This window comes from Oncorhynchus clarkii, unplaced genomic scaffold, assembly GCF_045791955.1.
Source record: "Oncorhynchus clarkii lewisi isolate Uvic-CL-2024 unplaced genomic scaffold, UVic_Ocla_1.0 unplaced_contig_7974_pilon_pilon, whole genome shotgun sequence".
In the NCBI taxonomy this organism is placed as follows: Eukaryota; Metazoa; Chordata; class Actinopteri; order Salmoniformes; family Salmonidae; genus Oncorhynchus; species Oncorhynchus clarkii.
Genome location: NW_027258462.1, coordinates 7,914 through 74,160, shown reverse-complemented (window position 1 = coordinate 74,160; position 66,247 = coordinate 7,914). Strand labels below are relative to the sequence as shown.

Here is a 66,247-nt window from a genome sequence, read left to right as displayed (position 1 = left end):
CCGGGATGCTGGCCATCTAGGCAGAGTTCCTCTGTCCAGTCTCAACATCAACAGTGAAGAGGCGACTCCGGGATGCTGGCCTTCTAGGCAGAGTTCCTCTGTCCAGTCTCAACATCAACAGTGAAGAGGCGACTCTGGGATGCTGGCCTTCTAGGCAGAGTTCCTCTGTCCAGTCTCAACATCAACAGTGAAGAGGTGACTCCGGGATGCTGGCCTTCTAGGCAGAGTTCCTCTGTCCAGTCTCAACGTCAACAGTGAAGAGGAGACTCCAGGATGCTGGCCTTCTAGGCAGAGTTCCTCTGTCCAGTCTCAACATCAACAGTGAAGAGGTGACTCCGGGATGCTGGCCTTCTAGGCAGAGTTCCTCTGTCCAGTGTCTGTGTTATTTTGCCCATCTTTCATTTTTATTGGCCAGTCTGAGATATGGCTTTTTCTTTGCAACTCTGTCTAGAAGGCCAGCATCCCGGAGTCGCCTATCATATCGCCTATCATATATACAATACAGTCATTGGCTTGCGCCATACCAGCTGTAATAAGCCTGGTCTTGGAAGCTAAGCAGGGTCGGGCCTGGTTAGTACTTGGATGGTACGCTGGGAATACCAGGTGCAGTAAGATTTTTTGTCCAGCAGGGTGTAGTCTTGTACTATTTAATCAGGGAGCAACCGTCTTTATGTATCACAGTTTCTCTCAATCGCCAACAAGCAAAACAGAGTCAGCAAGACACACAACTTTTGCAAAACAGAAAATGCTTTTCAAAAATGTAGTTGTGTTTTTAAAACATAAAAACATAAATTAAAAAATATATTATACAGTCAAAATTGCAAATACATTAATCAAAAGAAAATGACTGCCTGTAAAAAGCTGGAAGAACAACTATCAAAAGGTGCAGAATTATGGGCAATTACTCTCCTTTTATGCATATTTTACCAAACAATTTCATACACAAAAAAATGAAATAATAAAATAAGCACTTGAGATCAAAGGGGTGCCGCCGCACGTTTTCTACAAAGCACAGCACCATCATCTTCAGTACAGAGCTACAACAGCACAATGAACCTGAATACAATGTAATACCAAAATATACCCATATGCACCATACAATTACAGGGCATATACTTCACTTGTCTCCAGCTGATCTTCTCTGAGCTGGAGATCACCCAGCATGCTCTGCACCACTTCGCCGGTGGGCGGAGCTACAGCTCTGATAAGATTTACTAACATTACTGATATGATTAACTTCAAATAATTCCTAGCCTTTTGTACAGTCATTATTTTAAAAGAGATAGCGAACAGCAAGGAGCTACAACAATAAACGATGCCACTCACCAGATGATCATTTGTAAACAAAGTTTAAAAGTTAATCTTGAAAAGGGTGATGCTAACAAGTTAGCAACAACATCCACCTTGAAGTTGATAACAGCTGCTGCAGCCGCCATTGTCACACAACTACCACAACACAAGCTAACTAAAGTTACTAGAGTTAACGTGGGAAAACTACTGCTTGCCCCACTGATTATTTTCTCTTGTCACTCTAAAATTCTGCTCTAATACAGTTGAATAGCAGAGGCCTTCTGTTCAGTTTCTGAAGGCCTAGCCAATCAAGTATGGTTAACGCAGCATAACATCAGTGGGTGTAACATCAGTGGGTGGATCAACAGTGATGGGTGTAACATCAGTGGGTGGATCAACAGTGAATTACTGTAACATCAGTGGGTGGATCAACAGTGATGAGTGTAACATCAGTGGGTGGATCAACAGTGATGAGTGTAACATCAGTGGGTGGATCAACAGTGATGGGTGTAACATCAGTGGGTGGATCAACAGTGAATTACTGTAACATCAGTGGGTGGATCAACAGTGATGAGTGTAACATCAGTGGGTGGATCAACAGTGATGAGTGTAACATCAGTGGGTGGATCAACAGTGATGAGTGTAACATCAGTGGGTGGATCAGCAGTGAATTAGTGTAACATCAGTGGGTGTATCAACAGTGATGAGTGTAACGTCAGTGGGTGGATCAACAGTGAATTAGTGTAACATCAGTGGGTGGATCAACAGTGATGAGTGTAATGTCAGTGGGTGGATCAACAGTGATGAGTGTTACATCAGTGGGTGGATCAACAGTGATAAGTGTTACATCAGTGGGTGGATCAACAGTGATGAGTGTTACATCAGTGGGTGGATCAACAGTGATAAGTGTTACATCAGTGGGTGGATCAACAGTAATGAGTGTTACATCAGTGGGTGGATCAACAGTGATGAGTGTAACATCAGTGGGTGGATCAACAGTGATGAGTGTTACATCAGTGGGTGGATCAACAGTGATAAGTGTTACATCAGTGGGTGGATCAACAGTGATGAGTGTAACATCAGTGGGTGGATCAACAGTGATGAGTGTAACATCAGTGGGTGGATCAACAGTGATGAGTGTAACATCTGCACTCCATTATTGGTTAGACCAGCCATAGCCAGGTGCATGCTGGTCAGCTTAATGTTTACATAGCAGGTTAAGAGAACTAACCTAGCAGGTTGGGATAATTAACGTAGCAGGTTAAGATAATTCACATGGCCGGTTAAGATAATGAAGTTAAGGTTAGGAAAATGGTTAGGATAATTAACGTGGAGGTTAGGATGATGAGGTTAAGGTTAGGAAAAAGGTCCGGGTTTTGCTTAGATAAAATGCTACAGTTGTCAAACAATCAACTGGTTGTTCAACAATCATATCAGCCACACAAAACGGCCTTGAGTGGCAACAAATCTTCTCAATTGGCTGATTCCCTTTCCATACACTCACTTCTGTTGATCCTCCCACTTCTGTCAACAGGCCCACTTTCAGACACACTCTATATATGCTGTTACCCATGACTCTAGCCAATGGCTGGCTGAGCTAGCTAGATATTTCTACCCAGAGACCACCAAAGAATATCCTGATTGGATATGCTTTTCTCTTAATAACCCTTATCTTTCCAACACAAACTGAAGAGATGAAATCAGAAAATTATTACAATTATTGTTAAAAACAAAATATAAATTAAAACGATTGTAAAGATGAAATACAAATTTAAATGAAATTTTATTTTAAAAATTGTATACATTTTTTTATCAAGCCATTAGCCTTCTCTGAAGGCCCTCATGGTTCCCCACTGCTTAGATCTAGATTAAATCATCCTGACTTAAAATCTAGACTAGGGCAAGTCAGACTATTTTTAACCATATCTGCAAAAAGCTAATTTAGTTACTACAGTTTAAAAGTGCAATTTATTCTAGGGTTAGGCTTCATCTATATCCACAGAACTGCACCATAGAGTTTACTAGATGAATGAAGTGACGATCCATTCAGACCAGCCTTACTGATTGAACTTTCATAACTACATTAGTGCAGTCGGAAGTTCTTCATGGATGTGTAATGTCAGAATTCAACACAGCAATAGACTAGGTCATAATTTATGGTGGTCTAATTTATGAATAGCATATAGAACCTGGTTTTACCATGAATAACCGATTTCCCAATGTTCTCCTCCTCTTCTTCATCTTTAATGTTGGCATTCAGCTCCAGTGTTTGACTGCAGTCTTCCAGCTTCACTGATGCCATCTCTGGATCCTGCAGTGCAAACTGGGCTCCACTGTCACAATCAGGACCCATTGACCGTAGGACCCTAACCCTAACCCTGACTGCAGGAATGTGCACCAGAGCTGTTACCAGATAATTTAATGTTAATTTCTCACAAGCCTCCTCCAAGTTGTTTTAGAGAATTTGACAGTATGCCCAACAAGCGTCTCAATTGCAGACCACCTGTATGGTGTTGTGTGGGGAGCGGTTTGCTGATGTCAATGTTGTCAACAAAGCACTCCATGGTAGCATAGCGTTAGGGTATGGGGGATAACGAACACAATTGCATTTTATCATGGTAATTTGAATGCACAGAGATACCATGACAAGATCCCGAGGCCCATTGTCCTGCCAATCATCCGCCACAATGTCTGAAGGACCTGTACACAATTCCTGGAAGCTGCAAATGTCCCAATTTTTCTATGGCCTGCATACTCACTAGACATGTCACCCATTGAGCCTGTTTGGGGTGGTCTGGATCGACGTGTACCACAGCTTGTTCCAGTTCCCGCCAATATATAGGAACTTCGCACAGCAATTGAAGAGGAGTCCCAGCTAGCAATGAGGAATCGGCCCAGAAGCGGCCCTCTTCCAGGGACCGGTGTTGTGCCGAAAATCTGGCAGTGTGGAGATTTTCGAACTACCAGTAACCCAGTAACGCAGTAACCCAGTGTCTAAGACACTCTACTTCACTGTAGTAACCCAGTGTCTTAGACCGCTGCGCCAATCGGGACAGTCCATCCGAAAAGTTTTTAATGCTTATCAATTGCCTTGCACAAAGTATCAAAATACTAAAATACAACTTAAACAGGACTCTTAAATAATTTAATTTAAATAGTATTTTTTGATCACAGAAACAATGATAAAATATGGACAAATAAATTAATAATGAAATGTCAATTACATAAAGCAGCCCGTGTAATCATCTGCCAGAGAGTAGCCCCAGTCGGTCCGAGACCCAAGCAATACATTTGGGCCCGATAACTCGGTAATACTGCCTAAGGCGGCCCAGACTCGGGCCACTTGACGTCGGTCGAATCTGACTCTCAGCCGGAATCGGCACAGATCCACTGTGCTAGCTGGGATGGGACAATATTCTACAGGCCACAATCAACTCTATGCAAAATAGATGTGTCCCGGAGGAGGCAGCGACCCCTTCTCATGTAATGGGGTTGGGTCATCCCAAGGACCCAGGAATGCACGGACGGTGTTAGTGGGGGAACAGGAAGTTCCGGACAGAAGCGCACCATTATTCAGTGTAAAGAAAGCGCCAGAACGGTGCAGTCAAGAAGATAACATTCTTGTCCTTTTCTATTTATTACTACAGGTATGTAATAGCACGTTTAAAAGTTCTAATATCGAAATAATATGTCGTACCATTTTAGGTAATACATCCGTTAAGGTGTTATCACGTTTGGTAATGATTTGATGTGTTATTTTTGTGTCAAGCCGAGTGAAGAACGTGATAATGTTAACTATTTTACAAGTTACATAGTTAGAGCCTTTGGGGTTTGTCTGAGTGGATATACATAGTTTTCTCAAGGTACTTTCATAAAGAATATATTGACTTGAGATTTCTGAATTCGTTTTACAATTTATTAGTTTTGTGTAAAATTCACAAGCTGGTAAAATGGCGGCGCCACTCGGTCTGCATCAACAGACTTAAGTCCAGGCAGTGTGGCTGCAGCAGAGAGAGACCATTTCACGGTTGCACTACTGTTTTAAAGTTTAATGTAATGATTATCAGTTTTCTACATGTGTACTAATATTCAGACTCTTAAAGTAATCGCTGTCTATACATATTACTATGGTGTGAACGGAAATACTATTGTTTGTTGATTTAAATAACACAGCGAAGACAAGGTTATTCAGGAAAATTGTACATAGTGCTGCCTAAAACATACTGCAACCTTGTACTAAATGGTTTTTGCGTCATTTAAGCATTTATGTGAATTCAGGAAATCTACCATAGATTAAGTGCACTTAATTGTGTAGCCTGATTTAAAGTGTAAACGTTGTCTAATGTGAAGGAATTTATGTTTTGTTGTCAATGCTTTTTCTCTTTATTACTACTGGCCGACTCAGATCAAGTCTGAGGCCGGTAACATCAACAGTGAGGACAAACCCAACCCTCCTCTCTCCTTCCACACTGAGTCCAAACCTACAGTCACTTGGTCCTGATTGTGACAGTGGAGCCCAGTTTGCACTGCAGGATCCAGAGATGGCATCAGTGAAGCTGGAAGACTGCAGTCCAACAATGGAGCTGAATATTGACATTAAAGATGAAGAAGAAGAGGAGAAGATTGGGGAATCTGTTAGTCATGGTAAGAGCAGGTTCTGTCTATCCAAGTTTGTTTACTGGCATAGAGCAGTGGGGTGGAGACACTTGCAGAAGTTGGCCTTTTATGGTAAGAGCAGGTTCAATCTAACTAAGTTTGTTGTTCATTACAACTTCCCACTGTGCATGAAAAGTTGCAGTAGAACTGTTTCAATTAGAAGGTAGATGTTATTTCATGCTACTGACACTTGCATGGTTTGACACCAGTATTGCCAGTTTGTTTTATTCACTGGGCTGTCTGGAGTGTTCAGAGAGTAGACTAAAGAAGTGAAGTAGACAAACTGCCAGTGTTTTAAAGTTCTATGAAGTGAGTCTGTGTAGTTTCTAACCCTTGTGATAGTGAGTGGAGGATGATATAGCTCATAATTTTCATGACTTATGAGATACTTTTAGAATAGTTTTATTCCCCATTGTATTGCACAGTCTACTGATATGAATACATACACTACCAGACTACTGATATGAATACGTACAGTACCAGCCTACTGATATGAATACATACAGTGAATTCAAAGTATTCAGACCCCATGACTTTTTCCACATTTTTTACGTTAGACTTTTTCTAAAATGGATTAAATAAATGTTTCTCATCAATCTACACACAATACGCCATAATGACAAAGCAAAAAAAGGTTTAGAATTGTTTTCACATTTATAAAATATTTAAAACAGAAATCTTATTTACATAAGTATTCAGACTCTTTGCTAGGAGATTTGACATTGAGCTCAGGTGCATCTTGTTTCCATTGATTATCCTTGAGATGTTTCTACAACTTGATTGTTGTCAACCTGTGGTAAATTCAATTGATTGGACATGATTTGGAAAGGCACACACCTGTCTATATAATGTCCCACATTTGACAGTGCATGTCAGAGTAAGAACGAAGCCATGAGGTTGAAGGAATTGTCCGTAGAGCTCCATGAAAGGAAAAATTCACAAGCTGGTAAAATGGCGGTGCCCAGTCGGTCTGCGTCAACAAACTTCAGTGTGGTTGCAGCAGAGAGACAATTTTACGGTTTGAACTGCTGTTTTGAAACCAAATGTAATGATTATCAGTTTTCTACATGTGTAATAATATTCAGAGACATACAGTTGTTTCTGTTTTTATCAATAAATGTTACTGTGGTGTGAACAGGACATACAAATGGTTTTTGATGTAACACTGTTTTAAGTAAAATAGTACTTAGTGATGCCTAAAACATACTGCAACCTTGTACTAAATGTTTTTTGAGTCATTCATGCATTTTTCTACTATGGGTTAAGTATTGTCTCAACCATATTGTGGAGCTCCTGTACCTAAATATAAACAGTACCGGCACCCAAAATGTTTATCGGCAGCTATTTCAGTCCAAGTCAAGCACTGAATTAGATAATTGAATAAGAAAAAATAATATATTTTTAGAGAATGAAGAAAGTTCCAGAACTTATGACAATAATGTTTGTGTCCATTTCTCTTCTACTACTTTCCGACTCAGGTATGAGGCTGGTAACATCAACAGTGAGGACAAACCCAGCCTGCCTCTCTCCTTCCACACTGAGTAGACACCTACAGTCACTGGGTCCTGATTGTGACAGTGGAGCCCAGTTTTCTCTGCAGGATCCAGAGATGGCATCAGTGAAGCTGGAAGATTGCAGTCAAACACTGGAGCTGAATGTCAACATTAAAGATGAAGAAGAGGAGGAGAAGATTGGGAAATCTCTTTCTCATGGTAAGAGCAGGTTATATCTAACAAAGTGTGTTATTCATTCCAACTTCCCACTGTGCAGGAAAAGTTGCAGTATAACTGTTTCATGATGAACTGTTTCAATGAGAAGGTAGACATTATTTCATTCTACCCAGACTTGCATGGTTTGACACCAGTATTGTCAGCATTAGTTTTATTAACTGGTCTATCTGGAGTGTTCAGAGAGTAGACTAAAGAAGTGAAGTAGACACATTGTCAGTGTTTTAAAGTTCTATGAAATTAGTCTGTGTAGTTACTAACGGTTGTGATAGTGAGTGGAGGATGACACGCCCCTTTTTAGCTTTCAACTCTTACCCACTTTTAGAATAGTTTTATTCCCATGTATTGTACAGCCTACTGATATAAATACATATGTCACCCGGTACAGACAGAAGAGGACTGGCCACCCCTCTGGGCCTGGTTCCTCTCTACATTTCTTCCAAGGACCCTGCTTTCTAGGGAGTTTTTCCTGGCCACGGTGCTTCTACATCAGCATTGCTTGCTCATTGGGGATTTTAGGCTGGGTTTCTGTAATGCACTTTGACATTTGCTGATGTAATAAGGGCTTCATAATATACATTTGATTGACATGTATATCACACCAACTGACTGGTTCTTCTGATGTTGTTCACACAGGAGACCATGTTGAGACATTCTCTACATCCAGAGAAAAACAGCAGGAAGATCATGGAGCTAAGAGGTCTCACCACTGCCCACATTGTGAGGAGATTTTCCCAATTCTATCAAAGCTAAAAATACACCTAAAAATACACACAGGAGAGAATCCGTATTCCTGTACTGACTGTGGGAAGAGATTCACAACATCAAGGGCTCTGACAGTTCATCAGAGAGTGCACCCTGGAGAGAAGCCTTACTCCTGCTCTGACTGTGGAAAGATTTTCTCTTGTCCGGGCCACTTAAAAAGACATGAACATATACATACAGGAGTGAAGCCTTACTCTTGCTCTGACTGTGTAAAATGCTACACAACATCATCTGAGCTAAAACTTCATCAGAGAGTGCACACTGGAGAGAAGCCTTACTCCTGCTATGACTGTGGGAAGAGTTTCTCTCGACAGGGTTTTTTAAAAGCACATGAACTTATACATACAGGAGTGAAGCCTTATTCCTGCTCTGACTGTGGGAAGATTTTCTCTCAACTGGGCCACTTAAAAAGACATGAACGTATACATACAGGGGTGAAGCCTTACTCCTGCTCTGACTGTGTAAAATGCTTCACAACATCAACTGAGCAAAAAGTCCACCACAGAACACACACAGGAGAGAAGCCTTTCTCCTGCTCTGACTGTGTAAAATGCTTCACAACATCAACTGACCTAAAAGTTCATCAGAGAACACACACAGGCGAGAAGCCTTACTTCTGCTCTGACTGTGGAAAGAGTTTCTCTCAATCGTGCCACTTAAAAAGACACCAAGGTAAACATAAAGGAGAGAAGCTTTACCACTGATCTGACTGTAGAAAATGTTTCAAAACAACAGCTGAGCTAAAAGGTCATCAGAGAACAGACACAGGAGAGAAGCCTTACTTCTGCTCTTAATTTGCCAAGAGTAACTCAAGTAAAAGTCTAAAGGTATTCTGTTGTAAATATACCTTTGTTTCAAAAGTAAAAGTGAATCATTTCAAATTGCTTAAATGAACCTCTACGCGATGGGTGTCCTCTAACCAGGACGGTTGTTGCTAACGTGCTCCAATGTGACTAGAATGACGTTGTATACAACAGCCAACTTTCCAGGACATAGACATGACTTTATATCGTCAGAAAGCTTAAATTCTTGTAAATCTAACTGCAGTGTCCAATTTAACAGTAGCTATTTCATTGAAAAAAATACTGTGCTATTGAGTAGAGTGGACAACAACTGTTATCATGGCAACTGGTATAATACATTCACCTCTGAAGGTCAATAATGTACTTGCATTCAGTAATCTTTCTCTGATTTGTCATCCTGAGGGTCCCAGAGATCAAATGTAGCATAGTTTAATTTGCTAAAATGTTCAAATGTAGGAACTGGGTTCCACATTTTGAAACCCTGTTGTCTCTGGCTCCACACCTACCCCGCCTGGCCATCTAGATGTGTGAAAGTTAGTGAATAAGCAAATGATCCATCATGTATGAAATTCCTGTCAGTGTGTAAACTTAAATGTTTTATTACCATAGCATTTGTATATGTTCTCTATAGTTTTGTACTTAAATGTATCAATTGACCAATTCAGGACATTTGGGGAAACTTCTGGCAGACTTGATGCAGTGCAGTAATGTAATTCTTTACTGGATCAGTCAGAAACTTTGCACACTGCTGGTCAAAATCTAAATTACACCTAGACTCCTTTCTGAAAGTATGTATTTTCCTGTGATTTTACCAGGTAAGTTGACTGAGAACACATTCTCATTTACAGCAACAACATGGGGAATAGTTACAGGGGATGAATGAGCCAATTGTAAGCTGGGGATTATTAGGTGACCATGATGGTTTGAGGGCCAGATTGGGAATTGAGCCAGGACACCGGGGTTAACACCCCTAAGTGCCATGGGATCTTTAATGACTTCAGAGAGTCAGGACACCTGTTTTAAAGTCCCATCCGAAAGACAGCACCCAACACAGGGCAGTGTCACTGCCCTGGGGCATTGGGATATTATTTTAGACCAGAGGAAAGAGTGCCTCCTATTGGCCCTCCAACACCACTTCCAGCAGCATCTGGTCTCCCATCCAGGGACTGACCAGGACCAACCCTGCTTAGCTTCAGAAGCAAGCCAGCAGTGGGATGCAGGGTGGTATGCTGCTGGCTATATGGCCTTTCTCTTGCATTTCAAAGACGAAAAAGAAAAACACCGTTTTTTTTTTTTTGTTGTATTATATTTGACCAGATCTAATGTGTTATTCTCCTACATTAATTTCACATTTCCACAAACTTCAAATGGTGTCAAGAATATGCATATCCTTGCTTCAGGTGCTGAGCTACAAACAGTTAGATTTGGGTATGTATTTTTAGGCGAAAATTATTATTTTTTTTAAGTGTACAATCCTGAAGAAGTTAAGCAAACCAGACGGCACAATTGTGTTTTATTTTTTATATTACGGATAACCAGGGGCTCAGACTCCAACACTAACATCATTTACAGATAGCCAGGGGCTCAGACTCCAACACTAACATCATTTACAGACAGCCAGGGGCTCAGACTCCAACACTCAGACATCATTTACAAGCAAAGCATTTGTGTTTAGTGAGTCTGCCAGATCAGAGGCAGTAGGGATGACCAGGGATGATATCTTGATAAGTGCGTGAATTGGACCATTTTCTGTTATGCTAATCAGAAAAAAATGTAAAGAATACTTTTGTGTGTCAGGGAAAATGTTTGGAGTAAAAAGTGCATTATTTACTTTAGGAATTTGCCACAGGATATCTAAACATCATTGCCAATCAGGTGCATCGCTTCATGGCAGCAGTGTATCCATCTGCAAATAGATTCTTTCAGCCACAAGGTTTGTCCAGGAATGGTTCCAATAACATTACTTCTTTGTGCATCTGTGGGAGGAAATGGAACGAGCTATTCGGAGTAGATCCATTCGCAGCCAACTTGACACAATTGTGGGAAGCATTGGAGTCGACATGGACCGGCATCCCTTTGGAACGCACACAACACCTTGGACAGTCTATGCCCCGATGATTTGAGGCTGTTCTGAGAGCAAAGGGGGGTGCTACTCAATATTAGGAAGGTGTTTCTAATGTTTTGTACTAGGGATGCACCGATATGGCATTTTTGGCCAATACGATATCCAATATTTTCCTTGCCAAAAGAACGATACCGATATTTACAATGTTAGCGGCCTGTTAAGCATTTTAGCACAGTTAAATAGTTAACACACACACACGGATGCAGCGGTCTGCAAGAGGCGTCACTACACTCCCTGGTTTGAATCCTGGCTGTATCAAATCCGATTGTGATTGAGAGTCCCATAGGGCCGGGCACAATTGGCCCAGTGTCGTCCGGGGTAGGCCGTCCTTGTAAATAAGCATTTTGTTCTCAACCGATTTGCCTAGTTAAGTAAAGGTTACACACACCACACCACACCGACCAAAAAGTTATTTTGTTTGGCATTTACGTATGTCCCCATTACCAGTAAAACATCATCAAAACCTATTTCTTTCACTTACTTGCTGTGCTGTTTCATTGTTCAGTCGTTTCATTCTCAACCAGGATTTCATCATACATGTCAAGCATTGAAGTTTCAGCTGTCTGCCCGTAGCCTCTCTTCCTCATGTGCTCTTTCACTGTGTCCATTTCCATCTTGTCCAGCTGTTCATGTAACATGTCACATAAACCCTGTTACTTGTCTGCATTGAAGTAGCGGTCCTTGTACCGAGCATGATGGCGACACAGTAAAGAGACTCAGAGAGAATGCCATCGAATCGCTTGTTCACAGCATCAAGTACTTTTGTAAGTTAACCCCACGGTCTGTGTCGGGCAGTTTTGTTGAGCAGGGGTTTCAATGCCATGACAGAGGGTATCATTTCTGCTGCAGTTGCAATAGGGCTTTCCTCAGTAAGAAATCCTCATCGACCCACTGTGCTGTCAGACTCCGTATGCTCATGGGGCTGACATCGCTGGTCCAAATATCAGTTGTGAAGCTAATAGCAGTGACACCCATAGATGTGCGTTTTAACAATTCTGTGTAACTCCGGTAGGTCACCGTCTGAAAAATACTGTGTTCTGGGGATTAACCAATCGGCGAAAGCCGACGTCATCCACGACAGAGGACGGTTGATTGTCAAGGGCAATGAATTTCATTATCTTGGCGTTAACGGATTTCGCCTTTGAGTTGTCTCGCTGAAATGTTCGTACTCTTTCAAATGACTGCTTGACTTGAACTTGTTTAGTTGTTGGAAGTGTGCGCTTAGTATTTTTCTGCTTTTGTTCTGAGTCGTGATGTATTTTTTTGTTGCGTCATTACGTCATCTACCGACGTTATATAGGTATGCATGTTTACTTTGACATCGGTTTTTCACATCCGCATTAAATCGGGCCGATGTTGGCATTTTTAGCTATTATCGTCCGATTCCGATATGCTCAACGATATATTGTGCATCCCTATTTTGTACACTCCGTGTATATCATATAAAGATGGTGTAATGATCAGTTTTTAGCATTAGTTTGGGTGGATTATTTTATTACTAAACAACTTTTGTTTATTGATAAACAAGCTATGAATCAACTACTTGTGTTTATTAAATTGTATTTTAATACTATATGTATTTTACCATCTGTAGTAACGCAGTTACTACCATCTGCAGTAACGCGCCACTCGGGGAACTCCCATCCGAAATTGCCCTGCACAAAGTATCAAAATTCTAAAATGCAATTTAAACAGGACTATTCAATTATTTAATTTAAATGTTAAATATTATTTTTTGATCACAGAAGCAATGATAAAATATGGACAAATAAATTAATAATGAAATGTTAATTATATAAAGCAGCCCGTTATATAAAGCAACTCTCTGCCAGAGAGTAGCCCCAATCGGCCCGAGCCACAATAATGGGCCAGATAATTCACATCGGAATCGGCCCGAGCTCAATCCCGGTATCCTAGCTTTTAGTAATACTGCCTAATGCGGCCCAGACTCGGGCCACAAGACGTCGGACGTGTCTGACTCTCAGCGGAGTACCGCAACTCTCTTGAATCGGCCCAGATCCGCTGTGGTAGCTGGGATGGGACAACATTCCACAGGCCACAATCAACTCGCTGCAAAATAGATGTGTGCTGCAAAATAGATGTGTCCCGGAGGAGGCAGCGACCACTTCTCATGTGATGGGGTTGGGTCATCCCAAGGATCCCGGAATGCACGGACGGTGTTAGTGGGGGAACAGGAAGTTCCGGACAGAAGCGCACCATTATTCAGTGTAAAGAAAGCGCCAGAACGGTGCAGTCAAGAAGATAACATTCTTGTCCTTTTCTATTTATTACTACAGGTATGTAATAGCACGTTTAAACATTCTAATATCGAAAGAATATGTCGTACCATTTTAGGTAATACATCCGTTAAGGTATTATCACGTTGGGTAAAGGTGTGATGTGTTATTTTTGTGTCAAGCCGAGTGAAGAACGTGAAAATGTTAACTATTTTACAAGTTACATAGTTAGAGCCTTTGGTGTTTGTCTGAGTGGATGTACATCGTTTTCTCAATGTAATTTCACAAAGAATATATTGACTTGAGATGTCTGAATTCGTTTTACAATTTATTAGTTTTGTGTAAAATTCACGAACTGGTAAAATGGCGGCGCCACTCGGTCTGCATCAACAGACTTCAGTGCAGGCAGTGTGGCTGCAGCAGAGAGAGACCATTTCACGGTTGCACTACTGTTTTAAAGTTTAAAGTAATAATTATCAGTTTTCTACATGTGTACTAATATTCAGACTATTTAAGTTATCGCTGTCTATACATATTACTATGGTGTGAACGGAAATACTATTGTTTTTTTAATTTAAATAACACAGTGAAGACAAGGTTATTCTGGAAAATAGTACATAGTGCTGCCTGAAACATACTGCAACCTTGTACTAAATGGTTTTTGAGTCATTTATGCATTTATGTGAATTCAGGAAATCTACCATAGATTAAGTGCGCTTAATTGTGTAGCCTGATTTAAAGTGTAAACGTTGTCTAATGTGAAGGAATTCATGTTTTGTTGTCAATGCTGAGCTACCAGATCTATTGAAATGAGATCAGTGCTTGAATTGGACAGGAGCTGAGTACCGGCACCTCAAATTTATATTGTTTGAGCTCATGTTCCTCTTATAGAATATTAGCTCAACAGTATTGTGGTACTCCTGCATTTGGATTTAAATAGTCTTTTTTGAGAGTAAAGAAAGTGCCAGAACTGAGAAGACAATAACTAGTTTTTTTCTCTTTATTACTACAGGTTGACTCAGATTAAGTCTGAGGCCGGTAACATCAACAGTGAGGACAAACCCAACCTGCCTCTCTCCTTCCACACGGAGTCCAAACCTACAGTCACTGGGTCCTGATTGTGACAGACGAGCCCAGTTTGCACTGCAGGATCCAGAGATGGCATCAGTGAAGCTGGAAGACTGCAGTCAAACGCTGGAGCTGAATGTCAACATTAAAGATGAAGAAGAGGAGGAGAAGATTGGGGAATCTGTTAGTCATGGTAAGAGCAGGTTCTGTCTATCCAAGTTTGTTTACTGGCATAGAGCAGTGGGGTGGAGACTTGCAGAAGTTGGCCTTTTGTGGTAAGAGCAGGTTTCATCTAACTAAGTTTGTTGTTCATTACAACTTCCCACTGTGTATGAAAAGTTGCAGTAGAACTGTTTCATGATGAACTGTTTCAATGAGATGTAGATGTTATTTAATACTACTGACACTTGCATCGTTTGACACCAGTATTGTCAGCATTTGTTTTATTCACTGGGATATCTGGAGTGATCAGAGAGGAGACTAAAGAAGTGAAGTAGACAAACTGCAGTATTTTAAAGTTCTATGAAGTGAGTCTGTAGTTTCTAACCCTTGTGATAGTGAGTGGAGGATAATATACCTCATCATTTTCATGACTTATGAGATACTTTTAGAATAGTTTTATTCCCCATTGTATTGCAGAGCCTACTGATATGAATACATACTGTAACGACCCTTATAAGCGCGGAAATCGGCCACACGAGCATGCTTTTGTCAATAGCGCTCCAGACCTCGGGCTCGAAGGTCGAGGGTTCGAGACCTGCTCCCTGCTGTTTCATTACAATACAGTACCAGACTACTGATATGAATACATACAGTACCAGCCTACTGATATGAATACATACTGTACCAGACTACTGATATGAATACATACAGTACCAGACTACTGATATGAATACATACAGTACCAGACTACTGATATGAATACATACAGTACCAGACTACTGATATGAATACATACAGTACCAGACTACTGATATGAATACATACAGTGAATTCACAATGTATTTCCCACATTTTTTACGTTACAGACTTTTTCTAAAATTGATTAAATAAATGTTTCTCATCAATCTACCCACAATACACCATAATGACATTTATAAAATATTTAAAACAGAAAACTTATTTACATAAGTATTCAGACTCTTTGCTAGGAGACTCGACATTGAGCTCAGGTGCATCTTTTTCCATTGATAATCCTTGAGATATTTCTACAACTTGATTGTTGTCAACCTGTGGTAAATTTAGTTGATTGGACATGATTTGGAAAGGCACACACCTGTCTATATAATGTCCCACATTTGACAGTGCATGTCAGAGTAAAAACCAAACCATGAGGTTGAAGGAATTGTCCATAGAGCTCCATGAAAGGAAAAATTCACAAGCTGGTAAAATGGCAGCGCCCAGTCGGTCTGCATCAACGGACTTCAGTGCAGGAAGTGAAGTTGCAGCAGAGAGACAATTTTACAGTTGCACTACTGTTTTGAAACCAAATGTAATGATTATCAGTTTTCTACATGTGTCATAACATTCAGACACATTCAGTTGTTTCTGTTTTTATCTATAAATGTTACTGTGGTGTGAACAGGACATACAAATGGTTTTTGATGTAAAACAGTGAATAAAAGGTTAAGTAAAATAGCACGTAGTGATGCCTAAAACGTACTGCAACCTTGTACTACATTTTTTTGAGGCATTTATGCATTTTTCTACTATAGGTTAAGTATTGTCTCAACCATATTGTGGAGCTCCTGCACCTACATATAAACAGTACCGGCACCCAAAATGTTTATCGGCAACTATTTCAGTCCAAGTCAAGCACTGAATTAGATAATTGAACAAGAAAAAATAATATATTTTTAGAGAATGAAGAAAGTGCCAGAACATAAGACAATAATGTTTGTGTCCATTTCTCTTCTACTACTTTCCGACTCAGGTATGAGGCTGGTAACATCAACAGTGAGGACAAACCCAGCCTGCCTCTCTCCTTCCACACTGAGTCCAAACCTACATTCATTGGGTCCTAATTGTGACAGTGGTGGCCAGTTTTTACAGCATGATCCAGAGATGGCATCAGTGAAGCTGGAAGACTGCAGTCAAACACTGGAGCTGAATGTGAACATTAAAGATGAAGAAGAGGAGGAGAAGATTGGGAAATCTGTTTCTCATGGTAAGAGCAGATTCTAACTAACTAAATTTGTTGTTCGTTCCAACTTCCCACTGTGCATGATAAGTTGCAGTAGAATGAGTGTGTAGTTACTAATAACCCTTGTGATGTTGAGTTGATGATTTAGCTCATAATATTATTGACTTATGAGATACTTTAATAGTTTTTTATTCTCCTTTTGTATTGCGCAGCCTTCTTACATGAATACGTACAGGTAGCCTAGTGGTTAGAGAGTTGGCCAGTCAATTAAAGGCTGCTGGATCGAATGACAAGGTAAATATTGGTCGTTCTGCCCCTGAGCAAAGCAGTTAACCCCCTGTTCCCTCGGCGCCAGAGATGTGATTGTTGATTCTGGCAGCCCCCCGCACCTCTCTGATTCAAAGTGGTTGGGTTAAATGTGGAAGACACTTTTCAGTTGAATGCATTCAGTTGTACAACTGACTAGGTATCCCCTCTCCCATTCAGGACGTATTCAGACCCCTTGACTTCTTCCTCGTTTTGTTACGTTACAGCCGTATTCTAAATGGATTAAATAAAAAAAATTCCTCAATCTACACACAATCCCGCATGATGTCAACGCAAACAGGTTTTTAGAAATGTTTTCACATTTTACACTTAAAAAAACCCAAACTGAAATATCTTATTTACATAAGTATTCAGACCCTTTGCTATGAGACTCGACATTAAGCTCAGGTGCATCCTGTTTCCATTAGATATGTTTCTACAACTTGATTGTTGTCAACCTGTGGTAAATTCAATTGATTGGACATGATTTGGAAAGGAACACACCTGTCTATATAAGGTCCCACAGTTGACAGTGCATGTCAGAGCAAGAACGAAGCCATGAGGTTGAAGGAATTGTCCGTAGAGCTCCATGAAAGGAGAAATTCACAAGCTGGTAAAATGGCGGTGCCCAGTCGGTTTGCGTCTCTGGTGCAGCAGAGAGCCCTTTTTACTGCTGTTTTGACGCTAAATGTTATGATTATGGGTTTTCTACATGTGTACAATTATTCAGACACATTTGTCCGTAGAGCTCCATGAAAGGATTATGTCGAGGCACCGATTTGGGGGAGGGACCGATCTGGGGGAGGGACCGATCTGGGGGAGGGACCGATCTGGGGGAGGGACCGATCTGGGGGAGGGACCGATCTGGGGGAGGGACCGATCTGGGGGAGGGACCGATCTGGGGGAGGGACCGATCTGGGGGAGGGACCAAAACATTACTGCAGTGTTTATTTGTCTTTTATTTAACTAGACAAGTCGGTTAAGAACACATTGTTATTATTCACTGACTTGAAAATAAAAGAGAGCCGCACACTCTTGGAGCTCAGATGCAAAAATGTAATACCAACGTTTCGACAGCCAAGCTGTCTTCATCAGGGTATAATCACAAACACTGCGGGATGACTCGTTTATATAGTGTCAAAAGACACAGGTGTCTGTAATCATGGCCAGGAGTGGCCTAATATCATTGGTTAATAATCAAATATTAAAATGTCATACAAAGAACAGCATACAAACAAATGGATAGCATACGATCATAGATTAATTTGACTATACAAGTTTACACACAATTACAATGGCAAAGTCACACAGCTAGGAACGAAAGACTACAAAACTGAGAGGTGCGGTTGGATCCGGCTCAAATGAAGCACCAACCTTTTCATATTATGGGGTAGGGCCATCCCAAGGATCCCTGAATGCATGGACGGTTGCAACAAAGATTTTTTTATAACTAAATCAAGATAGACCACAGCTGGTCGTTTCCAATGGGAACAGATGAGTCATAGTGGGCGGTGCCAAGCCCGAGCTCCTATTGGCGCATTCTAGCACACATCCTGCATATTTCTGTTAGGGAACGACTCTGTGAAGAACTTGTGTGCAATAACTCAATTCACCTCAGCGTTCCTTCTAAACAACGTGATTATTTAAAACTTTTGCAAAGCGTGAAGTCTACAAATCTTAGTCCTCTCTGTTCACAACTGATTTTAGTTTTGGGAACAGAACTGTATTAAGATCAGATGTTTCATTGATTAGAACATTTGCAGAATGTCGGACAAAATACATCTCGTTCCGTCTTCTCCCACTGCCTGTCAGCGGGCTTCCTCTCACTACCATATTTGGTAGTGAGTTGAAACGCTAAGCGGATGCTTCACATTTATACATCTGGTGAAATATCTGTCTTGTTGTTTTATCTGTCGCTGCACTGTGGTAGTGGAGGAACAGGAAGTTTCGGGCACACACCATTCTTCAGAATAAAGAAAACGCCAGATCAGTGCAGTCAAGAAGATAACCTTTTGTGTCCGTTTCTATTTATTACGACAGGTATGTAAAAGCGTGTATAAACTTTCTAATATCAAAACAACATGTCATACCACGCTAGGTAACATCCGTTAAGGTATTATCACGTTTGGTAATGGTTTGTTATTTTTGAGTCAAACCAAGTGAACGTGAAACTGTTTCAAGTCACACAGCTAGAAACAAGGTTTGTCTGAATGGATGTACATAACTTCTTCAAGGTCATTTAATAAAAAATCTATTTGAGATTTCTGAGTTTGGTTAGCAAGTTATTGGTTTTATGTGAAATTCACAAGCTGGTACCATGGTGGCGCCCATTCTGTCTGCGTCAACAGACTTCAGTGCTGGTGCAGAGACCATTTCACGGTCACACTCCAGTTTTGAAGATGAATGTAATGATTATCATGTGTAGTAATATTCAGACACGTTCAGTTTCTATATTTAGCTGTAAATTATGGTGTGAACGGGAAATACGATTGGTTTTTAATGTGAAGACGGTTATTCAGGAAAATAGTACATAATGCTGCTTAAAACAAACTGCAACCTTGTACTAAAGGGTTTTTGAGTCATTCATGCATTTGGGAAATCTACTGTAGGTTAAGTTAATTTACGTTGTGTAGACCAAATTTAAAGCGTGTACTTTGTCCAATTTGAACAAATTAATGTTTTGTTACCTACTTCCTCTTTTGAAATGAGATGGACAGGAGATTGGACATGTCTGATTACCGCCACCTCAAAGGTCTAGTGTTTGAGCTCATGTTCCCCTTATACAATATTAGCTCAACAGTATTGTGGAGATGCTGCACCTAAATATAAACAGTACCGGTATCTATTTCAGTCCAAGTCAAGCACTGAATTAAATAATTGAACCAAAATAAATATAATATATATTTTTGAGAGTAAAGAAAGTGCCTGAACTGTCAAGACAGTAACTTTTTTCCTGTTACTCGTTGTTACTACAGGACGACTAGAATTAAGTCTGAAGCCGGTAACATCCACAGTGAGGACAAACCCAGCCTGCCTCTCTCCTTCCACACTGAGTCCAAACCTACAGTCACTGGGTCCTGATTGTGACAGTGGAGCCCAGTTTGCACTGCAGGATCCAGAGATGGCATCAGTGAAGCTGGAAGACTGCAGTCAAACACTGGAGCTGAATGTCAACATTAAAGATGAAGAAGAGGAGGAGAAGATTGGGGAATCTGTTTCTCATGGTAAGAACAGGTTCTATCTAAGTTTGTTGTTCGTTCCCACTTCTCACTGTGCAGGAAAAGTTGCTTTAGAACTGTTTCAATGAGAAGGTAGATGTTATTTCATGCTACTGAGACTTGCATGGTTTGACACCAGTTTTGTCAGCATTAGTTTTATTAACTGGTCTATCTGGAGTGATCAGAGTGTAGACTAAAGAAGTGAAGTAGACAAACTGCCAGTGTTTTAAAGTTCTATGAAGTGAGTCTGTGTAGTTACTAACTCTTGTGATAGTGAGTGGAGGATGACACACCCCTTTTTAGCTTTCATCTCTTACCCACTTTTAGAATAGTTTTATTCCCCTGTATTGTTCAGCCTACTGATATGAATACATATGTTACCCGGTACAGACAGAAGAGGACTGGCAACCACTCTGGGCCTGGTTCCTCTCTACCTTTCTTTCTTCTGCTTTCAAGGGAGTTTTTCTTCTACATCTACATTGCTTGCTCTTTGGGGATTTTAGTCTGGGTTTCTGTAAAGCACTTTGACATCTGATGATGTAAAAAGGGCTTCATAATATCGATTTGATTGACATGTATATCACACCAACTGACTGGTTCTTCTGATGTTGTTCACACAGGAGACCAGGTTGAGACATTCTCTACATCCAGAGAGAAACAGCAGGAAGATCACAGAGCTAAGAGGTCTCACCACTGCCCACATTGTGAGGAGATTTTCCCAATTCTATCAAAGCTAAAAATACACCTAAAAATACACACAGGAGAGAATCCGTATTCCTGTACTGACTGTGGGAAGAGATTCACAACATCAGGGAATCTGACAGTTCATCAGAGAGTGCACACTGGAGAGAAGCCTTACTCCTGCCCTGACTGTGGAAAGATTTTCTCTCGACTGGGCCACTTAAAAAGACATGAACATATACATACAGGAGTGAAGCCTTACTCCTGCTCTGACTGTGTTAAATGCTACACAACATCAGCTGAGCTAAAACTTCATCAGAGAGTGCACACTGGAGAGAAGCCTTACTCCTGCTCTGACTGTGGAAAGAGTTTCTCTCGACAGGGTTTTTTAAAAGCACATGAACTTATTCATACAGGAGTGAAGCCTTATTCCTGCTCTGACTGTGGGAAGATTTTCTCTCAACTGGGCAACTTAAAAACACATGAACGTATACATACAGGAGTGAAGCCTTACGCCTGCTCTGACTGTGTCAAATGCTTCACAACATCAACTGAGCTAAAAGTCCATCAGAGAACACACACAGGCGAGAAGCCTTACTCCTGCTCTGACTGTGGAAAGAGTATCTCTCTACTGTGCAACTTAAAAACACATGAACGTATACATACAGGAATGAAGCCTTACTCCTGCTCTGACTGTGTAAAATGCTTCACAACATCAGCTGAGCTAAAGGTTCATCAGAGAACACACACAGGTGAGAAGCCTTACTCTTGCTCTGACTGTGGAAAGAGTTTCTCTCAAATGTGCCACTTAAAAAGACACCAAGGTAAACATAAAGGAGAGAAGCCTTACCACTGATCTGACTGTAGAAAATTATTTTTAAAAAGCTGAGCTAAAAGGTCATCAGAGAACAGACACCGGAGAGAAGCCTTACTTCTGCTCTTAATTTGGCACGAGTAACTCAAGTAAAAGTATAATGGTATTTGGTTGTAAATATACCTTAGTATCAAAAGTAATCTTGATAAGTGTGTGAATTGGACCATTTTCTGTCCTGCTAATCATAAAAAATGAAGTTGAGTACTTGTGTGTCATGGAAAATGTATGGAGTTAAAAGTATTATTTACTCTAGGAATTTAGTGAAATAAAAGTAAAAGTTGTCAAAAATATCAATAGTAAAGTAAAGAACCCCAAAACTACTTAAGTAAAAATTATTTAAAGAACTATAAGTACTTTACACCACTGCATGCATCCATGCCATGTGGCAGTGTGGTGGTGTGAAGGTGCGGGGTGTGTTTTCAGGGCACACATTGGGTTGATAAAAGTTGAGTAATGTTTGAATGCCACAGGATATCTAAACATCATTGCCAATCAGGTGCATCCCTTCATGGCAGCAGTGTATCCATCTGCAAATAGATTTTTTCAGCAGGATAATGTCTTATGCCACAAGGTTTGTCCAGGAATGGTTCCAAGAACATTACTTCTTTGTTCATCTGTGGGAGGAGATGGAACGAGCTATTCGGAGTAGATCCATTCGCAGCCAACTTGACACAATTGTGGGAAGCATTGGAGTCGACATGGACCAGCATCCCTGTGGAAAGCACTCAACACCTTGGACAGTCCATGTCCCGACGAATTGAGGCTGCTCTGAGGACAAAGGGGGGTGCAACTCAATATTAGGAAGGTGTTTCAAATATGTTGTACTAGGGATGCGCCGATATGACATTTTTGGCCAATAAGATATCCAATGTTTTCCTTGCCAACAAACTACACCGATATTTAAAATGTTAGCGGCCTTTTAAGCGTTCTAATACAGTTAAATAGTTCAAACACGGACGCAGCGTGTCACTACAGTCCCTGGTTTTAATCACGTCCGGACGTGATTGAGAGTCCCATAGGGCTGCGCACAATTGGCCCAGCCTCGTAGGTCGTTATTGTAAATAAGAATTTGTTCTTAACTAATTTGCCTAGTTAAGTTAAAGTTACACACCACAAACCACACCGACCAAAAAGTTATTTTGTTGGCATTTACGTATGGCAGGCGGAGTTGATTAGCTTATTTCTCGAGACATTTGTTGGATTGGCGCGAGGAGTGTTTTCATGTTTGCAAGTTTCAAACACCGTTGAAATTGTTGCAGCGGTATGAGAACCAGCACATTCTTGAACATGCAATACGGCTTTCCTAACGGATTTCGCCTTTGAGTTGTCTCGCTGAAATGTTCTTACTCTTTTTCAAATGACTGCTTGACTTGAACTTGTTTAGTTGTTGGAAGTGTGCTCTTAGTATTTTTCTGCTTTTTTCTGTTTAGGGCTGTATTTTTCGTTATATAGGTATGCATGTCAGCTTTAATTAACATCGGTTTTGCACATCGGTGTTAAATTAAACATCGGGCCGATGTTGGCATTTTTAGCTAATATCGTCCGATTCCGATATGCTCAACGATATATTGTGCATCCCTATTTTGTACACTCCGTGTATATCATATAAAGATGGTGTAATGATCAGTTTTTAGCATTAGTTTGGGTGGATTATTTTATTACTAAACAACTTTTGTTTAATGATAAACAGGCTATGAATCGACTACTTGTGTTTATTAAATTGTCTTTTAATACTAGATTCATTATTTTAGTCATTAATGATGAATGTGTTTGAATAACTATTGAAGTTAATTGATCTGGCAGGTAGCCAGCGGTTAAGAGTGTTGGGCCAGTAACTGAAAGGTCGCTGGTTTGAATCCCGAGCCGACTAGGTAAATAATCTGTCAAGGCAATTAACCCTTATTTGTCCTGTAAGTCGCTCTGGATAAGAACATCTGCTAAATGACAAGAATGTAATTAAAAATTATGTTTGTACATGAATTTATGCTGGGCAACCTCTTTTCTCTTATGTATAATTAAATGAAATAAACTGTTTGAAGTGAAATACTGTATATACAGTTGAAGTCAGAAGTTTACATACACCTTAGCCAAATGCATTTAAACTCAGTTTTTCACAATTCCTGATATTTAATCCAAGTAAAACATTCAGTCTTAGGTTAGTTAGGATCACCACTTTATTTTAAGAAAGTAAAATGTCAGAATAATAGAGTGATTTATTTCAGCTTTTATTTATTTTATCACATTCCCAGTGGGTCAGAAGTTTACATACACTCAATTAGTATTTGGTAGCATTGACTTTAAATTGTTTAACTTGGGTCAAATGTTTCAGGGAGTCTTCCACAAGCTTCCCACAATAAGTTGGGTGAATTTTGACACGTTCCTCCTGCCAGAGCTGGTGTAACTGAGTCAGGTTTGTAGGCCTCCTTGCTTGCACACGCTTTTTCAGTTCTGCCCAAAAATGTTCTATGGAATTGAGGTCAGGGCTTTGTGATGGCCACTCCAATACCTTGACTTTGTTGTCCTTTAAGCCATTTTGCCACAAGTATGCTTGGGGTCATTGTCCACTTGGAAGACTCATTTGCGACCAAGCTTTGACTTTCTGACTGATGTCTTGATGTTGCTTCAATATATCCACATAATTTCCCTACCTCATGATGTCATCTATTTTGTGAAGTGCATCAGTCCCTCTTGCAGCAAAGCACCCCCACAACATGATGCTGCCACCGCCGTGCTTCATGGTTGGGATGGTGTTCTTCGGCTTGCAAGCCTCCTCCCTTTTCCTCCAAACATAATGATGGTCCTTATGGCCAAACAGTTCTATTTTTCTTTCATCAGACCAGAGAACATTTCTCAGAGAAGTACTATCTTTGTCCCCAAGTGCAGTTGCAAACTGTAGTCTGGCTTTTTTTATGGCGGTTTTGGAGCTTTCTTTCTTCCTTGCTGAGCAGCCTTTCAGGTTATGTCGATATGGGACTCGTTTTACTGTGGATATAGATACTTTTGTACCGGTTTCCTCCAGCATCTTCACACGGTCCTTTGCTGTTGTTGTGGGATTGATTTGCACTTTTCGCACCAAAGTACGTTCATCTCTAGGAGACAGAACGCGTCTTCTTCCTGAGCGGTATGTCGGCTGCGTGGTCCCGTGGTGTTTATACTTGCGTACTATTGTTTGTACAGATGAACGTGGCTGAGCTATTTTGATTTTCCCATGATGTCAAGCAAAGAGGCACTGAGTTTGAAGGTAGGCCTTGAAATACATCCACAGGTACACCTGGGGGTGGCCCGTCAGGAAGTCTAGGATCCAGTTGCAAAGGTAGGTGTTTAGTCCCAGGGTCATTAGCTTATTGATGAGCTTTGAGGGGACTTTTGTGTGTAATCATTTAGGCAGGTTGCTTTTGTGTTCTTGGGCACAGGGACTATGGTGGTCTGCTTGAAACATGTTGGTATTACAGACTCAGTCAGGGACATGCTGAAAATGTCAGTGAAGACACCCGGCAGTTGGTCAGCATATGCCCGGAGCACACGTCCTGGTAATCCGTCTGACCCCGCAGCCTTGTGAATATGGACCTGTTCAAAGATCTTACTCACATCGGCTGCGGAGAATGTGATCACACAGTCGTCCGGAACAGCTGGTGCTCTCATGTGTGTTTTAGTGTTATTTGACTCGAGTTGAGTATAGAAGTAGTTTAGCTTTTCTGGTAGGCTCAAGTCACTGGGCAGCTCTTGGCTGTGCTTCCCTTTGTAGTATGTAATGGTTTGCAAGCCCTGCCACATCTGACGAGCGTTGGAGCTGGTGTAGTACAATTCAATCTTAGTCCTGTATTGATGGTTCATCGGAGGGCACATCAGGATTTCTTTAATGTTTTTGGGTTAGTGTGAAAGCGGCAGCATCTAGCCTTCTGTAATCCAGGCAACATCTGCACAATGGCTTCTGGTTGGGGTATGTAAGTACGGTCACTGTGGGGACGACGTCGTCGATGCACTTATTGATGAAGCCAATGACTGATGTGGTGTACTCCTCAATGGCATCGGAAGAATCCCGAAACATATTCCAGTCAGTGCTAGCAAAACAGTCCTGTAGCTTAGCATCTAAACATCACAAATCTGAGGTAAAAAAAAGATGTGTAATTCCATTAAATGTTATGGGTTGAAAATGCAAGCTTGTGTAAGGTAGTAACAGTAGCACAAAAATGTCCAGATTGGAGAAATTAAAGCATTATGCAATAGTTCAATGACAAAATAATTCAACATGCCAATTTAAAATGATAACATACAGTGCCTTGCGAAAGTATTCGGCCCCCTTGAACTTTGCGACCTTTTGCCACATTTCAGGCTTCACACATAAAGATATAAAACAGTATTTTTTTGTGAAGAATCAACAACAAGTGGGACACAATCATGAAGTGGAACGACATTTATTGGATATTTCAAACTTTTTTAACAAATCAAAAACTGAAAAATTGGGCGTGCAAAATTATTCAGCCCCCTTAAGTTAATACTTTGTAGCGCCACCTTTTGCTTGGGGTATGTCTCTATCAGTTTTGCACATCGAGAGACTGAAATTTTTTCCCATTCCTCCTTGCAAAACAGCTCGAGCTCAGTGAGGTTGGATGGAGAGCATTTGTGAACAGCAGTTTTCAGTTCTTTCCACAGATTCTCGATTGGATTCAGGTTTGGACTTTGACCATTCTAACACCTGGATATGTTTATTTTTGAACCATTCCATTGTAGATTTTGCTTTATGTTTTGGATCATTGTCTTGTTGGAAGACAAATCTCCGTCCCAGTCTCAGGTCTTTTGCAGACTCCATCAGGTTTTCTTCCAGAATGGTCCTGTATTTGGCTCCATCCATCTTCCCATCAATTTTAACCATCTTCCCTGTCCCTGCTGAAGAAAAGCAGGCCCAAACCATGATGCTGCCACCACCATGTTTGACAGTGGGGATGGTGTGTTCAGCTGTGTTGCTTTTACGCCAAACATAACGTTTTGCATTGTTGCCAAAAAGTTCAATTTTTGTTTCATCTGACCAGAGCACCTTCTTCCACATGTTTGGTGTGTCTCCCAGGTGGCTTGTGGCAAACTTTAAACAACACTTTTTATGGATATCTTTAAGAAATGGCTTTCTTCTTGCCACTCTTCCATAAAGGCCAGATTTGTGCAATATACGACTGATTGTTGTCCTATGGACAGAGTCTCCCACCTCAGCTGTAGATCTCTGCAGTTGATCCAGAGTGATCATGGGCCTCTTGGCTGCATCTCTGATCAGTCTTCTCCTTGAATGAGCTGAAAGTTTAGAGGGACGGCCAGGTCTTGGTAGATTTGCAGTGGTCTGATACTCCTTCCATTTCAATATTATCGCTTGCACAGTGCTCCTTGTGATGTTTAAAGCTTGGGAAATATTTTTGTATCCAAATCCGGCTTTAAACTTCTTCACAACAGTATCTCGGACCTGCCTGGTGTGTTCCTTGTTCTTCATGATGCTCTCTGCGCTTTTAACGGACCTCTGAGACTATCACAGTGCAGGTGCATTTATACGGAGACTTGATTACACACAGGTGGATTGTATTTATCATCATTAGTCATTTAGGTCAACATTGGATCATTCAGAGATCCTCACTGAACTTCTGGAGAGAGTTTGCTGCACTGAAAGTAAAGGGGCTGAATCATTTTGCACGCCCAATTTTTCAGTTTTTGATTTGTTAAAAAAGTTTAAAATATCCAATAAATGTCGTTCCACTTCATGATTGTGTCCCACTTGTTGTTGATTCTTCACAAAAAAATACAGTTTTATAGCTTTATGTTTGAAGCCTGAAATGTGGCAAAAGGTCGCAAAGTTCAAGGGGGCCGAATACTTTCGCAAGGCACTGTATGTTGCCCACTCACAAACTATTGCAACAATGACATCTATTTCTCACTCATTTAACTATTGAGAGTTTAAAATACTCTCAACACACAGTTTAACCAGGTGCTCTAAAGCCTCCATAGAGTCTGTGCAGCAGGCTGAACCTTACTAACACAATAGGAGAGGTTGTGGTAGACGTGGGCTATCACATATTCCAGTCTGTGCTAGCAAAACAGTCCTGTAGCTTAGCATCTGATTCATCTGACCATTTTTTTATTGATCTAGTCAATGGTGCTTCCTGCTTTAATTTTTGCTTGTAAGCAGGAGGATATAATTATGGTCAGATTTGCCAAATGGAGGGCGAGGGAGAGCTTTGCTTGTATCTCTGTGTGTGGAGTATTGGTGGTCCAGAGTTTATTTTCCTCTGGTTGCACATTTAACATGCTGATAGAAATTTGGTAAAACGTCACAGTATGTCCTTTTGAGTTTTGAATCAGAGTCTTTACCCGACAATCATGTTAGGATATACCAGTTATCCTGTTAGAAGACTTGTTTCCGAGGTGATCAGGAGGATTATGATATGGAGTTACGTTGGGATGCCACCAGGCCGCTAGCGAAGCTGGGAGAAGAGGAGTATTGGGACAGGGCCATGGAGGAAGGAGAACAGGAGTATTGGGACAGGGACACAGAGGAGGGAGAACAGGAGTATTGGGACAGGGACACAGAAAGGAGGGAGAAAAGGAGTATTGGGACAGGGACACAGAAAGGAGGGAGAAGAGGAGTATTGGGACAGGGACGCAGAGGAGGGAGAACAGGAGTATTGGAACAGGGAAACAGAGGAGGGAGTAGAGGAGTATTGGGACAGGGACGCAGAAAGGAGGGAGAAGAGGAGTATTGGGACAGGGACACAGAAAGGAGGGAGAAGAGGAGTATTGGGACAGGGACACAGAAAGGAGGGAGAAGAGGAGTATTGGGACAGGGACGCAGAGGAGGGAGAACAGGAGTATTGGGACAGGGGCACAAAGGAGGGAGAACAGGAGTATTGGGACAGGGACACAGAAAGGAGGGAGAAGAGGAGTATTGGGACAGGGACACAGAAAGGAGGGAGAAGAGGAGTATTGGGACAGGGACACAGAGGAGGGAGTAGAGGAGTATTGGGACAGGGACACAGAGGAGGGAGTAGAGGAGTATTGGGACAGGGACACAGAAAGGAGGGAGAAGAGGAGTATTGGGACGGGGCCACAGTGTCTGGCCACCCCTCATAGCCTGGTTCCTCTCTAGATTTCTTCCTAGGTTCTGGCCTTTCTAGGGAGTTTTTCCTAGCCACCGTGCTTCTACAGTACACCTGCATTGCTTGCTGTTTGGGCTTTTAGGCTGGGTTTCTGTACAGCACTTTGTGACATCAGCTGATGTAAGAAGGGCTTTATAAATGCATTTGATTGATTGATTGATTATTGGGACAGGGCCACAGAAAGGTGGATTTCAGAGGAGGAGGGAGAAGAGGAGTATTGGGACAGGGCCACAGAAAGGTGGATTTCAGAGGAGGAGGGAGAAGAGGAGTGTCACAGTCTGTCCTTTTGAGTTTTGAATCCGAGTCTTTACCAATCATGTTAGGATATATCAGTTATCCTGTTAGAGCTTTTGTACCGAATCCATTGCAGTGTTTCAGGTGACACACTTATGGTCATGTCACAGCAGAGTGCAGGAGGGAGATTCCAAGATGTGGGAAGTGTGCAGGAGGGCATCAGACAGGGGATTGTGTAGTTTCGGTGGATAAAGTTGTGTGTGTCAACCAATTCCACTGAGCAAATTTCAGGTCGTATGAAAATTCTGTTCAACTTCCAGTGCCTGTTTACTGTGAGCACAGAGGCTGTACTCACTTTAAGTTACAGTTTTACCCGTGTCCAAGTAGGCTACTGTGACTATTTGATCATAATGTAGGCTTACCAGGGTGGTATACCATCAAAAAAACAATGGAGAAAATGCATCTCATAATATTTTAACATGGAAATAGCTGTTCTATCATTCAGCCTACAGTAGCAGCCAATGTGTGGTGTTCAATGTCGATCTACATTCCATGAGACTTTAAATAAAAACATGCAGGTCTTCACATTAACCTGTTTATCCACTTGTCCTTCAGACAAGGAGGTGACTAAACATGTGTTGTTTTATGCAAGAAATCACTTTAGAAAACAAAATGTGTTATTATTCCCATACCATTATTACAGAATATCAGACAAATGAAGTTACCCTCTAGCTTATTCAAGACCTCAAAATAAAACTGCCCTTTCAAGACATAAAAAAAAGCTCTTTACCTGACTTTCTTTTCAGATGTCTAGAAATGTAGACATGTTGTGCTCTTGTAGGAAGCAATCACTCCCACATTGTTGACTACAAATAATCTATAACTGGGCTAATAACTCACTAACCAGCAAAGGACATGTCCAAAATGTGCACATGCAGCTCCTGCTTAGATTTCAAAACAACCGCATCAACTCACGACCCTTCATGCTGTAAAAACAGTCCAGTTCAAACTAAATGGCACAGATCAATATATGGCATATATCTATTTACATATAGGCCTACTGCAGCTCTGATTGGTTAGGCCGCACCAGTCTGCGTCGAGTAGGGGCTGAGTTGTGCATGTCAACGCAATAGAATCTTACTCTGATGTGTTCTGCCCACAACAAAGTATCTTGCATAGTTAGTTTTGCGTACTAAGTATTGCATAGTTAGTTTTGCGTACTAAGTCTTGCATAGTTAGTTTTGCGTACTAAGTCTTGCATAGTTAGTTTTGCGTACTAAGTCTTGCATAGTTAGTTTTGCGTACTAAGTCTTGCATAGTTAGTTTTGCGTACTAAGTCTTGCATAGTTAGTTTTGCGTACTAAGTCTTGCATAGTTCATTTTGTTTTCGGTATGTTATATTGAAAGTGGTTAATATTGTGTTGATTCGATCACAGTTGCCACAGTAAAGGGAGAAGTAGTTAAATAACAAGGAAAACTCTAGAAAGTTTAGTGAAGTTCAATCTCATGCCTCTCTCCGTGGGCTGACACTTCTGTGCTGCAGTCCTGGGGAGCTGCCTCTCTCTGTGGGCTGACACTTCTGTGCTGCAGTCCTGGGGAGCTGCCTCTCTCTGTGGGCTGACACTTCTGTGCTGCAGTCCTGGGGGAGCTGCGTGTCAGTCTCCGAGTTACTGCGTGCCCAAGTGCAGTTTGGAGGGAACGTTGGTGTCAACTGTAGGGGTGCCCATGTTGCTGGGGATTGGAAATGTCCAGTGCGAGAGAAGCAGGTTGAGATGTCCAGAGTCACAGTAGTGCAGAAGGTGTCATATGCTGAAGCAGTGAAGAAAGTAGAGGAGATTGGGTCAAAGGTGAGGGATCCTGAATGAGATTTGACTTCAGAAGAGTTACAGTGTGTGTTGAGTGTTGGTGTCCCGTCCTCCCAGGCCGTTGGCGTGGTGCAGGAGCAGATAGGGTCAAAGTAGTGGAATGGGGTAGTGGATTTTTAATTGTGTGTAGGGTAAGTTGGAAGAGTGGTATTTAAAAATATTTAATTTTTATTTTACCCTCTTTTCTCCCCAATTTCGTGGTATCCAATTGGTAGTTAGTCTTGTCCCATCGCTGCAACTCCCTTACAGACTCGGGAGAGGCGAAGGTCGAGAACCGTGCGTCCTCCAAAACACAACCCAGCCAAGCCACACTGCTCGCATAACCCGGAAGCCAGCCGCACCAATGTATCTCTGAGCCTCTCTCTACACCTGGCGACCATGTCAGCATGCATTGCGCCCGGCCCGCCACATCGCGCTAGTGCATGATGGGACAAGGGGGGCAATTGTGCAGCATTTGGTAAATGCCAGGTGCAGAGAGAGGCTCAGAGATATAGAATCAGTCATGATGTATCATATGCAGAGGCTGTAAAACAGACTGGTGGAACTACAGTGAAGACTGATGGAGCTTCCATGGCTGGTCCCGTAGTAAGAGGACCTACTGTCAGACTGATGGAGCTTCCATGGCTGGTCCAGTTGTAAGAGGACCTACTGTCAGATTGATGGAGCTTCCATGGCTGGTCCCGTACTAAGTAGACATACTGTCAAGGCTGGTGCTTCTGCTGGTCCCAACCTATTGCACATTCCCTAAATACTACTCTCCCTCTCTATGTTTTAGCACAACCCTATGTTCCACTATAACTATGTTTAAATATCCATCATTGTAATGTATGTAGGAGGGATCTTAGACCAACACTTACAAACCCTCCAGTGTATGAGTCTCATAGTGTTTACTGGAACAGAAGCAGACACACCCGGTGGCTCTCCAGGAACAGGGTTGGTGGCCAATGCCCTACATACCATGACAGGTCAGGAAAGCCTGATCCCTAGTATGGGCAGACCTACTATATTTAATAGCACAAATAGAGTCTCTTGTTATTGTGGTGTTGATCTGGGCCTGAACTCAGAGCCCAGGGTCTTGGTTCATTGGCACAAATCCCTGAAACCCCCAATAAACCCCTAGTAGATCTTATTGTGTAGATCTGGAAGTATTGGATAGGTGTAAACAATATGCTGATAGCTCCATCTGGAACTCTGATAGGCCAGGTGGGATTAAGGAAATGTCCTGTTGTGTTGTTTTTTGTATTTGAAATTGGTATTGGTACACACTGTTGTTGGGTTGCTAGCTACAGTAGCTAGGTCTCAAAACGAGCTTGCTGGAGCTCTGATCTTTACTCTGCAAAACACTACTTATCTCTGCAATATAGATACAGGCAATTAGTTAGGTATACATGCAGGTAAATATAATACACATAACTATTTGCCTTGTTAACACATTAAATATGCACTATATATCTATCTCTCTTTCTCTCTCTATATATACATACATCTATCTATCCCCATTTCTGATGATCCATGATGTCATCCATGATGTCATCCATGATGTCATCCATGATGTCATCCATGATGTCATCCATGATGTCTTACTAGTACAATGTATTTTCTTTATCTATTTGTTAATTTTCTTATTTTTTAACTGCATTGTTGGGAAGGGCTGGTAAGTAAGTATTTCATGGTAAGGTATACGGTTGTTGTATAAGGCGCGTGTGACAAATACAATTTTATTTGATGGCGGTGTCGCAAGCTACATGCAAAAACTTAAGAAAATCGTTAGGACCAATGAGAGTAGAGCTACTGAGTTTGGTGTCACAAACACTTGTCCATATATGGTATTGCGTTGGCAGCCATATTGGATTTCTATGGAGTGATGTCCCTGCAACCGGGAAACGTTATACCTCCTATTCGGGGATGCCATGTTTGCAGTTTTCCTGTGGGCTACTTGGAAAACGATATCGGGTTAAAATGTAATGGTGGCGGGTTGCGGGTTTTTGGGCTACTTCTTAATTGCACCGCAGCAGCTATAGCATTTTCCTTTAAAATATTTATTTCAATGTGACCTGCTGCTGACTATCAGGCAGTGAGGCAGTCTGTTGCTGAGCAAGTGAGTGGTGGGGAGTGGGAGGGCCGGAGGCCGAGGTGTGTGTGGTTTGAGACTGAGTGCTGCAGCAGGCAGCTGAGTAACGTGAGTGACGCCTTGATAGCATCATCTGGACATGTGTGCAACAAGAGTTCAACATTCACCTTCTGCTACCATTTCTGTCAAACCGTTTACGCATACAGTTTTACTCGCACGTTCGATACATTCAATGTATGCACCACACAACGCACTACAACTGCCTCTGCAACGCAATACTGCAAGGCAAACAAAGCGTTCCATTGGAAACAAGTTGTACTTCTGGTGTACAAAATCACTGTCGGTGTGATCGAGGCGTGAGAGGAGACAGAACGGCACGCGCGAAAACCATATAAAGCGAAGGGTTTTAAGCATACTCAGTTCTTGGATCTCGAGCGGGACATTTTAAATAGAAGTTATGGAACTCCCTCGCGTGCTTCTGTTACGGAAAAGTCCACAATGAAACTGATATTAAATGTGGAGAATGATACATATGTTAGCCATTAAGTAGCCTATTAATTTGTATGCCTATGTAAGCTACTGTAGCCTACCATTTCATACAATAAACATGTTGAGATGACGATATCACTGGAGTCACTGCAAATAAATTTGTGCCACTTGTGTAGCCTACCTGGAGCTGTCAAACGGATTTAATCCATAGCCTATAACTTCAGTTTATTGTTCTTGTAGCCTTGTGTAATTATGCAATTATTAATGGCCATGTTTAGTTAATGAAATAGGAAGTTATCAGTTGTGATTATGGGCACAGTTATATCAGCTGTTGCTAGAATGCATTAGACTGAAGGTAATAGTCAGTCAGATTAGGCTACAGGTAAATATACAAATTATTAATATATGATTCAGTGATTGAAATTCAAGACCCCGTCCTCAGTAGTTTATTCCAGGAGGCCATTGGGCAATAACCATTTCTTACGTAACAATCGCCTCGCTATTCATGTTAACTAAATGCTCTGTCAATTTGAACTAAGCAAGCTGATAAATCATTCATCTTATATATTGCCTAGGCTACTGTGGGCTATCTGGCTAGATGCAAGTAGTATATAGCTAACCAAACCATGGCAAAGTTGAATTACAATCATAAACCCAGATTTTAGTCAGTAAGCCTAGCCTATGCATATTTGAAATGACAAGTTAATAGCCTTCATTGTAAAGGGTTTAAGTCAATATCCTAATTAGTTTTTTGAAGTTCGTCCAAGTGTTTCTTGCACAGAGATCTCGAGATCCTCTGTCCAACTTTCATCCCTCAAACTCTCCTGTTGGATTGATTAATAGTTATGCACATGCGCACAAGAGATTTATTTACAATCATAGCAGTTAAATCTACATCCAATGACTGAAAATGATCTGGCGAGTTTAATAAGAGCGAATTGTCTTTAGTCTTGAGACATATTCAAATTCCTTTATTAGTCATGTTAGCTTGCAATAATTATTATTTTGATGGAAAACCAAATGTAACTTCTTACGTCGATATTCCTTCTTAATTCGCTCCATAACGTTGTGGAAAAGGCGATAACTATGGCAAAATATGTCAACTCCTCTCTTGCGGCTGAAAAAAAATCGGCACGTTTTCAGGCCTTGTGGACGGGTTTTGATCATTGGGCTAGACATTTCTGATACACCTGGCAACCCCGATCGCATTCTTCAGAATAAAGAAACGCCATAACTGTGCTGTCAAGAGGATAACTTTTGTGTCCGTTTCTCTTCATTACTGAAGGTATGTGATAGCAAGTTTAAACAGTCTAACATCGAAAGAACGTCATAACATGCTAGATAACAAATCATTCCGGTTTTATGCGTTATTGTTTGTGTCAAACCCAGTGAGTGAAAAACGTGATTAAAAACTATTTTACATGTCACGTAGACTTGGGGGTCTTCCGAGTGAATGTACATCATTTCGACAAGGTCATTTCATAAAGAATCTATTTGAGATTTTTTTTGTTCGTTTTTACATGTTATTGGTTTTGTGTAAAATGAAGCTCCTGAGTTGGTAAAATGGCGGCGTCCACTCTGTCTGCGGAGGAGCCCCTCGACTTCTTTTGGAAGTCTATTTTGGGGGTCTTTTAAGGTGCGGGCTGGATTTCAAAATCCACGGACCGGACCAAACTTATCAAATTATAGACGTTTATGTTTTACAATTTCGGCCGACCCTTGGCTTGGCCCAAACATTTGACTGGACCGAATTCATGCAGTTTTAAATAGAGGGGTCCAGCTGCAACGTCATCTCTCAGCACAGTCGCCCCTCAGGGTCTCTGTGCTGCCTGCCCACTACCGATAGGTCGTCTATCGATGCAGTGCGTCTCTTAGGAAAAGTGGGGGTTTCGAAAGGTGCCACTCAATACCTCGTTTGGGTTGTCAGACTTTAGTCATGATCTGCAGAAATGACAGTAAGGAATTTCAGTTATGCAAAAAAAATAAAACTCTTCACTCACTGAACTGTATCTTTGATCTTTACCTACCTAACCGTAGTTAAGTTGTTCGTAAATGTAAATGCTAGCTAACGTTAGCTACCTTATAAAACACATTTATTTTACTATGTATTATTTGTTATTGAATATTTTAACACCCACTTCTCCTGATATTGTTCCTTTGGAAAGGCCCACTTCTCCTTTGTATCGTTCCTTTGGAAACGCCCACTTCTCCATATATCGTTCCTTTGGAAACGCCCACTTCTCCATATATCGTTCCTTTGGAAACGCCCACGTCTCCATATATCGTTCCTTTGGAAACGCCCACTTCTCCATATATCGTTCCTTTGGAAACGCCCACTTAACCTGAGAGATGCACTGCACTGAGATGACATATCAGTAGGTGGCAGGCAGCATAGAGACTCTGACAGATGATGTCACAGCTGGACCCTACTGGCTTTAGGGTTTGTTTGTAAATGTACTCTAGAGTGCGCTCTGGGCGTTGGTAAAATTCAGAGGACTGTCAGCTTGTCTGCGTTTCGCTCAGTGCAGGCAGTAAGGGGGCAGCAGTAGAGACGGACAGTTTCACACAGTCACACTACAGTTTGGAAGCTGAATGTAATGATTATCAGTTTTCTACATGTGTAATAATATTCAGACACATTCAGTTGTTTCCGTCTTTATTTATAAATGTTACTATGGTGTGAACGGGAAATACAAGAGATTTTTGTTAGTTGAAATAATATGTCGGAGACGTGGTTGTTCAGGAAAATAGTTCATAATACTGCCTAAAACAAACGGCAACCTAAATGGTTTTTGAGTCATTTATGGATTTATGTGAATTGAGGAAATCTACTATAGGTTAAGAGTACTTACGTTGTGTCATTTAAAGTGTGCACTTTGTGTCTAATGGGAATTAATGTTGAGTTGTCAATGCTTAGCTACCTGATCTATTGAAATGAGAATTTAATTAAAAAATATATAATATATTTTTAGAGAATAAAGAAAGTGCCAGAACTGTCAAGGCAATAACTTTTGTGTTTGTTTCTCTTTATTACTACAGGACGACTCAGGTCAAGTCTGAGGCCAGTAATATCAACAGTGAAGACAAACCCAGCCTGCCTCTCTCCTTCCACACTGAGTCCAAACCTACAGTCACTGGGTCCTGATTGTGACAGTGGAGCCCAGTTTGCACTGCAGGATCCAGAGATGGCATCAGTGAAGCTGGAAGACTGCAGTCAAACACTGGAGCTGAATGTTGACATTAAAGATGAAGAAGAAGAGGAGGAGAAGATTGGGACATGTGTTTCTCATGGTAAAAGCAGGTTCTACCTAACTAAGTTTGTTGTTCATTCCAATTTCCCACTGTGTATGAAAAGTTGCAGTAGAACTGTTTCAATGAGAAGGTAGATGATATTTCATGCTATTGAGTCTTGCATGGTTTGACACCAGTATTGCCAGCATTTGTTTTATTCACTGGACTGTCTGGAGTGTTCAGAGAGTAGACTAAAGAAGTGAAGTAGACAAACTGACGTTGTTTTAAAGTTCTATGAAATGAGTCTGTGTAGTTTCTAACCCTTGTGATAGTGAGTGGAGGATGATATAGCTCATACTTTTCATGACTTATGAGATACTTTTAGAATAGTTTTATTCCCCATTGTATTGTACAGCCTACTGATATGAATACACACAGTACCAGACTACTGATATGAATACACACACTACCAGACTACTGATATGAATACATACACTACCAGACTACTGATATGAATACACACAGTACCAGCCTATTGATATGAATACGTACAGTACCAGACTACTGATATGAATACACACAGAACCAGACTACTGATATGAATACATACACTACCAGACTACTGATATGAATACATACACTACCAGACTACTGATATGAATACATACACTACCAGACTACTGATATGAATACATACAGTAACTACATACAGTAAGATTGGTAAATCTGTTAATCATGGTAAAAGCAGGTTCAATCTATTCTGTAATTCTGACATTACACATCCCTGCCAAATTCGGACTGCACAGCAGTGGTCATTTTGTACATGTTTACACTGACATTTGAGTCATTTAGCAGACGCTGTTATCCAGAGCGACTTATCTTCATCAGTTCATTCATGTTAAGATAGCTTGTTGAGACAACCACATGTCATAGTAAATAAACTCAGTAAAAAAAAGAAACGTCCATTTTTCAGGACTTTTGTCTTTCAAAGATCATTAGTAAAAATCCAAATAACTTCACAGATCTTCATTGTAAAGGGTTTAAACACTGTTTCCCATGCTTGTTCAATGAACCATAAACAATTAATGAACATCCACCTGTGGATTGGTCGTTAAGACACTAACAGCTTACAGACGGTAGGCAATTAAGGTCACAGTTATGAAAACTTAGGACACTAAAGAGGCCTTTCCACTGATTCTGAAAAACATCAAAATAAAGATGCCCAGGGTCCCTGCTCATCTGCGTGAATGTGCCTTAGGCATGCTGCAAGGAGGCATGAGGACTGCAGATGTGGCCAGGACAATAAATTGCCATGTCTGTACTGTGAGACGCCTAAGACAGCGCTACAGGGAGAGGATGGACAGCTGATCATCCTCGCAGTGGCAGACCACGTGTGACAACACAGGATCGGTACATCCGAACATCACACCTGCAGGACAGGTACAGGATGGCAACATCAACTGCCCGAGTTACACCAGGAACGCACAATCCCTGCATCAGTGCTCAGATGCTCAGACTTTCCGCAATAGGCTGAGGCTAGACTGAGGGCTTGTAGGCCTGTTGTAAAAGGCAGGTCCTCACCAGACATCACCGTCACAAACCCACAGTCATTGGATCAGACAGGACTGGCGAAAAGTGCTCTTCACTGACGAGTCGCGGTTTTGTCTCACCAGGGGTGATGGTCGGATTCGCGTTTATCGAAGGAATGAGCATTACACAGAGGCCTGTACTCTGGAGCGGGATCGATTTGGAGGTGGAGGGTCCATCATGGTCTGGGGCGGTGTGTCACAGCATCATCGAACTGAGCTTGTTGTCATTGCAGGCAATGTCAACGCTGTGCGTTACAGGGAAGACATCCTCCTCCTTCATGTGGTACATGACCCTCCTGCATGACAATGCCACCAGCCATACTGCTCGTTCTGTGCGTGATTTCCTGCAAGACAGGAATGTCAGTGTTCTGCCATGGCCAGCGTGTTCTGTGTTACTGTAATTTAAATATACCAATGTGTTTTCATTAATTGAATTCCATTAATCTATTTCATGAGAATTTGTAAGATTCTTGTTTGCATAAAATAGACGGAGACCAGTCTTATCAATAATAAGTAACAGAATTTATTCTCGGAGCGCGCTGCCACGTTACCACGAGCAACAGTTTATATACAATAACATGACGTCATTTCATTGCTCCTAAAATGAATCTCCTCCTCCAGACCGGGTCAAAGGGAACGTTAAAGGTTCATTCTGAGTTAATTCTGACCCCCCTAGCACATACACAAGACACACAACACAACTGAATTAACTTTTGACTCCTCACCATTATCGATCACCACTTAGCTGACAGTTCTAATTAACAGAAAACCTAGGAATGCACTCACTGCCTTATCTAAAACACCCCAGAGCTCAGTTTCGTCGGTTCAACCATAGGTTAACTACCTTATGTTTACTTAATCCACAAACCATTCCTTTCTTCCTAGTTGGAATGGTGTTCATTAACTTTTATTACTCCTTGTACGTGTCACACAATCCCTTCTTATGAACTCATATTGTTCATCAGATATAATAAAACAGAGTATAAGTTTACTTAGTTACGTACCCATTTGAAACTGCCTATTTCTCAGGCCCAGAAACTAGAATAAGCATACAATTGTCAGATTAGGATAGAAAACACTCTAAAGTTTCCAAAACTGTCAAAATACTGTCTGTGAGTATAACAGAACTGATATTGCAGGCGAAAACCTGAGGTAAATCCAATATGGAAGTGCTGTTTTTCCTGAAAGCTCTCTATTCCATTGGATGCCTTGCCTCCATTTAAAGAGATATCAACCAGATTCCTTTTCCTATGGCTTCCTCAAGCTGTGAACAGTCTTTAGACATAGTTTCAGGCTTTTATTTTGAAAAATGAGCGAGAAAGAACCCATTGCGCCAGTGGATGGCGGGTGCCAGCAGAGTTTTTCATGCGCTACAGCCATTTTCTCTCTCTCGCCTATGGAAGAAGCTACATTCCGGTTGACATATTATCGATTATATATTGTAAAAACAACCTGAGGATTGATTATAAAAAACATTTGACATCTCTCTACGCACATTACGGATACTATTTGGAATTTTCATCTGTGATGTCGTGACCGCTCAAGCCTGTGGATTTCTGAACATAACGCGCCAAACAAATGGAGGTATTTTGGATATAAAAATAATCTTTATGGAACAAAAGGAACATTTGTTGTGTAACTGGGAGTCTCGTGAGTGCAAACATCCGAAGATCATCAAAGGTAAGCGATTTAATTTATTGCTTTTCTGACTTTCGTGACCAATCTACTTGGCTGCCTGCTGTTTGTAATATTTTGTCTACTGAGAGAGATGTTCTCACATAAACGCTTGTTATGCTTTCGCCGAAAAGCTTTATTGAAATCTGACACGCCAGGTGGATTAACAAGCTAAGCTGTGTTTTGCTATATTGCACTTGTGATTTCATGAAAAAGATATATTTTTAGTCATTTAATTTGAATTTAGCTCTCTGCAATTCAACGGATGTTGATGAAAATGATCCCGCTAACGGGATGGGTGCGTCAAGAAGTTTAAAGCAAAAACTCAAACAGGACGTACCAGTGACGCGCTCAATACGGAACAGGTCCGACGTAGCGGATGCTAAGCTACAGGACTGTTTTACTAGCACAGTGACCGTACGTACATATCCCAATCAGAAGCCGTGGATTACAGGCAACATCTGCACTGAGCTAAAGGCTGGAGCAGCTGCTTTCAAGGAGCAGGACACTAATCCGGACGCTTATAAGAAATCCCGCTACGCCCTATGATGAACCATCACACAGGCAAAGCGTCAATACAGGACCGAGATCAAATCCTACTACACCAGCTCTGACAGTCGTCAGGTTGTGGCAGGGTTTACAAACTATCACAGATTACAAAGGGAAACCTAGCCACGAGCTGCCCAGTGACGCGAGCCTACCAGTTGAGTTAAATGCCTTTTATGCTCGCTTCGAGGCAAGCAACACCGAATCATGCATGAGAGCACCAGCTGTTCCAGCCGATGTGAGTAAGACCTTAACATTCACAAGGCTGCAGGGCCAGACAGATTACCAGGATGCGTACTCGGAGCTTGCGCTGTCCAGCTGGAAAATGTCTTCACTGACATTTTCAACCTCTCCCTAACCCAATCTGTAATACTTACATGTTTCAAGCAGACCACCAAGGTAACATGCCTAATTGACTACTGACCTGTAGCACTCACATCTGTAGCCATGATATGCTTTGCAAGGTTGGTTATGGCTTACATCAACACTATCATCCCAGGACCCACTCTAAATAGCATACCGCCCCAACAGATCCACAGACAACACAATCTGTATTGCACTCCACACTACCCTTTCCCACCTGGACAAAAGGAACACATATGTGAGAATTCTGCTCATTGACTACAGCTCAGCGTTCAACACCATAGTGGCCTCTAAGCTTATCACTAAGCTAAGGACCCTGGAACTGAACACCTCCCTCTGCAATTGGATCCTGGACTTCCTGACGGCCCGCCCCCAGGTGGTGAGGGTAGGCAATAACAAATCCGCCACGCTGACCCTTAACACGGGGCCCCCTCTGCGATCCATGCTTAGTCCCCTCCTGTACTCCCTGTTCACCCAAGACTGCATGAGCATTAAGTTTGCCGACGACACGACAGTGGAAGGCCTGATCACCGACAATGACAAGACCGCCTATAGGGAAGAGGTTAGAGACCTGGCAGTGTGCTGCAAGACAAAGGAGCTGATCATGGACTACAGGAAAAGGAGGGCCAAGCACACCTCCATTCACATTGATGGGGCTGTAATGGAGAAGGTCGAGAGCTTCAAGTTCCTCGGTATCAACATCAACTTTCATGGTCCAGGCACACCAATACAGTCGTTAGGAGGGCACAACAATGCCTATTCCCCTTCAGGAGGGTTAAAAGATTTGGCATGAGTCCTCAGATCCTCAAAACGTTCTACAGCTGCACCATCGAGGGCATCCTGACTGATTGCATCACTGCTTGGTATGGCAACTGCTCGGCATCCGACTTCAAGGCGCTACAGAGGGTAGTGCGTACGGCACAGCACCACACTGGGGCCGAGCACCCTGCCATCCAGGACCTCTATACCAGGCGGTGTCAGAGAAAGGCCCTAAACATTGTAAAAGACTCCAGCCACCAGAGTCACAGACTGTTCTCGCTGCTACCGCACGGCAAGCGGTACCGGAGCACCAAGTCTGGTACCAAAACGCTCCTTAACAGCTTCTACCCCCAAAGCCATAAGACTACTGAACAGTTAATCAAATGGTGACCTGGACAATTTGCATTGACCCCCTTTTTATTTTATTCTTATCTATTATTATGTTTTGCACGGACTCAGGCTCGAAGTACACTCACTCGACCCTAAACACACACACCACTAATACACACAAAACACACACACATATTGACGGCACACACAAATACATTCACATTCCTTCACGCTCTGAATACTTATATAAATACGTTTTTTTATTTTTTTATTTTTTATGCATTTGCAAGAATGTCTAAAAACCTGTTTTCGCTTTGTCATTAAGGGGAATTCTGATGTCATGGGGTATTGTGTGTAGATTGAGGATAATAATACATTTTATCCATTTTAGAGTAAGGCTGCAAAATATGGAAAAAGTCAAGGGGTCTGAGTACTTTCGAAATGCACTGTACGTGAATTCAGGAAATCTACTACATAGGTTCATAATTTTTTTTAAACCGTCCTCGCCCGGGCGCGAACCAGGGACCTTCTGCACACATCAACAACTGACACCTACGAAGCTTCGTTACCCATCGCTCCACAAAAGCCGCGGCCCTTGCAGAGCAAGGGGAACTACTACTTCAAGGTCTCAGAGCAAGTGACGTCACTGATTGAAACGCTATTTAGCGCCCACGCTAACTAAGCTAGCCGTTTCACATCCATTACACTTGCGTAATTTAAAGTGTGCACTTTGTGTCAAATGGGAATGAATTTTTGTTGTCAATGCTTAGCTACTTGATCTATTGAAATTAGATCATTGAACAGGAAAAAACATATTTTACAGAATAAAAAAGTTCCAGAACTGTCAAGACGATAATTTTTATGTCTGTTTCTCTTTATTACTACATCAACAGTGAGGACAAACCCAGCCTGCCTCTCTCCTTCCACACTGAGTCCAAATCTTCAGTCACTGGGTCCTGATTGTGACAGTGGAGCCCAGTTTGCATTGCAGGATCCAGAGATGACATCAGTGAAGCTGGAAGACTGCAGTCAAACACTGGAGCTGAATGTCAACATTAAAGATGAAGAAGAGGAGGAGGAGGAAGAGGAGGAGAAGATTGGTAAATCTGTTAATCATGGTAAGAGCAGGTTCAATCTATTCTGTAATTCTGACATCACACATCCCTGCCAAACTCCAGACTGCACAGCAATGGTTGTTTTGTACATTTTTACACTTACATTTGAGTAATTTAGCTCGGTTTGGGATGTAGGATTTGAGCATAACCTGAAGGTAGGGAGGGGCAGTTCCCTTTGTTTCTCTGTAGGCAAGCACCATGATCTTGTAGTGGATGCGAGCTTCGACTGGAAGCCTGTGCAATGTACGGAAGAGCAGGGTGACATGGGGGAACTTGGGAATGTTGAACACCAGACAGACTGCAGTGTTCTGGATAAGTTGCTAGACAAAGCGACTAGACGTAATAGTGCCTGAAATAATGTGATTTGTCTTGTATGAGACATGTTGCTAGGCCTATGGGGCGGCAGGTAGCCTAGTAATTAGAGCGTCGAATCCCCGAGCTGCCAAGGTAAACATCTGTTGTTCTGCCCCTGAACAAGGCAGTTAACCCAGTGTTCCCCAGTAGGCCGTCATTGAAAATAAGAATTTGTTCTTCACTGACTTGCCTAGTTAAATAAAGGTATAAAAAAATATGAGCTGAGGTCCACTAGAGTTAACAATTATTCGTGGGAACTGCAAACTACTTACCCTAAACATCCCCCAAACCTACATGGATGGGAAGCATGTGTGATAAGACCTGTACTCAGAAGCCGACTGTCTAACTCGTGAAACTTTGAGACCATAGAAACTGTAGGACCACCCGTGAAAAGGCACTTGAGTAAAAGTATTATGAAAAACTGAGCGCTAACCAAGGACCGATGAACCAGTAAGGGAACCAATGTGGTAAAAACTCGTTGCTGGGTAGCCTTCATTTGCAACTAGAAAATGGTGACTGGGACCAAATCGTTGTTAGTAGGTTAGGATGTTGAAACTTGCATAGAGAAGCATTTCCCCGAATAAATTCAGGCAAGGTGAATCCCGGTACATAGAAACTGAAGCAAATTAACAAATTGTTAGAATTATGGAGAAGAAAACCCCCATGTATTTAACATTAATAGGCTACAGGCAAAATGACTGAAGCTTAAAGCCACAGTTCTTATTCGATACATTATTGACGATAGCCACCTTGACACTTGGTTTGCAGCTGGGAGGAGAATGTATCATTATGAGATGGGGACTAATGGCCAAGACTGATGCAACAAGATATTGCAGAAGACATTTTGTTTATAACGAGATGAAAATGCAAGTAAAAATGTAAATACCTAAAAATGAGTAAAAGGCAACTAAACTCATAAAGCATGGATGAAATATTACTTTTATCGCTGAAGAATCAGAATGATAAAATGGCTGATATTGCAAATCACCCCTTGTAAAATAGGCTACGATTATGCATGTAAGCCAACTTAATGTCACATATGACTGTTGGTGAGAAGATGAAATAAATATCCATGATTGCTGACGATGGCTCTTGGGTACACCTTAGTTCGAGTCCACTCCTATCCAGTTATTAAATAAGAATAGAATATGTTTCTAAACACTTCTACGTTAATAATTATGAGTGAGAAAGTAACAGATGCAAAACACATCATAGCCTTCCGCCAAAACAAATGCTAACCTCCCCTCTTCGTTTAATGGTGAGAGGTTAGCATGTATTGGGGGTATTATATTTGTGTGTCTGTAACTTTCTCACTCATCATTATTCACAATATACAGTGCATTGCGAAAGTATTCGGCCCCCTTGAACTTTGCGACCTTTTGCCACTTTCAGGCTTCAAACATAAAGATATAAAACTGTATTTTTTTTGTGAAGAATCAACAACAAGTGGGACACAATCATGAAGTGGAACGACATTTATTGGATATTTCAAACTTTTTTAACAAATCAAAAACTGAAAAATTGGGCGTGCAAAATGATTCAGCCCCTTTACTTTCAGTGCAGCAAACTCTCTCCAGAAGTTCAGTGAGGATCTCTGAATGATCCAATGTTGACCTAAATGACTAATGATGATAAATACAATCCACCTGTGTGTAATCAAGTCTCCGTATAAATTTTCATGTTGTTTAATCAGCTTCTTTATGTCACACCTGTCAGGTGGACGGATTATTTTGGCAATGGAGAAATGCTCACTAACAGAGATGTAAACATTTTTGAGAAATAATCTTTTTGTGAATATGAAACATTTCTGGGATATTTTATTTCAGCTCATGAAACCTTTCGACCAACACTTTACATGTTGCATTTATATAGACCACAAGCCTGACTGTTACCCACTTTTAGAATAGATGTATTCCCCGTTTGGATTGTACAGCCTACTGATGAGTTCATATGTTACTGCTACAGCCAGAAGAGGACTGGCCACCCCTCAGAGCCTGGTTCCTCCTTTCTAGGGAGTTTTTCCTAGCCAATGTGCTTCTACATATGCATTGCTTGCTCTTTAAGGGCTTCATAAAATGCATTTGATTGACATGTATATCACACCAACTGACTGGTTCTTCTGATGTTGTTCACACAGGAGACCATGTTGAGACATTCTCTACATCCAGAGAGCAACAGCAGGAAGATCACAGAGCTAAGAGGTCTCACCACTGCCCACATTGTGAGGAGATTTTCCCAATTCTATCAAATCTAAAAATACACCTAAAAATACACACAGACCAGAATCTGTATTCCTGCACAGATTGTGAGAAGAGATTCACAACATCACATGTTCTGACAGCTCATCAGAAAGTGCACACTGGAGAGAAGCCATACTTCTGCTTTGTCTGTGGGGAGAGTTTCTCTCAACAGGGCCATCTAAAAACCCACCATCGAATACACACAAGAGAGAAGCCATACTCCTGCTTTGACTGTGGGGAGAGTTTCTCTCAACAGGGCCACCTAAAAACCCACCAACGAATACACACAGGAGAGAAGCCTTACTCCTGCTCTGACTGTGGAAAGAGTTTCTCTCAACTGGGCAGCTTAAAAACACACAAACGTATACACACAGGAGAGAAGCCTTACTCCTGCTCTTACTGTGGGGAGTGTTTCTCTCAACTGGGCAACTTAAAAACACACGAACGTATACACACAGGAGAGAAGCCTTTCTCCTGCACTGACTGTGGGAAGAGCTTCACAACATCACAAGCTCTGACAGTTCATCAGCGAGTGCACACTGGAGAGAAGCCTTACTACTGCTCTGAATGTGGAAAGAGTTTCTCCCAATTGGATATGTTAAAATGTCACCAACGAATACATACAGGAGAGAAGCCTTACTCCTGCTCTGACTGTGGTAAGAGTTTCTCTCAACTGGGCAACTTAGAAGCACACCAACGTATACACACAGGAGAGAAGCCTTACTCCTGCTCTGAGTGTGGGAAGTGCTTCACAACATCAGCTGAGCTAAAAGTTCATAAAAGATCACACACAGGAGAGAAGCCTTACACCTGTTCTGACTGTAGAAAGAGTTTCTCCCGATTGGATATGTTAAAATGTCATCAGCGAATACATACAGGAGAGAAGCCTTATTCCTGCTCTGACTGTGGAAAAAGGTTCTCCCAACTGGGCAACTTAGAAGCGCACCAACGTATACACACAGGAGAGAAGCCTTACTCCTGCTCTGACTGCGGGAAGAGTTTCTCCCGATTGGATACCTTAAAACGCCACAAATGTATACATAAAGGGCAGAAGCCTCATCAGTTCTCTCAGACCAGCTAAGAATTAAAGTCACTCCATCACTTAAAGATGCACTATGTAGAAATCACTCCACCATTTCCTGCATGTTAAAATTGCAATAGTTCTAAAATAAGCAGTCATTGTGTCACAGCCATCTAAACCGCTGTGAAATATATTTTCCATGATCAAAATATTGTATTTTCAGCTGTTGTACAAAAATGGAAGTAAAAAAACTAAACTTCAGAACGGGAAGCATAGAAATAGTGCACATAGAACAGATCTACTGCTTCTTAGACCGAGAGAAGCCTTACTCCTTGTCTGACTGTGGAAAAGGCTTCACAGCACTGGGTGATCTAAAAGTTAATCAGCGAACACACACTGGGGAAAAGCTTGTGTGTACTGCACTGCCTGTGGGAATATTTTATCTCTATTGGACACCTTAGCTAAGCTTGGGTGTTATCCAGATTGTCATACCTTCATACTGACCTTGTGCCATACCAGAATATTAGGTAACTGCACGCAAAAAAATATATATATATATATTTTAGACAGCATATAATAGACAGCATCCAGGAGAAGTTAGCTAACTAACTACTAAATTAGTAAACCAAATGCACAACTGCAGAGCATTTAGCACATTTTAGACTGTTAACTTAAAGGGATATTCCTCATCTCCAGCACCACCCCAACATCAACATGTGAATATTGCGTGTTTCTGTAGTAAAAAAAGATTGAGGAAGATAAGTGTTTCTAATGACATCATCGGTGTGCATCGTGTGATTTTTTTTTGGACCAATTTATGAGGAGGCATTGCCTACTAATTGGTTGATGATGTCATTTTCACATGTTGATGTTTGGTTGGTGCTTCATTTCCCTTTAATAGAGTTAGTTATAAGATATTATATATTTGTCACATATATGTACCGACAGATGTAGCCTATTGAATATTATAAAATATGCATTAAATGCATCCTCCAATTGTAAAGTCTGTCTATGCCCATACAGGAGACAGTGTTGAGAGCAACAGCATGAGTAGAGCAAAGAGGTCTCACCACCGCCAGTTCTCTCAGAACAGTTAAGATTAGAGTCTTAAAATAAGTTGTAACAGTAAATTGGATCAAATGAAGAAAGTGTAGAACACTATTGTAATCCTATTGTTTCTCACTGTGAGAAAACTGTGCAGAGGAAAGGGAGTGTTTATAGAATGTTAGCCTCTCTTTACTTTACATATCACTGTGCACCTTGTCTATTTTGGTGTGTTTTGTTAGCTTCTAATGTAAAGATATTGAGATGACCTTGGATTTTCAGTTAGTGTTAAATATCTTCTGTGAGGCTTCTCATTTTAAAAACAAACATTTTATAGTTTAACAGTTGACGTGGTGTTACTGCTTCCCTCTCAGCCTGGTCTAACTCTTTCTGTGGGGAGAGTTTCAACTGGTCAGCTTAAAAACACACCAACTGTATACACACAGGAGAGAAGCCTTACTCCTGCGCTTTGGATGGGTGGGCGTATAACACGAACATCTAGCAACCCAAAGGTTGCATGTTTGAATCTCATCACAGATGACTTCAGCTTATTTTAGCTAATAAGCAACTTTGCAACGTCTTACTCCTTTTTAGATACTACTTAGCATGTTAGCTTAGCAAGCCGCTCCTTAGCATGTTAGCTTAGCAAGCCGCTCCTTAGCATGTTAGCTTAGCAAGCCGCTCCTTAGCATGTTAGCTTAGCATGCCGCTCCTTAGCATGTTAGCTAAAAGTTTTTCCCCTAACCCTAAACTTAACCCAAAGCATAGCCACCTAGCTAGCATTAGCAACAATAAATTGTAATTCGTAACATATTGAACATTTGTAACATATTTTACAAATTCCAATTCATAACATATCATATAAATTGTAATTTATACGTCCTACAATTTCTATTCTACAATACATGACCAAAAGTATGTGGACACCTGCGCATCGAACATCTCATTCCAAAAACATGGGTATTAATATGGAGTTGGTCCCCCTTTTGCCGCTATAACAGGCTCTTCCGGGAAGGCTTTCCACCAGATGTTGGAACATTGCTGTGGGCACTTGCTTTCATTCGGGTTGTCCCTTTACAGTTCTCTGTGAGAATGAACTAGTAGACACAACATGTATCAGATAGAGATGATCAGTTTTCAGCATTAGTTTGTGGGGATTATTTTTGCTATTAAACAACTGTTTAATGATACACAGGTTATGAAACTACTACGTGTTTATTAAGTTATCTTTTAAAAACATTTGTTTTAGTCATTGATAATGAATGTGTTTGGATAACTGCATAAGTTAAGTTAATTGATCTGCTAATTAAAAATAAAGTTACATGAATTTGTACTGGTCAAACTCTTCTTCTCTTTAGTATTCAGTTCTTCATATTAGATCTGACAGTATGAATGGTTCTTATGGTTGTATTCAGTTCTTCATATTAGATCTGACAGTATGAATGGTTCTTATGGTTGTGTTCAGTTCTTCCATATTAGATCTGACAGATCTGACTATGAATGGTTCTTATGGTTGTATTCAGTTCTTCATATTAGATCTGACGGTATGAATGGTTCTTATGGTTGTATTCAGTTCTTCATATTAGATCTGACTATGAATGGTTCTTATGGTTGTATTCAGTTCTTCCATATTAGATCTGACAGTATGAATGGTTCTTATGGGCTGAGTGCCTGGAGTGTTTTGGTATGACTACAGTCAGGAGTTCTCTCTGACGCTGTGATGTCACCAGGACAGAACCACATGTCTCTATAACACTCCAGGCCAGGTGGCAGTGATGCGCCTTTAACGTTGGTCTGAACAACACCAATAAACATCAAACAAGAAGAACGCACTCTCAGTGATCATGCCCCCTCCCCATGCTGCAAAGCAATCGAGAGCAATAGTAATGGTCTTTTTGTAGGCACTAAAAGGTCTGTGGTAAACACAGGCTTAGATCTCATACGTTTTCTATGAGTTAATCTTCATCAGCTAACATCACTTTTTTTGCATTTTGCTGCAGTTATGTATCATATAAAGCACATAAAATGCTTCATAGTTCATACAGGTCCTGTTAAATGACTGATATGATCTCGTAGAACAAAACGTATAAGATCTCCTAAGCCTGTGTTAAAACTTGTTACGGAGGTGGTCCCTGCACAGGGACAGCTCAGCGGAAATTTCAGAGCGCCACCTATAGTACTCGAGTATAGTACTCGATAAATCTCAAACTTTCATAAAAATACACATGCAAGGTACTGAATTAAAGCTACACTCGTTGTGAATCTAGCCACCAAGTCAGATTTGTAAAATGCTTTTCGGCGAAAGCATGAGAAGCTATTATCTGATAGCATGCACCCCCCCCAAAATACCAGCACGACACGTAAACAACAGATTTTGCGGTAGCCGGCGCTACCCAAAACGCAGAAATAAAATATAAAACATTCATTACCTTGGACGAGCTTCTTTGTTGGCACTCCTATATGTCCCATAAACATCACAATTGGGTCTTTTTCCCGATTAAATCCGTCATTGTATACCCAAAATGTCATTTGCTGAAGGCCTGTCTGATGCTGCAAAAAGCCCATTTACAAGACGCAACGTCACTTTTTAAAATTACAAAAGTCGCCTATAAACTTTTACAAATCACTTCAAACGACTTTTCTAAACCAACTTTAGGTATTAATAAACGTTAATGATGTATCAAATTGATCACGGGGCGATCTGTATTCGATAGCAGCAAGTCTGGAAATCATCGTCCATTTTTTCAGTTTCACAACATACTGTGGTGCGCCTCAAGAAAGGAGGGGCTTATTCGTGTTGTAACCAAGGATACATGTGTGGAAGCTGTAGGCGTTTACAGGGGGTCCTCATTTATTTTAGGTCGCCTTTAACAATACATTGAATGGCGGACTAATATTTTGTTTTTGGTAAACAGTTTTACCAGGGATTTTTACTCCTAAACACGTTCTGTTATAGCCACAGACCCGATTTAACCAGTTTTAGAAACTTCAGAGTGTTTTCTATCCACACATACTTATCATATGCATAAACTATATTCTTGGCATGAGTAGCAGGACTTTGAAATGTTGCGCGATTTTTAACAAAAAGCTGCGAAAATTCGCATCATCCATAACAGGTTTTAACCTCAGACTTTATTTCCTGGATTCATCCCAAACCATATTCTTTCCCCATAGGGATGGCTCAACTCCTTTCCAGTCTTTAGGACCACATATGCTGGTGAGTTCTATAAAAGATCACACAGCGAGTGCACACAATCAAACATTTGTAAGTACTTTTAATCCAACAAAATGATGAATACACTTGGTTTCATTGCACAATATCATTTTTATTGAACTGTTATTTAATAAGAAACATATGTCTTTTCTACTGCAAAACATCTATTTGTATGCATTGTAGCAATTACTGGTGGCTAGCCATTTGGCTTGTCCCCATGGTGATGTGTAAAGGTGTAGTGACATGTTTTGAGTAGATAAACATGTCAATTAGAAATTAACATTGTATTTTCTGTATAGATAACCCAAAAAACAAAGGTTGACCAGCACAAAATCATGTAGAATGTTTATTTTTCATTAGCAGATAAATTAAGTTCATTACAGTTATCCAAATGTATTAATTATCAATTACTATAATAATGAATCTAGTTTTAAAAGACAATTTAATAAACAGGGAAGTCATTTCATAGCCTGTGTATCATTAAACAAAAGTCATTATGTAGTTAAAAATAATCCACCCAAAGTAATGGTGAAAACTGATCATCACACCATCTCTATCTGATACATGTGTCTACCAGCTCATTCCCACAGAAAACGGATCATCACACCATCTCTATCTGATACATGTGTCTACTAGCTCATTCCCAACAGAGAACTGATCATCACACCATCTCTATCTGATACATGTGTCTACTAGCTCATTCCCAACAGAGAACTGATCATCACACCATCTCTATCTGATACATGTGTCTACTAGCTCATTCCCAACAGAGAACTGATCATCACACCATCTCTATCTGATACATGTTGTCTACCAGCTCATTCCCAACAGAGAACTGATCATCACACCATCTCTATCTGATACATGTTGTCTACTAGCTCATTCCCAACAGAGAACTGATCATCACACCATCTCTATCTGATACATGTTGTCTACCAGCTCATTCCCAACAGAGAACTGATCATCACACCATCTCTATCTGATACATGTGTCTACTAGCTCATTCCCAAAAGAGAACTCCAGAGGGACAACTTGGTGTCAGAGCAAAACCATACCACTCAATTTAGTATGATACAGTATGTTATGTTACATTGGCCTATGAATGTAATACGATTTCTAAGATGTATGAATTACAATTCGTACAATATGTTACGAATTTGCGATACGTATGATATTTTACAAATTCCATTTTGTTGTTGCAAACATTAATTAACATGCTAAGTACACTATATATACACACAAAATAGTGGATTTGGCTACTTCAGCCACACCCGTTGCTGACAGGAGTATAAAATCGAGCACACGGCCATGCAATCTCCATAGACAAACATTGGAAGTAGAATGGCCTTACTGATACTGAAGAGCTCAGTGACTTTCAATGTGGCACCGTCATAGGATGCCACTTTTCCAACAAGTCAGTTCGTCATGTTTCTTCCTTGCTAGAGCTGCCCTGTTAAACTGTAAGTGCTGTTATTATGAAAACATCTAGGAGCAAGAATGGCTCAACCACGAAGTGGTAAGCCACACAAGCTCAAAGAACGGGACCACCGAGAGCTGAAGCGCTTAGCACGTAAAAATCGCCTGTCCTATCGAGTTCCAAACTGCTTCTGGAAGCAACAGCAGCAGAAGAACTGTTCATCGGGAGCTTCATGAAATGGGTTTCCATGGCCGAGTAGCCGCACACAAGACTAAGATCACCATGCGCAATGCCAAGCATTGGCTGGAGGGGTGTAAAGCTCGCCGCTTTTGGACTCTGAAGCAGTGTAAACGTGTTGTCTGGAGTGATGAATCACTCTTCCTCATCTGGCAGTCCCACGGAAAAATCTGTGTTTGGTGAATGCCAGGCAAACGCTACCTGCCCCAATGCATAGTGCCAACTGTAAGGTTTGGTGGAGGAATAATGGTGTGGGGCTGTTTTTCATGGTTCGGGCTAGGCTCCATAGTTCCAGTGAAGGGAAATCTTAACGTGCCATGACATTATAGATGATTCTGTGCTGCCAACTTTGTGGCACCAGTTTGGGGAAGGCCCTTTCCTGTTTCAGCGTGACAATGCCCCCGAGCACAAATAGACGTCCATACACAAATGGTTTGTCGAGATCAGTGTGGAAGAACTTGACTGGCCTGCACAGAGCCCTGATCTCAACCCCATCGAACACCTTTGGGATGAATTGGAATATCGACTGCGAGCCAGGCCTAATCGCCCAACATCAGTGCCCAACCTCACTAATGCTCTTGTGTCTGAATGGAAGCACGTTCCCGAAGCAATGTTACAACTTCTAGTGGAAAGCCTTCCCAGAAGAGTGGGGGCTGTTATAGCAGCAAAAGGGGGACCAGGTCCATATTAAGGGCCATGATTTTGGAATGAGATGTTCCACAAGCAGGTGCCCACATACTTTTGTCCATGTAGTGTAGTTGGAAAAGGTGCTTATTAGTTCAAATGCAAAAGTTGTCCATGATGAGATTCGAACATGAAACCTTTGGGTTGCAATACGTTCATGTTATATGCCTTTGGGTTGCAATACGTTCATGTTATATGCCTTTGGGTTGCAAGACGTTCATGTTATATGCCTTTGGGTTGCAAGACGTTCATGTTATATGCAGACCCATCTATCCACCCGACCAACCACCCTCCTTTTGTTTTGTCTTAAAGGGACTTTTCTTCATATTCATCATCTCCAGCACCACCACAACATCAACACATGTGCAAATGGCTCATTAAAAAAAGGATGGACTTTCCAATGACATGATTCTATAACGCACTCTTTCCTCTTCACAGTTCCCTCGCAGTGAGAAACAATATGATTACAGTAGTGTTACTCTTTCTTAATGTTATCAAATTCACTGTTACCACTTCTTTTATGAGATGAGGATTAATTGATGGAGTGACTTTAATCTTAGCTGGTCTGAGAGAAGTGATGTGAATTCTCTCCTTTACGTATACATTGATGTGTTTTTAAGGTAGCCAATCGGGTGAAACTCTTCCCACAGTCAGAGCAGTAGTAAGGCTTCTCTCCTGTGTGTCTTCTTTGATGAACTTTTAGCTCAGTTGATGTTGTGAAGCACTTCCCACAGTCAGAGCAGGAGTAGGGCTTCTCTCCTTTATGTATACGTTGGTGTGTTTTTAAGTTGCTCTGATTTGAAAAACTCTTCCCACAGTCAGAGCACGCGTAAGGCTTCTCTCCTGTGTGTATACGTTGGTGTGACTTTAAGCCGCTCTGTTGAAAAAAGTTCATCCCACATTCAGAGCAGTAATAAGGCTTCTCTCCTGTGTGTATTCGCTGGTGACATATTAAGTGGCCCTGTTGAGAGAAACTCTTCCCACAGTCAGAGCAGCAGTAAGGCTTCTCTCCTGTGTGTGTTCTCCGATGAACTCTTAGCTCAACTGATCTTGTGAAACATTTTCCACAGTCAGAGCAGAAGTAATGCTTCTCTCCTGTATGTATAAGTTGGTGTGACTTTAAGCTGCTCTGCTGAGAGAAAATCGCCCCACAGTCAGAGCAGGAGTAAGGCTTCTCTCCTGTGTGTACACGTTGGTGTTTTTTTAAGCTGCTTGATGAGGTGAAACTGTTCCCACAGTCAGAGCAGGAGTAAGGCTTCTCTCCTGTGTGCATACGTTGGTGTGTTTTTAAGCTGCTCTGTTGAGAGAAACTCTCCCCACAGTCAGAGCAGGAGTAAGGCTTCTCTCCTGTATGTATACGTTGGTGTGTTTTTAAGTTGCTCTGATGCGAGAAACTCTCCCCACAGTCAGAGCAGGAGTAAGGTTTTTCTCCAGTGTGCACTCGTCGATGAACTGTCAGAGCCTGTGATGTTGTGAAACTCTTCTCACAGTCAGTGCAGGAATACAGATTCTCCCCTGTGTGTATTTGTAGGTGTATTTTTAGCTTTGATAGAATTGGGAAAATCTCCTCACAATGCGGGCAGGGGTGAGACCTCTTAGCTCTGTAATCTTCCTGCTGTTGCTCTCTGGATGTAGAGAATGTCTCAACATGGTCTCCTGTGTGAACAACATCAGAAGAACCAGTCAGTTGGGGTGATATACATGAGACTTCATATCAGTAGGCTGTACAATACAGGGAATAAAGCTATTAAGGCTGTCCCGACAAAAAAAAAATCCTGGTCGACCGAGTCTTTTTTTATTTCGACCAATCGTTCCCTAGTCAATTTTTTAAAACGTTTATTTTTCCATATATATGTGATGAAATAAAATCAACTATATGGAGGCTACTGAGCTTGTCCGATTTAAAAATGAAGACACATAAAATACTCAAGAGGGAGCTAGAAATCAATATTGCCTAACCAGAAGTAAAAAAAATCTGTTCCCGACTCTCCTTCTCCCGCTGGCCTTCTGTTATGCTCCTGACGTTGCCGGTCGGCAACCTTTTCCATTTGGAGTGCGAAGGTATAGTACCATTTCTACTGATTTGCGTGCCAGTTGTGATTTTCATGTGTACATTTTCATGGAACGGTTTCATTTCATTCATAATAACGTTTTCATATCTCAAATCAATGTCATGTGGTTAATCAAAATTCTATCAAAATGATACAAATCTAAAAGTAACTTCTATTGTCAATATGTAAAACTAGCTTTCATAAAGCCAACAAATAAAAACATTGCAGCGTGCAGGTAGAAAATATCCTGCTGAAAATAGTTATCCTATCAATCAAATTGGCTGCACATGGTCTGTCTGTAAGACATTTTAAACATTTGATCAACTATTAATTTGGTCTGGCCTGTGCTAGAAAACTTGCAACATTGTATAAAATATTTTGGGCCCTTAGAGTTGCCAGCAAGCTCCAGACAGACAGACACAGCTGTAGGCTATTTGCACAAGGGATAAGAAGTAAGATGTTTCCACCGAATCAAAGCATGACATTTTTTCCCCTTTCATGTTGAGTTGTTATCAAAAGGGAGAGAACTGGATTTTTTGTAGAAACATACTTTGTTTACTTGCTGTTTGAGATTAACATTTTTTATACGAGAAACTCCACAGTGACGGTGAGTTAAGACAAACAGAAATATTATCAGATTCACTCAGACAAATGTCTCGTGTGTCATACAAGTTTTATATACACAGTACCAGTCAAATGTTTGGACACACCTACTTATTCAAGGGTTTTTCTTTATTTTTACTATTTTCTACATTGTATAATAAAACATCAAAACTATGAAATAACAAATATGGAATCATGTAGTAACCAAAAAAAGTGAAGTCATAATACATTTTATATTTGAGATTCTTCAAAGTAGCCACCCTTTGCCCTGATGACAGCTTTACACAGTCTTGGCATACTCTCAACCAGCTTCATGAGGTAGTCACCTGGAATGCATTTCAATTAACAGGTGTACCTGTCTTCCAGCTTCACCTCAGATGGCAGACCAAATAAATGCATCACAGAGTTCAACAGACACACCTCAACATCAACATTTCTGAGGAGACTGCATGAATCAGGCCTTCATGGTTGAATTGCTGCAAAGAAACCACTACTAAAGGACACCAATAAGAAAAAGGGACTTGCTTGGGACAAAAAACTCAAGCAATGGAAATTAGACTGGTGAAAATCTGTCCTTTGGTCTGATGAGTACAAATGTGAGATTTTTGGTTCTAACCACTGTCTTTGTGAGACGCAGACTAGATGAACAGATGATCTCCGCATGTGTAGTTCCCACCAAGAAGCATGGAGGAAAGGCTGTGATGGTGCTTTGCTGGTGACACTGTCATTGAATTATTTTGAATTCAAGTCACACTTAACCCGCATGGCTACCACAGCACTCTGCAGCGATAAACCAATCCAATCTGGATTGCGCTAAATGGGATTATCATTTATTTTTCAAACGGCGCAAATGATCGAAAATACACCTCCAGGAGTGATGGAGTGCTGCATATCAGATGACCTGGCCTCCACAATCACCCGACTTCTACCCAACCCAATGGTCTGGGATGAGTTGGAGCGCAGAGTGAAGGAAAAGCATCCAAGAAGTGCTCAGCATTTGTGGGAACTCCTTCAAAACTGTTGGAAACACATTCCAGGTGAAGCTGGTAGAGAGAATGCCAAGAGTGTGCAAAGCTTTCATCAAGGCAAAGGGTGGCTACTTTGAAGAATCTCAAATATATTTTGATTTGTGTGCCCAAATTTTTGACTGGTACTGTATATAAACAATTGATATATTTGCCGCTGCTCGATTTAAAAAAGCTTAGTAGACCAACAGCCAGCCTGCCTATCTATCTATCTATCTATCTATCTCTCTATCTATCTATCTCTCTATCTATCTATCTATCGACCAAACAATCGACCAGTTGACTAAATGGGGTCTCAGTCCTAAAAGCTGTTCAGCAGTTGAGGGCAAAAGGGGTGAATATTATGAGTCATATAATCCTCCACTCACTATCACAAGGGTTAGTAACTACACAGACTCATTTCATATCATCCTCCACTCACTATCACAAGGGTTAGTAACTACACAGACTCATTTCATATCATCACCAAATCACTATCACAAGGGTTAGTAACTACAGACTCATTTCATATCATCCTCCACTCACTATCACAAGGGTTAGTAACTACACAGACTAATTTCATATCATCCCCCACTCACTATCACAAGGGTTAGTAACTACACAGACTCATTTCATATCATCCTCCACTCACTATCACAAGGGTTAGTAACTACACAGACTCATTTCATATCATCCCCCAATCACTATCACAGGGGTTAGTAACTACACAGACTCATTTCATATCATCCTCCACTCACTATCACAAGGGTTAGAAACTACACAGACTCATTTCATATCATCCTCCACTCACTATCACAAGGGTTAGTAACTACACAGACTCATTTCATATCATCCTCCACTCACTATCACAAGGGTTAGCAACTACACAGACTCATTTCATATCATCCTCCACTCACTATCACAAGGGTTAGTAACTACACAGACTCATTTCATATCATCCCCCAATCACTATCACAAGGGTTAGTAACTACAGACTCATTTCATATCATCCTCCAATCACTATCACAAGGGTTAGTAACTACAGACTCATTTCATATAATCCTCCACTCACTATCACAAGGGTTAGTAACTACAGACTCATTTCATATCATCCTCCACTCACTATCACAAGGGTTAGTAACTACACAGACTCATTTCATATCATCCTCCACTCACTATCACAAGGGTTAGTAACTACACAGACTCATTTCATATCATCCTCCACTCACTATCACAAGGGTTAGTAACTACAGACTCATTTCATATCATCCTCCACTCACTATCACAAGGGTTAGTAACTACACAGACTCATTTCATATCATCCTCCACTCACTATCACAAGGGTTAGTAACTACACAGACTCATTTCATATCATCCCCCAATCACTATCACAAGGGTTAGTAACTACACAGACTCATTTCATATCATCCTCCACTCACTATCACAAGGGTTAGAAACTACACAGACTCATTTCATATCATCCTCCACTCACTATCACAAGGGTTAGTAACTACACAGACTCATTTCATATCATCCTCCACTCACTATCACAAGGGTTAGTAACTACACAGACTCATTTCATATCATCCCCCAATCACTATCACAGGGGTTAGTAACTACACAGACTCATTTCATATCATCCTCCACTCACTATCACAAGGGTTAGAAACTACACAGACTCATTTCATATCATCCTCCACTCACTATCACAAGGGTTAGTAACTACACAGACTCATTTCATATCATCCTCCACTCACTATCACAAGGGTTAGCAACTACACAGACTCATTTCATATCATCCTCCACTCACTATCACAAGGGTTAGTAACTACACAGACTCATTTCATATCATCCCCCAATCACTATCACAAGGGTTAGTAACTACAGACTCATTTCATATCATCCTCCAATCACTATCACAAGGGTTAGTAACTACAGACTCATTTCATATCATCCTCCACTCACTATCACAAGGGTTAGTAACTACACAGACTCATTTCATATCATCCCCCAATCACTATCACAAGGGTTAGTAACTACACAGACTCATTTCATATCATCCTCCACTCACTATCACAAGGGTTAGAAACTACACAGACTCATTTCATATCATCCTCCACTCACTATCACAAGGGTTAGTAACTACACAGACTCATTTCATATCATCCTCCACTCACTATCACAAGGGTTAGTAACTACACAGACTCATTTCATATCATCCTCCACTCACTATCACAAGGGTTAGTAACTACACAGACTCATTTCATATCATCCCCCAATCACTATCACAAGGGTTAGTAACTACAGACTCATTTCATATCATCCTCCAATCACTATCACAAGGGTTAGTAACTACAGACTCATTTCATATAATCCTCCACTCACTATCACAAGGGTTAGTAACTACAGACTCATTTCATATCATCCTCCACTCACTATCACAAGGGTTAGTAACTACACAGACTCATTTCATATCATCCTCCACTCACTATCACAAGGGTTAGTAACTACACAGACTCATTTCATATCATCCTCCACTCACTATCACAAGGGTTAGTAACTACAGACTCATTTCATATCATCCTCCACTCACTATCACAAGGGTTAGAAACTACAGGCTCATTTCATAGAACTTGTTCAAGGATGTCTGATGTCAGATTTACAGAATTAAACCTATTAATAACTTATGGAGGTCTAACTTATGAAGATAACTTATAGACAGAACCTGCTCTTACCATCATAAACAGATTTCCCAATCTTCTCCTCCTCTTCTTCATCTTTAATGTTGACATTCAGCTCCAGTGTTTGACTGCAGTCTTCCGGCTTCACTGATGCCATCTCTGGATCCTGCAGTGCAAACTGGGCTCCACTGTCACAATCAGGACCCAGTGACTGTAGATTGGGTTTGTCCTCACTTTTGATGTTACTGGCCTCAGACATAATCGGAGTTGGCCTGTAGTAATGAAGAGAAAATGGCCCCCCCAAAAGTTATTGTCTGAGAGTTCTGGTACTTTCTTTATTCTCTAAAAATGATATTAGATCAGGTAGCTAAACATTGAAAACAAACCATTTATTAATTTCACATTAGACAAAGTGCACACTTTAAATTACAGTGCTCATAACCTATAGTAGATTTACTAAATTCACATAAATGCATAAATTACTCAAAAACATTTAGTACAAGGTTGCAGTATGTTTCAGGCAGCACTATGTACTATTTTCTTGAATAACCTTGTCTTCACTGTATTATTTAACTCCAATTGTATTTCCCGTTCATACGATAGAAACATTTATAGATAAAGATGGAAACAACTGAATGTGTCTGAATATTTTTACACATGTAGAAAAGTGATAATCATTACGTTCTGCTTCAAAACAGTAATGCAACCTTGAAATTGTCTCTCACTCATGCACCCGCACTGACTGAACGGAAGTCCGTTGACACCACAGAGTTACCACCACCTGCAGTGCTGGAGTCCTGAACCAATTAGTGTCATTCGGATACTACAATAGTCCAAGTAAGCAAAAAAACATCTAAAATACTTATTTTTCCAAACGTTCAAGTTAGATTCATTTTAGGTTATGAATGAAAGTTGAAAAGTCATATAAAAGTGTTCCTTATGTCCAGGTGGGAAAGGGCAGTGTGGAGTGCAATAGAGATTGCATCATCTGTGGATCTGTTAGGGCAGTATGCAAATTGTTGTGGGTCTAGGGTTTCTGGTATAATGGTGTTGATGCGAACCATGACTGGCCTTTCAAAGCACTTCATGGCTACAGGCGTGAGTGCTACGGGTTGGTAGTCATTTAGGCAGGTTACCTTAGTGTTCTTGGGCACAGGGACTATGGTGGTCTGCTTGAAACATGTAGGTATTACAGACTCAGTCAGGGACAGGTTGAAAAAGTCAGTGAAGACACTTTCCTGTTGGTCAATGCATGCTCGGAGTACATGTCCTTGGTAATCTGCCTGGCCTTGTGAATGTTGAAAAGGCCTTACTCACATTGGCTATGGAGAGCGTGATCACAGTCGTCTGGAACGGCTGATGCTCTCATGCATGCTTCAGTGTTGCTTGCCTCGAAGTAAGCATATAAGTAATTTAGCTCGTCTGGTAGGCTCGTGTCACTGGGCAGCTCACGGCTGTGCTTCCTTTTGTAGTCTGTAATAGTGTGCGAGCCCTGCCACATCCTTGTAAGCAGGAATCATGAGGATAGAATTATGGTCAGATTTGCCAAATAGAGGTCGAGGGAGAGCTTTGTACACGTCTCTGTGTGTGGAGTAAAGGTGATCTAGATTAGTTTTATTTGCATCCGTGACATGCTGGTAGAAATGGGGCAAAACAGATTTTAGCTTTCCTGCATTAAAGTTTCCGGCCACTAGGAGTGGATGAGCATTTTCTTGTTTGCTTATGGCCTTATACAGCTCATTGAGTACAGCCTTACTGCCAGCATTGGTTTGTGGTGATAAATAGACAGCAATGAAAAATATAGATGAAAACTCTCTTGGTAAATAGTGTGGTCTAAGGCTTATCATGAGATACTGTACCTCATGCAAGCAAAACCTTTAGAATTCTTTAATATTAGATTTCATGCACCAGCTGTTGTTTACAAATATACACAGACACCCCCCCCCCCCCTTGTCTTACAAAAGGCAGATGTTCCATCTTGCCGATGCAGCGCAAACCCTGCCAGCTGTATGCTATCTGTGTCATCGTTCAGCCACGACTCGGTGAAACATAAGACATTACAGTTTATTTGTGATCGTAGCTCGTCTATTTTGTCATCCAATGATTGTACGTTGGCTAGTTGGACTGAGGGTAGAGGCAGATTACCCACAATGCCAAAAAACCACACAATAGCACAATTGGTTAGGAAACCATAAAACAGCAGCCATCTACTCCGGAGCCATTCTAATCATGTTTAACAACATTCTAACCATGTTTAGTGTTGCCTAGTCCAAATTTGAAATGATTCCACTATTTTTGTATTCTAAGGGATCGTGTCAGTTCTATTCAGGCCATTTCTGTCTGCAACTTTCCACAACGTTTTTGTACTGAACATCCCCAGGAGAACACGACTGTGATCATGTATGAACATGGAAATTAATGTGAGAACAACGTTCTGTTGTTTTCTTTATTCCGAAGAATGGTGGCAGGCAACCCGGAACTTCCTGTCTCCCACTACCGTAGTGCAACAGCGACATGTGTTGGACTGATGGACTAACTACTGATAAAGCATGTCAAATATAAAGGGAACTTGATTAGCAAGACAAATAAACCTTGGTTCAAGAAAACTAAAGGTGTGTCTGTTTTAATGTCTAAGTTTTTGGACAGGCCACAGAGATAATGCCAGTTGAATAATGTTTACATATCTTGCATTACTCATCTCATACGTATATACTGTATTTTATAATACAGACAGACACACACACAGACACAGCCACAGACACAGAATATCTATTGCATCTTAGCCTATGCTGCTCTGACATTGCTTATCCATTATTAATATATATTCTTATTCCATTCCTTAGATTTGTGTGTATTAGGTATTTGTTGTGGAATTGCTAGATATTACTTGCTAGATATTGCTGCACAGTCGGAACTAGAAGCACAAACATTTCGTTACACTCGGAATAACATCTGTTAACCATGTGTATGTGATCAATAACATTTTATGTGGAAGATCAAGAATCTCATCCACCCGAGCCACGGCCTGTTCACCCTGCTACCATGTAGCAAGCAGAGACGGTACAGGTGCATCAAAGCTGGTACCAAGAGAATGAAACTGCTTCTATCTCCAGGCCATAAGACTGTTGAACAGTCATCACTGATTTGATTTAGAGAATATTGGTGACAAGTAAATTGTCTTGTCCCAGTGTGTAGAGGTGTCATGACATGTACTGAGTAGATAAATACAGATATGTATTTGTTGGAATGTCATGAATTAAACAAAAGCATTACATTTACTGTAAAGATAACCCCCCATAACTACAATGACTCAGTAGATCAATACAGTTCCAGTACTCTAGCAGGTCTCACAGCTGCTTATGCTGACAAAACATGTTAGAGAATAGGTCAGATTTAGCTTTGTGGTGCTCCTTTCAACTTCCTGTCTTGTTCAGCTTCAGAAAAACAGCAAATGTCACTTGAAACATTGTTTTTTGGTAATTCATTATACAAAAGGGAAGAGTTTGACCAGTACAAATTCATGTAAGTTATCCAAACATATTCATCATTAATGACTAAAATAACTCTAGTTTTAAAATACAATTTAAGAAACAAATGACTGGTGAAAACTGATCATCACACCATCTCTATCTGATACATGTTGTCTACCAGCTCATTACCACAGAAAACTAGAGGGAAGCAGTACCACCCAGTCAACCAGCCTCACAGAGGATATTCAATCCTAAAGACAAATCCAAGGTCATCTCAATATCTTTACAGTAGAAGCTAACAAAACACACCAAAACGGACAAGGTGCACACTGATCAGTAAAGTAAAGAGGATAACATTCTATAACGCTCCCTTTTCTCACAGTGAGAAACAATAGGATTACAATAGTGAGCTACGATTTCTTGAGAATTAAGTGAAGGAATGAGCCCCCCCCCCCCATCAATCTACAGTCATGGCCAAACGTTTTGAGAATGACACAAATATTAATTTCCACAAAGTTTGCAGCTTCAGTGTCTTTAGATATTGTTGTCAGATGTTACTATGGAATACTGAAGTGTAATTACAAGCATTTCATAAGTATCAAAGGCTTTTATTGACAATTACATGAAGTTGATGCAAAGAGTCAATATTTGTTGACCCTTCTTTTTCAAGACCTCTGTAATCTGCCCTGGCATGCTGTCAATTAACTTCTGGGCCACATCCTGACTGATGACAGCCATTATTGCATAATTAATGCTGGAAGTTTGTCAGAATTTGTGGGTTTTTGTTTGTCCACCCTCCTCTTGAGGATTGACCACAAGTTCTCAATGGGATTAAGGTCTGGGGAGTTTCCTGGCCATGGACCCAAAATATATATGTTCTGTTCCCGGAGCCACTTAGTTATCACTTATGCCAAGGTGCTCCATCATTCTGGAAAAGGCATTGTTTGTCACCAAACTGTTCCTGGATGGTTGGGAGAAGTTGCTCTTGGAGAATGTGTTTGTACCATTCTTTATTCATGGCTGTGTTCTTAGGCAAAATTGTGAGTGAGCCCAATCCCTTGGCTGAGAAGCAACCCCACACATGAATGGTCTCAGGATGCTTTACTGTTGGCATGACACAGGACTGATGGTAGCGCTCACCTTGTCTTCTCCGGACAAGCTTTTTTCCGGATGCCCCAAACAATCGGAAGGGGGATTCAGAGAAAATGACTTTATCCCAGTCCTCAGCAGTCCAATCCCTGTACCTTTTGCAGACAGGTGTGTGTCTTTCCAAGTCATGTCCAATAAATTGAATTTACCACAGGTGGACTCCAATCAAGTTGTAGAAACATCTCAAGGATGATCAATGGAAACAGGACGCACCTGAGCTCAATTTCGAGTCTTATAGCAAAGAGTCTGAATACTTATGCAAATAAGTTATTTTTGTAGAATGTTTTATTTTAATTTAACAACCTGTTTTCGCTTTGGCATTATGGGATATTGTGTGTAGATTGCAGAAGGAAAACTTTTATGTAATCAATTTTAGAATAAGGCTGTAACGTAACAAAATGTGGGAAAAATCAAGGGTTCTGAATACTTTCCAAATGCACTGTAGCTAATTTAGAAAAACAGGATTGTATTTTTCTCCCCTTTTTAACATTACAAATAAAAATGGAAATCAACAACTCTGTCTCTGTTGTCGTATGTTTCTTTCTAGTAAGTATTTCCCATCCTGGAGACTGAGACCTTGTGGAAATCTGTGGTAGAGAAGAATGTGGACTCCAATCAAGTTGTAGAAACATCTCAAGGATGATCAATGGAAACAGGACGCACCTGAGCTCAATTTCGAGTCTTATAGCAAAGAGTCTGAATACTTATGCAAATAAGTTATTTTTGTAGAATGTTTTATTTTAATTTAACAACCTGTTTTCGCTTTGGCATTATGGGATATTGTGTGTAGATTGCAGAAGGAAAACTTTTATGTAATCAATTTTAGAATAAGGCTGTAACGTAACAAAATGTGGGAAAAATCAAGGGTTCTGAATACTTTCCAAATGCACTGTAGCTAATTTAGAAAAACAGGATTGTATTTTTCTCCCCTTTTTAACATTACAAATAAAAATGGAAATCAACAACTCTGTCTCTGTTGTCGTATGTTTCTTTCTAGTAAGTATTTCCCATCCTGGAGACTGAGACCTTGTGGAAATCTGTGGTAGAGAAGAATGTATGACAATTTGGACACTATGTTACCCTATAGTAGTTATCATCATCATGCTTTCCATAGTTTAGGCCTATAGCTACCTAGGCCTAGCTAACTAGTTATTGTGTTATCCAGCTAGCTATAAAAGTGCATGCTAACACGAAAGATTTGTATAACTAAAACAACATAGACCACACCTTGTTGTTTACAATGGGGACGTTTATTAGGAAGGCGAACCGTAAATTATACTGTTGTGGATAATCGTTATTGTGGCTAGCAAAGGTGAGCCCGGCTAACAAAGGCTAGCTAGCGAGTAGCGACCATAACATAGTTATTTGCCAGTTTATTTTAGGTAATTTAGCTACAGTGGCTAGTCAAGGTCAGAAAACTATCTATCGTGCTAGCTAATCCAAAACTCAACATACTACATGGTAAATATATTCGGTACAATGTTCTATGGTAACCTGTTAGCTGGCTAGCTAGCCTAGTTGGTAGGCCTAACACGTTAGCTTGCTACAGTTATGGCTCTTCCGTTAGCTAGCTAGCCTAGTTGGTAGACCTAACATTAACGCCAGCTAACGTTTGCTACAGTTATGCCTCTTCCGTTGGCTAGCTAGCCTTCCGTTGGCTAGGTAGCTGCCAAATGCTAGCTAGCTAGTTATCTAACGTCCTATGCTAAATCGTCCAGCACTATTCATGTATTCCCAAAAGGAAACGAAACAAATTGCATGGAAAACGTACCTTTCTCTCTTCTGT

The 66,247-nt window shown here is 41.0% G+C and overlaps 2 protein-coding genes across 2 annotated transcripts; one reads left to right on the top strand and one right to left on the bottom strand.

Moving 5' to 3' along the window:
* Positions 1-5,837: 5,837 nt before the first annotated feature.
* On the top strand, positions 5,838-47,190 carry LOC139396981 (zinc finger protein 135-like). Its single transcript, XM_071143926.1, has 9 exons — positions 5,838-5,934; positions 7,425-7,668; positions 14,638-14,864; positions 16,605-16,838; positions 20,096-20,354; positions 36,741-36,976; positions 38,620-38,644; positions 43,060-43,295; positions 45,784-47,190. Exons 1-9 carry the CDS (start codon positions 5,868-5,870, stop codon positions 46,965-46,967), a joined length of 2,712 nt encoding a protein of 903 aa, XP_071000027.1. The 5' UTR covers positions 5,838-5,867; the 3' UTR covers positions 46,968-47,190.
* A 6,361-nt stretch (positions 47,191-53,551) lies between these two features.
* LOC139396980 (zinc finger protein 658B-like) lies at positions 53,552-60,127 on the bottom strand. The gene is made up of 3 exons (XM_071143925.1): positions 59,897-60,127; positions 53,734-55,159; positions 53,552-53,640 (listed from the first exon to the last, which is right to left on the bottom strand). The coding sequence occupies exons 1-2, from the start codon at positions 60,099-60,101 to the stop codon at positions 54,060-54,062; spliced, it is 1,305 nt and encodes a 434-aa protein (XP_071000026.1). The 5' UTR covers positions 60,102-60,127; the 3' UTR covers positions 53,552-53,640; positions 53,734-54,059.
* Positions 60,128-66,247: the final 6,120 nt, after the last annotated feature.

What these genes read in the sequence shown, in the direction of transcription:
- LOC139396980 (XM_071143925.1), bottom strand. Translation starts at nt 60,101, where the DNA reads ATGTCTGAGGCCAGTAACATCAAAAGTGAGGACAAACCCAATCTACAG. An exon ending in TGGGAAATCTGTTTATGATG is followed by an intron (nt 55,160 to 59,896) that starts GTAAGAGCAGGT and finishes TTGTTCACACAG; the next exon opens with GAGACCATGTTGAGACATTC.
- LOC139396981 (XM_071143926.1), top strand. Translation starts at nt 5,868, where the DNA reads ATGGAGCTGAATATTGACATTAAAGATGAAGAAGAAGAGGAGAAGATT. An exon ending in GTTTCTCATGGTAAGAACAG is followed by an intron (nt 20,355 to 36,740) that starts GTTCTATCTAAG and finishes ACTCAGGTCAAG; the next exon opens with TCTGAGGCCAGTAATATCAA. An exon ending in TGGTAAATCTGTTAATCATG is followed by an intron (nt 43,296 to 45,783) that starts GTAAGAGCAGGT and finishes TTGTTCACACAG; the next exon opens with GAGACCATGTTGAGACATTC.